This window comes from Corapipo altera, unplaced genomic scaffold, assembly GCF_003945725.1.
Source record: "Corapipo altera isolate COAL_440 unplaced genomic scaffold, ASM394572v1 202, whole genome shotgun sequence".
In the NCBI taxonomy this organism is placed as follows: Eukaryota; Metazoa; Chordata; class Aves; order Passeriformes; family Pipridae; genus Corapipo; species Corapipo altera.
Window position 1 is genome coordinate 1,145,166 of NW_020884980.1, and position 71,096 is coordinate 1,216,261.

Below are 71,096 nucleotides of genomic sequence, written 5' to 3' on the forward strand. Positions count from 1 at the left end.
CAAAGGTGGAACTCAGATAATCTCCAATTTTTTCCTTTACATTTTTTGAACGATTCTTTCAGCCCTGCTGACGTGAGATGATTTTCCTGTTCTGCCAGGAGAGACCCTTGTTGACTGAAGCAGGAGTTACCTGTACTGTGAGATAAAGAAGCTTCCTGGGGAAAGAATAGAAAACATAAGGAAGAAAGCAATAAGATGCACAAAGCAAATCTCTGGTACCCTTCATCGTACAGCACCAGTCTGGGGCATCTCCCAGACTGAAACTTGGCCTCGGGACCCAAAAGCAGTTACAGTTATTGCCTGAGCTCAGATCTGTTGGGAAAGATCCTGCAGTGCACTTGTAAGGCTTTTTGTGCAGAGAAGTGCCAGGGAAAGGCAGAAGGAACTCTTGTTCTCAGGGAAACTATTTGGGTTTTGCAGTGCCAGGAATTTCCAACAGATTTATGACCTTCGAAAATTTCTACCTGCCCTTTTTCCCATCGCATTCCCTTGGGAAGCCAGACACGTGTCTGCAGTGAGGGGGTTATTCACTGCTGCCCAGGCTGGGGGTATTTTGGCTGTTTTTCTCCTCATTTGCAGAAGTGCAGCCAAGGCAGGTCTCCTGCGGGCTCTGTACCCATGTATGACAGGGTCAAGGTCTGGAGAAGCAGAAGCAGTGCTCAGATCTGGCCATCTCTCAGATTTGGGACACCTGAGATCTCACCCAAGACCTGAAATATTGACCAAAGCATTAACTGGGACCAGATCTGCCACCTAAGAATGACTGTCAGCAATCCCACTCTCCCAGTGACACTCCCTAGCACCCTGCAAAGTTTCCTGCAGTGCTCTTCCTTGTGCTGAAACTCTTTCTTGGTCATCAGCTGGGATGAGGAGGCTGGGAACACCAGGGATCTCATTTCTGCACCAGGGATCTCATTCCAGTCACCACGGAGGGTGGTGCAGGAGGGGAGCAGCAGGGAGGGAATAACATGAAAATCTCATGTCAAATCCTTTTCTGCATGAACTTATCAAGTTGCAGAGAGCTGTGATGGGAGTTGGAGCTAAAAAAGCACTCGTGGGGCTCAGCTGGGGCTCAGCAGTGGGTGCCACATCCTGACAAACTGCACACCATTTACTTTATCTAGGAAATGTTACTCTGGTTGTCACTATTCTGTTCATCCTAATGGAGAAGATGATGTCAAGGCTCAGGTCGAGTTGCAATGTTTTCCTGCATCCCAGCAGTGCAAAGTGGACACCTCCTGGTGTTGGATGAAAGGGATATGGTCCTGCTCTTGGGATGCCTTATGGGTGTCCCTCAAAAGGCTTTCCTGAGACAAAGCCAAGCTTAGAAAGCACCAAGAAAGGGGCCAAGTCCAAGCTTGGATATGTAACAACTTCCCTGCTTGGGGAGATTCAATCTGCAAGGATTGTAACTATGGGGAAGATAAAAATGAGGGTTGTATGATAGAGGAGCACAAAGCCCTGCACATTCCAGGGCAGGTAACGAGGGAATGAGTCACTGTGCCTCACAGAGGACTCATCCTGACCAGGCCCCTGGGGCAGAGGTGCCCTGGGGTGTGGGTTCATGAGGGCTGGGGCAGCTCTGGGCTGTGGGTGCCATGTACATCCCAGAATCCCAGGATATGCTGAGTTGGAAGGGACCCACAAGGATCATCAAGTCCAAATCCTGGACCTGCACAGGTCCATCCCCAAGAGTCACACCCTGTGCCCCAGAGGATCATCCAAACCCTCCTGGAGCTCTGGCAGCCTTGGGGCTGTGCCCACTGTCCTGGGGAGCCTGGGCAGTGCCCAACCACCCTCTGGGGGAAGAACCTTTTCCTGAGATCCAACCTGACCCTGCCCTGACACAGCTCCAGCCATTCCCTGGCTGCTGTCCCTGGTGCCCCCAGAGCAGAGCTCAGTCCCTGCCCCTCCTCTGCCCCTCCCGAGGAAGGTGGAACTGCAGTGAGGTCTCCTCTCAGTCTCCTCTTCTCCAGCTGAACACACCAAGTGTTCTCAGCCCGTCAAGGCCCTGCACCATCTTCGTTGCCCTCCTTTGGACACTCTCTAAATGCCAAAGCTCTTGTGCACATGCCTTGCTGTTTGGGGCAGGGCTGTGTGGTCTGGGCTGCCATGTGTCTCCCAGCAGTGCCCATGTGGGATCGTGGCACTCCCACATTGTCTGGGATGCCACAGTGGTGCCTCTGTTTGGGGTGATCCCACCCAGCACGTGGGAACCCTCTATCTCAGGACAGAGGGACTTGGTTGAGCGAAATATGTCCCAGCAGGGCCTTTGTGTGTCCCACTGGGAGAGGCTGGTACTGTGGGGTTGTTGGTGCTGTTGTGGTGTGTGGCTTGGGATCGGTGTTTCCTACAAACGCCCTGAGCATTGCAATGTGATCTCTGTGTCATGAAACTGGGAACTGCTCTTGGCTGAGAGCTGGTGATCCTCTGGGATGTGGCCCGGGGAAGGCAGGAATTTCTGAGCATAGCTGGGATCTGGGGTGAAGGTATCCCATGAGCATGAAAATGGAGAGTGGGGTCTGCTCTGAAATCTGCTTTATCACGGGCAGTGATAAAGGACTCAAAAGTTGTGCTGTGGGATGGGAGAGGGGCCATGCTGGGACTGTTTGCCTGGTAGGATAAGGCTTTGCTGGTGGAGTCCTGTGCATTATTTGAGATCCCAGGAGCTGTAGGACCTGTAAGCTTTCCAAGGACCTAGTGCTTGCCCTATTTGGGACAAGGAGTGCTCTGGGGATATTCTGCACCTTGCAACACCCATTGTCTTCCCTTGAATCCTGCTGCCACACCAATCCCATTTGAGCCAAGTCAGTGCATCCACGACTGTCTGACCCAGGCTCTAGAAGTGATCCATTTTTCCTCACATTTGAATCACACGAGGAGCACCTTGGTTGACTTTTCCTTGCAACCTGTCCTGTGGTCTTTGTGTGTGTCTGCAGACCACCTTGTCCAAAAATGGGCTTTTCTTATGCATTCAAAATAAAAAGACATACTGATTTCTTGGTATTCTTTTTTCCACGCTTTAAATAGAGTCATAGATTCATAGATTCATAGAACAGCCTGGGTTGGAAGGGACCTTAAAGATCATCTTTGCCATGGGCAGGGACACCTTCCACCAGCCCAGGTTGCTCCAATCCCCTTCCAGCCTGGCCTTGGACACTTCCAGGGATGGGGCAGCCACAGCTTCTCTGGGCAACCTGTGCCAGGGCCTCACCACTCTTGAAGTAAAAGCTTTTTTCCTAATACCCAATCTTAATCTACTTTCTGTCAGTGTGAAGCCGTTCCACCTTGTCCTGTCACTCCAGGCTCTTGTAAACAGTCTCTCTCCATCTTGTCAGCTCCCTTCAGGTACTGGAAGGCTGCAATTGGGTCACCCCGAAGCTTCTCTTCTCCAGGCTGAACAATCTTAATTCCCTCAGCCTTTCCTCACAGCAGAGGTGCTCCCTCTGGGGGCTTTTCCCTGCAACAAGTTTTGGATTCTTACAGCAGGGACACAAATGATGTTATAGATAATGAATTTTTTTCAGGGATTGAAGTGATGGTTGTAAAAGTTCATGGGAGAGAAACCCACTGAGGACGAAATCATAGAATCTCAGAAGATCCTGACCTGGAACGGACCCACAAGGATCATCCAGTCCAACTCCTGGCCCTGCACAGACACACAGACACAGAGAACAATCCCACCCTGTCCTGAGAGCGTTGTCCAAATGCTCCTTGAGCTCTGGCAGCCTTGAGGCTGTGACCATTGCCCTGCAGAGCCTCTTCCAGTGTCAGGCTGGAGGAAATGGGACTTCCAGCTTCCTTACTCATATTGGATAAGGCAGAGCAGTCCAGACTACTCACTGCTGCAGTATAACAGGTTTTTTCAGACCTTTCAACCAGATGCTTAATTCTTTCCTAACACTGGCAAGACAACCAAAATAAAACCATCCAAAATAGAAAGTTTGAAGAAATTCCAGCAATTTTTATTGATTTTAGCTTTTCCAATGAAGCAAATACATACAGTACAGCCAAAACAAAACTCTGATATATTATTCTCACATACCTCTATCTTACAGAATACACTGTATAGCTATGGACCTGTAGGCTGAGTTGGTCTCAAACTGGTGTGTGTTCAGAGAGGAAGAAAACTGCCTACTGCCTTCTACTCGTCCATGAGGCTTCTGAAATGCTGGGGTGGGTTGGATTGTACAGACACAAAACAGACAAAGCATTTATCAGAAAATAGACCAAAAAAGCTCTGTTACGCCCAGGACAAACAAGTGTGGTATTTATTTACATGGTTGTGTGTCCTGTGCACAAATCAGGCCCCAACTGCTCTTATTTCTGCTGCTGGCAGAGCTAATGGTGCTGCTGGTTATGGCCCTTCCCTCCTCAGAAATTCTCCATCTCTACATCCCAGAGCCTCAGACCTGCTGGTGTCCCTGTCATTGGGGGTGTGCCCCACCCTGGCTCTTAAAGAGCCAAGAAACAGCAAGCCAGCTCATCAAAGAGGATGTCACAGTTAAAAATATGCCTTTAAGAAGGAATATCCCCCTGGAATGAAAAAAAAAAATCTTAGAGGTGAAAACAGCATTAATTTATGATGGAAGGAACCTCACTGAGCTCCCAAAAGTGCTGGTTATGAACTTCCAGTAAGTCTGATTTTCCTTTCTCTTCACTGACTTGGGTGGAGTCTGTAGTCCAGATTTTAAACAGAGAGACTGGGAAGAAAATAGAGTTGAGTATCCATTTCTAGAGAATCTTTTGGGGAAGAAATAGCTGCAAAGCAGCCCTGGGATGGCAGAGCAGTTACAGTTCATGCAGCCAACTGCTCTCTTGAGTTAGCTCTGTTTTGAGGTATGAAAGCAGTAAAAAACAGCATCATAAAAGTAATTCCATTGGAAGAAACCTCTCTGGTCTGCCCAGCTCAAGGCAGGGATAACGTCGAGGCCAGGTGAGATTGCTCAGGGCTGTGCCCAGTCACGTTTTGAAGATCTCTGAGGATGGAGACAGATTTTATTTCTATCATTTTATTAGCTTTGGAAAAACAACTGTAATAAGAACAACTGTAATAATTTTTCTTAAATAAAATTTACATGAATGGCGTGTCTGTCTCTTGAAGTCTAAGACTTCCTAATGAAATCTCCAGTACTTGTAAATTTAATTGTGAGCTGATGATCATATAGCTACGGCTCCTTGTGCCTTATACAGTGATTCAGTAACTGCATCACGAGTGAAAGCAGCAGCAGTGTTTTAAAATAAAGCCTAAACAACAGCCAATTAGAAAGAATTTCCTCCAGATTCCATCGTTCCATTTTGTAGTCAGGTTCCCCCAATCAGTTTTACAGAGAAAACCATTAGCTCCCAGGACTCCTGTTGAACATGTAATTACAGGAACAAATCTGAATGCAAAACTGCACCCAACATACTTTTACACCAAAACTGAAACAATCCTGGGGATGCTGCAACTGCTTTTGGACATCTGGAGTCTTGAGTTCTGCCGAAAACATTTGGAACTGTGCATCTGGGAATGCACATCCACTGAGGGAACTGCTGGCAAGGCCTGCCCTTGGGCTGGGGCTCCTGAGCTGCTATTTAAACGCTCCTGAAACTGTCCTACCAGATTCTCCTGGTTCTCACTCTCCACTTCAAAGGTGCTTTTTTCCCTTTCTCATTTGGCTGCGAGCTCGGCGCAGAAAGCTCTCGACTGAACGTGGGTGAAGGCAGGCAAAGAGCTGCTGCTCATTAAAGTGCACTAGATTAAGCCACCCTTTGTAGTCCAAGAGGAAAACCAACTGGTAGATAGTCTCCCTCTGTGTACATGAGCTCCCTGTGCTCTGGAGGGGGGACCAACAAGTGCCACCCTGTCTCTTAGCTCTGGAGCTGTGCCAGAGCAAATCTGAACCTCATGGATGGTTCCTCAGTTGGCACAAATCACCCCGTGGATGTGAACAGGGACAGGATGATTCCCACTGATTTAGGAGTCTGACACCTGCAAAAAATGAGACCATTTTTCCATTTCTAGGCTAATAATCCATCCATCCCAAAGCACATCCTGAACCCCTGATGTTTGAAAAGTGGGGTCCTGAGCCCCTGCACAGTTTGAAGAAGAATAACCATCACAATAACCACATGTGTGGGACAGCCAGCAAATGCATCTTCAGCTGGTCCTCCCCCTGTGGATCTGAGCTGTGTTCCCTCCAGGGACACGTAGAGGATGTTTTTCTCCTGGAGGGACGACAGTCATAAAAACTGGGTTGCCCTAAAATGAACTCAGCAGTCCCCTATCACAGCCTCAGCATCACAGGGAGATTCATGCAATTAAAGATCCCAAGAAATAAAAATATTTCCAAACCTGACATCACACAAATGCTTACATTCCTTTGCATATTAATACTACTTCTTTACATTGATCATTAAAACCAAAATGTGATTAAAAAATCCCTCATTTTTCATTCTCGTATGGCAGTCAGTGATCCTGGGGGAAAAACCACTTTGCCTGTCCTGCTCAGCTTCTCAAACGCCACGTTTGTCCAGGTACAGTCACGAGATTGAGTTGTTCTGGTGCTCAGAGTGGATCAGGACCCAGGAATACTCCTGCTCTGCAGAGGTGTTGCAACTGTCCCCTCATATTCAGCTTCAGAGAAGGGTTACTGAGACCCGGGAGAGTATTTGCAGGTGTCAATTTGCTTCTTGAGACAAAGAGTTCATGTGACAGGAAAGAAAAATACTAAATAACTATCAGAGAAAAAAAATGCTAAGCGGAGAAGAAACCCATGTTCATAAACGTTGGGAATAACCAGCCTTGGAAAGAAGAGCATCGATGTGTGTGTGTCTGTTGATAACAGCCATGAGCAACGGGGGAACTCGGCCTAAAACTGACATTTTTTTGTATTTGTGGATAAAAATGGGTTGTGACAGATTTGTAGTGTGGCAGTATTTGGTGCATGGATTGGGTGGAATTGGAATAAAAGTCTGCAAGGGGGTTAAACTGCACAATTTTGGGAGGAGGACAGGGGACTAAGCCTGTAGGAAGATCCTACTCACGGCACGTGCCCGTGTGCTGCCTGCACACACATGCACAGCACAGACTTACACAGACACACTCTTGGCAAAAAAAATAATTATTGACCTCAAGAAAGTATATAAAAGTCCCTTCTCCCGCTAAAAAGAAGAAAATGCTTAAAAATATCAGTATCATCCACATGAAATCCACATGTTTAGTTTGCTTTACAGTTGAGTTAAACTCAGAAACATTCTACATCTTTAACTTCCTAAGTAATCGTGGAAGGGTTGTCTTCTTGGACATGAACCAAATCCAAATTCTGAAATGGAAAAAAAAAAACATACAAAGAAAACTGAAACCCCAGATAATTAAAGCATCCAAGAAATCTTTTCATTACATGAAACCCCAACTTCTAATCTTTTTTCTTAGCCTGTACCCAGTTTCTTGGCTGCCCATAGCTTTTCACCCTGGACTTCCATGCTCCTGAGAGTCTCAGTGGGAACAAAACCACAGAATCACAGAATGTGATGAGTTGGAAAGGACCCACAAGGATCATCGAGTCCAACCCTACATCCCAACAGAGCAAGAAGTGAAATCTGTACCTGGGCAGAGGGAAGAAATGGGCTTTGGCACCATTTTCTCTTACACCAGGACTGTGCTTAGCTTGTTCACAAGGAGCATGTTGGGGAAGGGAGCAAATAATTAATTCCTGGATAATCTCATCCGCCACCATAGAGACATCCGGCATTTGCAAAGTGCTTAAAGCTTTTCTCTTCAGTGGGAATTATGAGTGAAAAGTGCCTTAGGGATTCAGTCCTCATTTCTCACTGAATGTAAAGCCACAATGATGCCCTAAAAATTCGGCCCATGATTCCTCTACCATGGTTCCTCTGTTGGGGTTTTTCAGCTGACAGCACGTAGTTCTCAACTTTGCCATGAGGCTTACAGGTGGATTAAGGGCTCAAACAATCCCTAAAGCCATAGCATGGGCTGGAATTAATTGCACATTACTGACATTATCTGGATAACACTGTTCTTAGTTCAGGAATGAGAGCACTGACAAGGAGAATCCTGTGAAGAGCCTCTCCTGAGAAGACTTGGAAAAATGCAATAAATCAGTCACTGCTTGGCAAAGTAAGTGAGAGGCACAGCCACGTCCAGCAGCTTTGTCTGTCCTGTGACATCTGTGCAGAGCATCCCTGAAATGCACAGCTGGGCAACATCTGCCCTGATCCCCGGGACAGCACAGCTCCTGCCCTTCCATTGACACAAATGCTTTGCAAACTGGGCAGAGAAGATTTGGGATGAAAATCCCCTGAACATACTTTAGGGGTGATTAAAAGTAACTAAAACTCATAGGACTCCTCTGCCCCAAATCCACCCGTGAGGGCCCTGTTCTCACCTTCAGCCTGAACGTGCATGGAGAGGCTCCTAAAATCTGGAAGAGAGGGTCCTGAAGGTCGTTCCAGCTAAAGATCCCATCATGTTCTTATCAAACCCTTGCTGAAAAAGCAGATGCATATGAAGTGCAGTGAGTACATATCAATTTCCGGAATCCTATAAATATATCTATATATCTACATACCTATATATCTATATATGACAGGTATCTATTGCCTCCTGCCCAACTTCAGCACCTGTCCTCCCTTTACAAAGTGTGCTTCCTTCTCAACCAACCTCCACTGTCAGCCCTCTGTGTGCCTTTGCCATGTCAGCATTATGGAGGGACTTAACAGAATCATTGAATCATGGAATGGTTTGGGTTGGAAGGTACCTTAAAGCTCATCTCATTCCAAGCCCCTGCCATGGGCAGGGACACCTTCCACTAGACCAAGTAGCTCTTCCTTGCATTGCTTCCCATTGGCCAAGAGCTGGATTTCTCCAGTTGTTTTTTTTTTTAAGGAAACCTTTATTTAATCATTCTTTGAGTATTATTTGGGTTTGTTCCTCATCCTGAAAAAGCAGCACAAGTTGATGCATGATGCATGTTCCCCTTGCAGATTCCCATCCTTCTCATCTCATGTTTACCCATGCAGTGAACATCTGTGTGAACACCACAGTGGCTCAGTCACATCACAATGAGCTGGCACAGGCTGCTGAGCAGAGCCTGGCACAAAGCTGCACCAGCTGCTGTGCAGAAAGTCCCTAACTGTTAATGTGAGAACCATGTTTGGATGCTCTCTCCCTTCCTGCCCCTTTGGAGATATTGATCCTTCTCTTTAATTTGGCCCTTTACTCTGCAGGTGCTGCTGCTCTTGAGTTGGAAAAACCCAGCTTATTCAAAGCAAGCCACTGGGAGCTGGGAACTCAGCCCCTGTCTGGCTCTGCACTTTCACAGCTTCTGTTGCAGGGAGCAAAACAAATCCTAAAATACTCCTCCTCTCTGTTTAAAAGCTTCCCCTGACTGTGGGATGATGTAACCACAGGGTAGGGTTATGGACACACTAGAAAATGGGTGGAAAGAGGGAAGGAACCTTGCCAGGGATCTGCTGGGACATGCTGATCCCACACGATGGGCTGCAATGAAGGGAATCTCCTAAACTAGTGTGAAATGTCCAGAGCTGTCCCAACCCAGAGCAGTGCTGGGCACACACACCCCCCAACCCCAGGAGAGAGGTGGCAGAGCCCACCTAAACCAGCATCAGCCCCAGGGAGGAAGGTGCCCAACACAGGCACACCACTGTCTGCTTAGCCCCTAAAATCAGCTGTGACTCATTCCTCCTGCTCGGATCTCAGGTGGTGCCAAAGTGCTGGGAGCATCGTGGTCCTCCCACCACCCCGGGCTCCTCCCAGCCCCTGCTGAATCATGGCCTCTGCAAACTCACCAGCTTCAGCAAATGAGTCAAGACTCATTTGTGCTCCCAAAAGCACAAGTGTTCTCCTTACCTGCTTGAGCACACTCTGGAGCTCCCTGTTGGACCAGAGATCTGTCAGGAGGAGGCGAGCGGCTTCGGCCGCCTTTGGACAGGAGCTGGGAACATGAAAGCAACCCCAGTGACTTATGGCAAGCCACAGAACAGCAACCTACAGCCTCTGCTAGCAGCCCATCTCCAGCTGGAGCCTGGCTAGACACGATGGACCACTGTCAATAAAACCCTCCCTGCTCTCTCAGCAATATTATGGGACAACAACCTCCGGGAGCAGAACAGGACAAATGAAAAAGAGGGGAGGATCTGAGAGGGAAAATGAGCACTAAATTGAGCTGAAGGAGTGTTTCTGAGTGTGGAATTCGAGAGAGTGAAAGAGAAGGGAACTGGTGCCAACCCTTCCCTGGAGTCTGCAGGGACAGCGTGGGTGGATCTGCTGGGAGGGCACAGAGGAGAGGGCTCCGTCTTCCTGGGGAGGACGAAGGAGATGGGAGCATTTGTAATAACAACATCTGCAACCATAAGTCCTTACTCAGCACAAGTTAATAGATACTTGCTCATGTAACAGCTCCGAAACCGTGAGTCATAGCAGTGCCTTTTATAATTTTGGAGCATTTCATACAACCACCCAGATCTAAACCTCCTTGCTGGCTCCTATCACCACTCCTCATCTCCTGGACCTCGTCCTGCCTGTGGGAGACTCTGATCTGGGCTCAGTGCAACAGCCCCAGCCTGTCTCAGCCAGGGGGATGGAGAGGTACAAGTCCAGGCTCAGGACCCTGCCTGTTATGATACAGCTTCACAAAACCAGTCTGTCCCCTAAACATCCTCACCAGGCTACGAGAAATGGGACCACGCTGGTGAAGAACCTGGGACCTCGAGCACCATACTTGGAGTGGGAGAGGACAGCAATGTAACCACATTCAGCAAATTTTGGGGCTTTTCTCTAACATGCACAGCAGCAGTTACCAAAGAAATGATTAAGTGTGACTTGATCATAAACTTCAAATGGGTTGTGTAGTTCATGGTGATGTGTAGAGGGCTTGGGGCACAACCAGAAATCCTTGAGCAGTGCTTTGGGACAAATAAAACCAGGTTTTATTGCAAAATCTGTTCTCTGGTTATAACCATCCTATGCTCTGTCACCAGAGTGACTATGTTTTAAAACATTTTTTGGCTGAAATATTGTTTGTGGCCGAAAAGCTATTAAAGCCCAAAAAACCCAAGGGTTCCTGTGATTAAATGGTCAGTGCATGTCCTGGACACCCTCTTTCAAGAATATGTTGTTTCATGTAGTTTCTCTCTTTCTAAGGCAGAGTAATTTTCATTACTTTTTAAATAATTTACTTCTAATGATGCTAAATAAAATCCTTTTTGCTGTTGTGTCTCCAGAGTAGCCCTCAAAAGTCTTTAAGTTTTCAAACCAAAATTACCAACATCTGGTCCCTGAGCCATTTAAAAATTCAGACAAAAGAATCTCTAAACACTTAATTTGAAGGACTGCTGCTGACTGTTTCATACAGCATCTACTCTACACTTTAGGTATAAAGAGATTAAGCATGAGCTGCTGGAGCTGTAATGACAATTTCAGTATATAAATAGTATCTCCTAAACAAAAGTGCTGGGAATAGTGTGATTATAGCAGTGGAAAACATGGAGCAGAGTATCAAGGACAGCTGATTTGAGGGAAACAATTATTAATAACAAGTTGTCTGAAAATCAAAGTTGATTTTAAGGACAGACTGTTTTTTAAAAAAGAGAATTATTCCTTAAAACATGTGGAAAGAAAACAGGGAAGATGTTCACTGGTGGCAGTGGCAGGAGTCATCCAAAAAACAAAGCACAAACAGGAACCTAATCAGGAGGAGATGGTGGGGACTGGGGGGAAAACATAAAGGGGGCAAAAAAAGACAAGAATTTTGTACCTAAATATCAACTGACGGGGGAAAACAATTCTTCCTCAAAGGACAAAAGTACAAAGAACCTCATGTATGTCACAGAACATGCCAAGGAATCCCCAGAAGAAGGATTTCTCTGGGATGTCATAAGTTTATAAAATTTATATCAAGGTGAAATCTCTGGAAGAAATGGGAAATTGGAGATGAGTGGATGAGAACTCTTTTCCACAGGAAAGAATCAAGGGAAGACCTGAGTTTCTTGAAAGATTAATTTGGGTAAAATGCTGTGGAATTAAAATCTAAAATAAAATTTTGCAATAGAAAAGGGGTGAAAAGTGAAGGAACAAAGAGAAACAGAAATAAATCTGTGATAAAGGGACTGTGAGGTGAAAAATCTGCAAATCTGATGCTCTAAAGTACAGGGAGAGATTTTGGAGAAAAGCTTTGACTGCAGCCAGTAGAATTATTGAGAAAAATTGTAATTTTATTAGTGAAAAAAAGTTGCTTAATAATGAGCAGAAAAATGCTTTTCAGACAGTTGGAGAAGAAAGGTGCAAAGGAAATCAGACATCACAATAAATCAGGTACAGTAGCTTGATTTTTAGAAACAACAACAACAAAAAGTAAAAAATACTCAGTAGTTTGGCAACTTGGTTTAAAAATAACGAAGAGTGAATGAGCACCATCATGACCATGAACCCCAAGTCATAAATGAGAGTAACTGCAGAAGACAGAGACAATTATTTAATTGGGATGCTCAGGAAGGAGAAGAAACCACATCTATCAGATAAACTGCTGAACCATTTATGCCTTTCACTCAGAAACCAGCTACAAGAACCATGAAGAGAAAGAAACTTGGGAAGAGAGAAGAACATGGGAAAGGCAAAGATCTGTAACTTATTTGTTTAGGAATGGACAAATCCGAACTAAATTTTTCTTGTTGATCTTCACAGGCTACACAAGACAGTGGGAAAATATGGAATATAGCTCCCTTGTGAACTAGCAAGTGTCCAAGGGCTCTTTCACATCTGCTCTATGGAAACAATCTCAAATAATATGGTTTGAAGAAGTAAGATTAGTCCTGGGTGTCTTTTTTTTTTTTTTTTAAGAATTGAACAGCATAAAAATATTTGGGAACAGAAAAAATAATGAATAATGGAGGAAAAGGAACAACTGGAGTTTTGGATATTTTAAGAACTGGGGAGTTTCTCGGTAAGAATTTGTGATACAGACAGGAGGGACATGCTGAAGATACATCAAGAGTTTAGTAACTCCTCACAGTTTAGTGAGTCACTGCAAACAAAGCTCATCACACCAAGCAGTGAAGACAATTAAGGTGAAGACAAGTTGGGCAACGTGGAGCTGAATTAGTAAATTAGCTGACAACTGGTCTGAGGCCTCCAAAGCGGGACTTTAGGCACGAGTAAATACCATTCAAAACAAGGAAGACTTAGAAGAGGGCTGGGTTTCATGTTAATTGGGCTTGTTGTAGAGTGGAAGCCCATAAAAGCAGCAAATAGACCAGTGCTCCTTGGCCCAGGCCCAAACTAAACAAGGAGGCCACGTCTAATGACTGAGAGGCTCCCTGCTGCCATGGAACAAGTGGTAGATTGGAAGTGGTTTATCAAAGGATGATGAAGGCATGCAAATGCCTTTTCACAGCAGAAAACAAAAGGTTCTCCTATAAGGTATTTTAAAACAAAGGCAGATAGATGGTAGGAGAGATGAAAGTCCAGGAAGGAGAATACATGGTCAAAGCTAATGCAAGTCTAACACCAGTTTGGCCAGAAATGAACATGGAGCTTGGCAAGGCTTGACAAGCCTGTGCACAGGGCTGTAGGGAATATGGATAACAAACAGGACAGAATTGCTACCACCAAAACCCAAACCAAGTCCTAAAATAGAAAGTGGCAAAGTACGTTGTGATGGCTCAGTTGTTGTAAAATATTTGAGTAGGCCAGGGGAAGTACTTATAACAATTCATATACACCTACCCTCCCAGGTACATCTTGAGGAAGATGTTCCAGCAGAAAGATGAACAGATCTGAACGTAAAAGTTAAAGCACAATCCTTGTATTCCTGCAGTGTTGAACATCAGACCTGACCTTCATGGTAAGGTTTGCAGGAAGCCATGAGAAGGAAGCCCAGGAGCCAGGAAATCACTGACATCCCCTGTTCTGAGGGCTGGGATTTTTCATAGATCAGAAAAGTACAGAATGGTCTGGGTTGGAAAGGACCTTAAAGCTCACCTTGTTGTACCCCCTGCCATGGGCAGGGACACCTTCCACTAGCCCAGGTTGCTCCAAGCCTTGTCCAGCCTGGCCTTGGACACTTCCAGGGATGGGGCAGCCACAGCTTCTCTGGGCAACCTGTGCCAGGGCCTCCCCACCCTCACAGGGAAGAATTTCTTCCTAATATGCAGTATAACTCTCTCCTCTGTCAGCCTGAAACCATCCCCCCTTGTCCTGTCACTCTCAGTTCATGTAAAAATTCACTTTCCCTCTTTTTTATCAGCTTTTTAAGTAGTTTTTTTTTAAAGCTTTTAAAATGTTGGTGTTTCAGCTCTTTTTAGAATTTCCTAAAATTCAACCAGGAAATTTCCTGAGGCTCCCCTTTACAAATCCCTCCCTGGATGGCTCCTGCCTGGTTCCAAGAAACCAGTGCTGAGGATTCCTGTCTACCAAAATGCGGGGTATATTTTAGTCTCATTTTACAAGCCCAGGGAAAGAATGGCTCCGAAGGGTGTTGGATGGGCTGTGGGGTTAAACTGGTTTTGCACAGAGTGTGGGGGGCTCAAAAGCATCTGCACCTGATCTTTTCCATGCCTCCTGCCCCAAACTCACCCACTTCGGCACAGGCTCACTACATTATTGAGCATGTTGCTTGACAAGTAAGACTTTCCCAGGTGAGGGTTGGACATGATGAGGTTCCTCAGAGTGTAACAAGCTGATGTCATGATCTCTCCATAGCTGCTGGTGTTTCCAGACTGGAACGACAGGAGACGTGATACATCTGGGAGCACCTGGTGAGCTAAAGAGGTGGAGGGAGGAATGTTCCAATCAACAATTACATCAAACCTCACACAAGTGAACAATACTATTTGTGTTAACACTATTCAACACGAGAATGCTGTGCTGTCTCTGGGAGGAGGCACTGATGGTGTTGGACAGCAATGGCATAATATTAATCTCTTGATTTTTCCAGGACAATATGGGGGGAGGGGGCTTTGGAAGGGCAATGTTGGTGGTCATGGGCAGTCAAGTCCAACTCAGTTCCTAAAACAGTGTCACCCTCGTGATGCTGCAGATTTATCACCGCCTATGAAATACACCCCATGCTTCCAGAGAATCTGAGATGGCACATTCCCTTAACTCAGCCTGCAGATACCACTGATCCTTCTTCTGGTCCTTTGGGCCAGAAGAAATGACGCCTCTTCAGCCAATTTGGGAGCTTGTCTGAGTCATCTCATGGGGTTTACTAAGTGAGATGGGCAGATATCACACAGCTAGAAACTGGGCATTGTCCAGGAACCCACCGTGGTGGAAGTGACTTACCCATGGTTTTGTGGAGAACAGGATGCCGGGACATGTTGCTGAGCAGAGAGGCCCCAGACCGGACAACTTCGGAGCTGTTGGACTGGAGGAGCCGTGCGATGCGGGGCAATCCCTTCTCCTTCAAGCCAATCAACTGGCTCATTGCGTTGGACATCTGGGAGAGAAAACAGAGATGTCTCAGGACTCCCCATGCCAGGAGGACACAACTGGAATGATGTGCAGGGCCGGAGAAACATGACTGTACCATAAAATAGGCACCTGTATAGAACTTTCTCCTGCTGCCATAATCCCACTTTCTTTGTTGTTTGCCTCTCTTCACAGTTATGTAAGCCTGGAGAAAAGGAGGCTCAGGGGGGACCTTCTCACTCTCTACAACTCCCTGACAGGAGGGTGGAGCTGAGGGTGGTGTCAGGCTCTGCTCCCAGGGAACAAGGCACAGGACAAAACCAAAAAGCCTCAAGTTGTGTCAGGGCAGGTTTCAAGTGGATATTAGGGAAAATTTCTTTACCAAAGCAGTTGTCAGGCCCTGGCACACGCTGCCTAGGGCAGTGGTGGTGTCACCATGCCTGGAAGTGTTCGAAAAACCTGTAGATGTGGCACTTGGGGACATGGGTTAGTGGTGAACATGGCAGTGCTGGGTTCACCCTTATTCTCAGAGGGCTTTTCCAACTTTAATGACTCCACGACATTTGAAAAGTCAGCCTCATCTTCTGTGATACAACTGGTACTCTTTCTGGACCCTGAGTGGGAACAGTTGATCTCCCAGCTGATACTCCCAAAAGCTGGAGAAGTTTTACCTTCATGTCCATGTTGCCTTTGCCCTTCACAAGACTCCTGCAGCTCCCTGCCATGTCTCAAGTAACAGGCTGTGGTGTAGTAGGAACAACTAATGGTTACCCTTAAAAAGGAGTCTGATGAACAAAAATACTCATCTTAGATCCTGATCTTGTGCTTGCTTATGTAAACCTAGAAGATCTCAGGATGTAGCCAATGCAGATGAGTTGAAGCACAAACCCTGAGTAAATTGCCCTCCTACTGACAGGGTTTAAACTGAACTTCTCAGCCATTCCCCCATCAGAAAGGCTGCTAGAGAGTGTTGCACCACCAGTGACACATGTCCATCAACAGTAACATGAGAATGGAGAGAATAGGCTGGAAAACAACCCTCTTCCAGTGGACTGAGATCCAATTTTCTTCCCATGCTTCAGGAGGCACTTGTGCCCTGCTACAGTTACACACCAGCAGGACTGGGATGTGTAAAGTGGAGTTGAAAGCGATTCAGAGCCATCCTCAATAAGCTAAAGGATCACAGCAAGCTTTGCAAGCTTATCCCCAGCTTCCTTTTCCATCAAGAAACAGCAAACCCAGCAATTCACCCCAACTCCAGCTCTGAGCTCCCTTAAAGGGAGGAGCCAGTTCATCATATCCAGACAAATTTCAGCCATTCCATTCCAGAAGGCTGAATTAAGTTGCTTCAGCACTGTCAGAGCGGGGTTTTGTTTGTTTGTTTGTTTTCTTCCCCCACACCCAAGAGATATCCTTGTGCAATGATGTCAGTTGTTGAAAGGCTTTTCATTTCCATGGAGCATAGAACTCCAGCTCCACTTCCCTGATCAGCTCTACCCAGTCTGGGACAGCCTCTCTCCACCTTCTGGTTAGTGGCACTGCTGAGTTAAACTGCAAAAAATCAAGGTTCCCAAAGTATTTCACATAGAACTGCTTGTAACAAAAGCTCCCAGGAAACTGGAGCTGGCAGGTCAGGGCTGTCCCAGCAGTGAAGGCTCCTCCCGTGAGTCACCCCGTGTTTCTGGGTGGAACACTTCACACACGTGACACACCTCTCCTACGTATGAAATCATTATCTCCTTATCTCCCCCATCCATCTTATTTAAATTGGAATTGATGAAGTTCGGCACAAACAGACAAGTCAAGATTTGTCCACGTGAAGGCAGCCTGCGAGGTCATGCCCATGGCAGTGATATTGGGCACAGCAGAGCTGCTGTCGTGACGCATCCCTCGCTCCTGCAACATCCCTGGCATCAAACAGCCCATGTCACCTCCACACTGCCATGCCCACGGGTTAGGACATCTGTCAGAGCTACTTTACGAGCAGCTCTGATGTGAGGACAAGCCACAATCCACAGAACAGCCCACCCTTTAATTAGAGCCACCTACCACTTGGAGAACACTCACTGCAAGTGGCACACACACAGCCCTTCTCACTCCTTCAGTGGCATCTGTCCACATGTGCACATCTGGGCACATCCTCACTGGTGCCCTGGGGGGAGGGTGTCAACACCAGCAGATGCTGGTAGAATGACCAGCAGATTGGGGAAACCTGGAAAACAAGTGTATGAACCTGGGGTAGACTCTTGGGGTACTGATTATAGCTGCCCACAAGACTCCATTTTTGGAATTAATAAACATCCCCCTGGAGCATTCCCTGGCCATGGTGCCCTGAGGTTTAAGGAGGGCATTTTCCTTTTTGGTGGCTGTAAAGTGATGACGATGTAAAGGGATCTCAGAGGTCTTTTCCAACCTTACTATTCTATGACTCCACGCTGACACATTTGGCTGCACACGTGCAGAGGACAGAGAGGTGCTCACCAGCCCTCGGCTCGCAGTGAGGTTCTGCAGAGCTCCAGCACAAGCTTCCAGGGTCGCATCCTTCTTGCTCTGATCCATCAGGGACAGGTAGGTGCGGATGGCATCGGAGTGGTAGAGCCAGCTGGGTCCTTTGGGTTTAAAATCCTCCTCGGGAAGGGGGACACCGTACTCGTCATTCTACAAACAGATGAGAAACCGGAAGCTCAGATGCTGCTCTTCACTTGCAGCCCCTGCCTGGGGCTGAACATCACATTCCCAATCCCTCTGTGGCACATCTTACCTCCATTTTCCCACTCCTGCTGTTGAAACAGCCTGTGAGAGTTTTGTCCATGTAAACGCTCCGGGCCATGTGGTTGAGCTGGGTGTATTTGTTGGGAACCTCGGCATCCAGGCGGTAGGAGAGGTTGTGCAGGATGCAGATGCAGTTCTCCACAGACTGAATCACCCCCAGAATAAAAAATGCAAACATCACATTAGGCAGAAAAATATGGAGCAGCACCTGCTATAGCTCTAGAGAGGACACATCCCACGCCATAATCAGCTTTTTTAGCTGTTGCGCCATATACGCTCCTGATCCTGCTTTGGGAAGCGGTGGATGGAAAGGAAGAAGGAGGTGGAGTGGACATGAAGGAAGACCACATAGCCCAGATGCTGCAGTGTGGATCTCAGTGAGGTGACTGACTCAGTGAACCTTGGTAGGTCTCACTGCCACAGGCAAGTTGGCAGCAGGAAAGGAGAGTGTGAGGGTGGTTACATCGAACTATGAAATGCCAGATCTTCCAAGCCCTCCTCTCACCATAGTCAGCTTTCAATTACTTTATCCAAGTCACAGCTACAGATCAGGTGACACTTTTTACCAAGAACACACTTTTAAGCCTCCTTTACCTGATGTCAGAGTGGCCAATGGAAATAGAATTTTGACTGGATACCCGTAACCAACACCAAAACATGTGGTTCCATTTCCAAAGGGCTGTGTCCTATATGTGCTGATGAAACCGGCCTTGAAAAGGCCATCCCCAAAAGAGGATGTGCTCAATCCTGAGATAATTCAAAGTAATTTTGGCACTTTCCTAGACATTGAGGACTTCAGGGTGCTGAACTCCTGAAAATGCCATTTTATCAGGGTCTGGCAGAAAGATGCCAGTTCCTGACTTCTTGCTGAACATGACGATAATCTAGGGATTATCCACTTGAGTCCTGCTGGATGAAGAGATGCCGTGATGGGAAGAGCAAGAGATGGAGATTAGGATGCTGGAAGGGAGTAAAGCATATTGGGGGGTCAGTATTTTGGTTTGTCTTTGTGTTTGGGAATGGAATATTGTAAAACCTAGCTCTACTTCAGTCCCAGATCCCAGAGGATGTGTAATCCTACAACAGATCCCACAGGGGCTCAGAAGGACAAAAGCAGCCACAGAGAGTCCAGTCCCCTCTTGTGATTGTTTGAAAGGGATTTTGAGATATTCCCAAAGTTGCAATTATTAACCACGGGGCTGAACTCCAGCAAACAGCTTGGGGTGAGCATCTGGTACCTTATCATCAGGTCGGTTGGAAGCCACACAGTTCTGGGCATAAGTCATGACAGAATCAATCAAACCAGGGTAATTCCTCATGGTCTGGCGCCCCATGTCTGCAGAACTCAGGTTTCTGAAGGAAAGCCATCGAGGAGCATGTCAGGAGAGAAGGAGAGAGGGTTAGTTGGGCTCTGTTCTGGCTGTGGCTGTCGCTGAATTAAGGAATTTTTTTGTGGATTCAGCAGGGCTGATCTGCTGCTCTCATTCTGGAGGCCTTCTGTAGGACTGTGCTGGTGCACAGCTCTCTTGTTGCTCTTTAGGACTGATTTAACCTGGGGAAATGTCCTGTTAAGGAGAAGACACTCTCCTAGTGAGAGTAACCAGCAGGATGTTACCTTAGAGGCTGTGCCTGTGCCATCACACCTCATTGCCTCCTGCCAAAGGGAAGGCTGGCTGAAGACCATCTGGGATTATTGTGATCACCAGGAAGGTGCAAATGGTTGTAAACTCAGAGCTACCAGGGCCAACAGCAGTGTCTGATTCTGACACAGGGCAGAGGTGCTGGAGAGCAGCAATAGCTCTGACCAGAGGGACTGACTAGTTTGTGAAGTTGTAATGGGTTCCTGGGCACTGGTGGCTGCCTGGAGAAGGGAGTTTTTCCAGTAACAGGAAATGTTTTTTGTTGTTTTGTTGTGTTTTTTTTCCTTCCCTGTTTTACTGCCTTGTAGCTTGCAAACGAAAAACAAAGAGAGGCTGGCAGTGGTTGTGAGATATTCACTCTAGGCGTTCCAGAACTGGATTTGAGTTCACTGTGATTTGCAGCCTCCTCATTAACATGAATTCATCTGCAATCCAGAAATGCTTGGGCAGCAATGGCTCGAGCCCAGGGCAAACCCAAGGCTGTTCTCATCTCTGTTTTATGATGTGGCAGGGCAGTGAGTCACAGCAATCCTGGCTCACCCCTCAGAGCAGGGGCTCCAGACTCAAGTGCCCAGCTTTCCTCACTCTCCTTGCTCCCCAGTCCTGCTCCCTTTGGCCTTTTGAACTCCCTCTCTGACCTGCATCTGCCAGTCTTCATCGGGGGGTTGGACACTGCTGCCACAGGCTCTGGTAAAACTCTGCAGACAGAGCCTGCCTTGAGTTAAACTCCACAGAAAGCCCCTTTTACAAGCTGTCACCACACTCCTTTCCTCATTTTAATGGAACATTTTGTGGCATTGGTGACTTGAGATGGTCTTGAAGTCGAGCACCTCACACACAACGCACACCACACGTCCCCATGTGCAGCTGCATGGGGATGGTGCCCTCCACGACAGGGAAGGGACCAGCACCCACTGCCTGTCAGGGAACAGCACCCACTGTCTGTCAGACACGGTTCTCAGCCACAGAAGACGATGGTATCACGTCTCCAGAGGCCCCTGCTGCATTCACCCAGTTCGTTTCACAAGCAAATACAGCTCCTGCAAGCTGCATGTCTGGGAAGGGCGCGGCCGGCACTGCGCTCCCTCGGGGAGAGCTTCCCTTGATGAAAGTACCTAATTATGCAGGGAAGGTTCTTTTTCCCCACTTGTTCCCATTGAGACAAGGAGCTCCCATCCAAGTGGAGGAGGGTGGTAGGAGAAACAGCAAGTCAGGGCAAAGATCCTCTACAAACAGGCTTTGGCTTTCCCCGTGAAAAAAATAAACTACTCTGGGCTCAGCCTGTGCCTCGTGTTTTGTAGCTGAGCTGCCTGATGAAAAGAGACAGGAAAAGTCCAGGGTGTTGGAACTGATCTGTGCTAAAACAGTTATTAAAATAAGTGGGAAAACACTTGTTTTTCCCACACAGAAGATTCCGTCTTTTTGTCACTTAATGCCCAAACCGGTTTGTTTCCTAGGGAGTAAAATTTTCTCTGGAAGCCTCAAAAATCTAAAGGCAAAATGTGCCCAGTTTCCTGGTCTGAGCTGAACACAGACAGGTTTCACTATTGCACAAAGCAACTTGCATTTTTCTGAGAAAAGTCTTATCAAGAACAAAACTCTTTTTTAAAAAAAATAAATTAAATAAAGAAAGCTACTCCAAAAGTATTTTACATGTAATTTTTTTTTCCGCCTCCTCTGAGGAAAACTTTCTCAAGGAGAATTTCTAATTAACACAATTGCAGCGGGCATGTCTTCAGCTCATTGTTAGAGGATTTAGATGGCTTCAGCTTTTGCCAACAGACATAAGCTGCAGTAAGTCCCTGCTTGGTGACTCACCTCAAACACCCTGTGGCATTGAAGAACACCTCTGGGTCAATAATTTCTCTTGTCCTGTTGCAGCTGCTGTCAGACCAGCCAGAAAAAGGGATGATAACACAGTCTGTCAGGACAGGGAGGGCCTCCTGTATCAATTCTTCTTTTAATTCATCAGTGGAGGAGAGGTTCCAGAGCAATCCTAGGATGGAGGTGGGAGACAAGCTCAAGCAGAGGGTCACCAGGCATTAGGAACTGTCTTTCAGTCAGAGTGAACTCCAGCACCAAAAGCCTTCCTCACTTTACCCCGCTTTCAGCTAAGGGTGCAGAGGCTGCCTTAAACCCAGTCTCTGCATCCCTAGGGAAGACAGACAGGATAGGCCCCATGTGGAGATGGGCATCCAAGCACCCTCCCTCCTCCCAAAATTGGTGTTTATTGCCATTAGGTTGCAGGGAGAGGGCATCTCTCTAAGGATCTCATAAAGGCTTGCACGTAAGACCTCAGACACAGCTGAGTGTGATCTGCACCAAAAAAACTCACATCAACCCCTCGAGGAAAGGTGAGACACGAGTCAGAGAACCTGCCCAACCATACTGGGGTTTCCAGCACCCTTTAGTCCTCCTGGGAACATCACAGTGGCCTGGGGTGCAGGAAGGCATGAGGGTGGCAGGGTGACCACAACTGCAGAGAAAACCTGGGGCAGGTGCTTCCCCAAGGGGCACTTCTGAAGTGAGGAACCCTTATGGGACACCAAAGGGCCAGGACCTCCTTTTCCTTCTGATTTAGGACACCATTTGGTGCAACAGGAACATAAAACACCCCTTTTGTAGAATGGCAGCCCCATGGCTACGGGGCCTTTGTGTGCTGGAGCAACACGGGCCACAGGCTGCGGGGAGCACGGTGCTGCTGAGGGCTGGCCAGTTGTACCTGTCAGCTGTTTCTGGATTTCGGTGTTCCCCGTCCTCCGGAGGAGGCTCACGCACTCCCTTATCCCGTTCTGCCGCCGGGTTTCAATCTTGTTGGTTGGATTCTTGAAGACCAGGTTCCGGAGGGCCCCGGCTGCCGCCCGCTGAACGTTCTGGTTGGTGCTGCGGAGCAGCTCCACGAGCTTGGCGATGCCCCCCAGCCGATAGACCTGCACCAGGAGAGACAGGCTGCCATCAGCTCAGGGGGCTGGGACAGGGACACCTGGGACTGCCATGGCAATGCTGGGAGTCACAGGGCTCTTCTGGTACTCCTCGTACTCAGGGGAGCTGGAGGAGCAGATTTGGCCGGGAAGGATGGCCAGAAATGGCATGTCACAGAATCACATGCTCACAAAATTACACTCACAGAATCCCAGAATATGCTGAGTTGGAAGGGACCCACAAGGATCATCGAGTCCAAATCCTGGCCCTGCACAGGTCCATCCCCAAGAGTCACACTCTGTGCCCCAGAGGATCATCCTTCAGCTCTGGCAGCTTTGGTGCTGTGCACACTGCCCTGGGGAGCCTGGGCAGTGCCCAACCACCCTCTGGGGGAAGAACCTTTTCCTGAGATCCAACCTAACCCTGCCCTGACACAGCTCCAGCCATTCCCTGGGTGCTGTCCCTGGTCCCCCCAGAGCAGAGCTCAGTCCCTGCCCCTCCTCTGCCCCTGCCCAGGAAAGTGGAACTGCAGTGAGGTGTCCCCTCAGTCTCCTCTGCTCCAGCTGAACACACCAAGTGCCCTCAGTGTCCTCCCACGGCTTCAAATCAAGGCCCCACACCATCTTCACTGCCCTCCTTTGGACACTCTCTAATGGCTTTAGATCTTCCTTATCTTGCAGTGCCCCAAACTGCCCCAATATTGCAGGTGAGGCTGTGCCAGGTCAGAGCAGAGTGGGACAATCCCCTCCCTGGCCTGGCTGGGGATGCTGGGCCTGATGCCCCCCAGGACACACAGTTCAGGCCATAGGTCATGACCACAAAGCTGATGGCCTGGAGGTTGGAGCTTAAAGCTTAAGCTCTGTAAGTAGATGTCTCTGAGTAATGGCCATGGACCGAGTCCTTTGCTGATGTAAATGTGCTCTCACAAACTTTCACCAACCTCCAGCTTGCATCAGATGAAAATGTTGCTCTGCCCATCTGAAGAGGCCATCTATAGCCATGTAATGACATGCTGTGGTAATTTGTCTGCATCCTGGAATCACGGGCTGAGCTTAGAGGGATGGTCATGGCACAGTGTCACCACCCTCGAGCTCAGCCTCTCCAGCTGCTCCAGCACCGGGAAGGGGTGTGAGCCCAGACCTGCAGGACACCACACACGTGACAGAGAGGTTTGGAGGCAAATTCCTCCAGCTGAGCTCTCCAAAATGATGAGTATTCCTGCTGTAGGATGTCCTCTGTACCAGGACATGATCCCGCCTGGATCCCCTCCTGGCACAAACCAACCCCACTGACAACAGACAATGAATGAGCACCTTTCAGAAAACAAGTGTGTGCTCAGGCAACTCACAGACCTACTCTAACACATCTTTTCTGGGAAGCCACCAGGCAGGCCAGTGCTCAGAAAGTGTTTTCAATGGTAAATGAAGGGTGTGGCCACCCCCACAATTAGCCCTGTTAAGGTGGGCTGGGGGACCTGTGCTTGATTCAGACAGAGCAAAGGCACAGGGGCACAGCCCCACATATGCCAGCACATCCAGCTCCACTGTTGGGTCAGGAACTGGAAGGCCACCTCTGTAAGGTTGGCATTTTGATCAACCCATGTTTGCATGACTGCAAACACACCAGGGTGGGGATAAATTTTGGTAGCGGTCTTGCTGCAGCAGATCCATCCTTCAGGCTGCCTCCCTTAATGGATTTTGGCAAAGTAATTGAAGAGCAAGAGCATAAGAAAAATAACCTGTGCTGTAAGAAGTGCATCTGTTTGAACAAATATCATAGAATGATGGAATGGTTTGGGTTGGAAGGGACCTTAAAGCTCATGTCATTTCACTCCCTGCCATGAGCACCTTCCACTATCCCAGGTTGCTCCAAGCCCCATCCAACCTGGCCTTGGACACTTCCAGGGATGGGGCAGCCACCACTATGGATGTGCAAAATCTTTGTACACAATCACCAATTAATCCATTGGCTCAGGTGGCTGAAAAAGGCTGGGAAATGGCTGCAGAGTCACTGGGAATGCCCACTGAAAATCACAGTGGGCCTTGGGGCAACTTTGTCTGACCCTGACACTGCAGCTCTGAGACAGTGAAAGATTTATGTGGAACTGGGAGCAATCGCACCCAGAAGAGGACACTGGATGGCTGCTTCCATCTTGCCAGACCCCATCAACCTGTGCCACAGCAGCTTATGGTGATAAAGTGAACACAGTCCTCTGTGTTAAAATCCTGACCAACTGCTGTTGTCAGAAAGTGGCCACTAATAGTTGAAAAGTTAAAAAACCCCACCTAATTAATTCCTGAGCATGACTAGTGAGGTATAAGGCTCCCTGTGGGTCCCTTCCAGCTCAGATTCTGTAATTCATGAAAATTAAGGATCCTTGGTACTGGGAAAAACCAGCTCCATCCCTCTCTTGTGCTGTCATACCCCGCATGCCAGCAGAGCTCAGAAGGGGTTTGCTCACCTCTTGCTTGGCAGACTCATCCTGGAAGCAGGTGTGCTGGAGGTAGTAAGCACCCATGGCCTGGTATTTGTCATCAGAGGAGCACAGGAGCTGTATGGCTTTCTGGATGGTCATTGTCCCGGCATCTATCTCATCACCACAGATTCTGTGTTAAAGAGAAATATGGCACTGGTTGAGTGCTCAGCTAGAGGAGCTACAGCAGTACTTTGAATTATTGAGAAGGAATCAATGATAAAATGTAAAATATTATCACATTCCCACATAAAGAACACACAGTGCTCCCCTAGAGAATTTCTCTGTCTCAAAAAAAAGAAATGGTAAAAAGTGGAAAATACACAGTGGAGGGCACTGAGGCTAATAAATTACAGATCCAGGCTATCCAGAAGCAAAGGAGACAGAAAATGAAAGCTCACTTGCTGTACTAGATGTCTAATCATGTCTCAGGTGGAAGGTTTAATGAACAGAGAACCAGTCTTCACTGTTCCTCAATAAAAGAATGAGTGGACAAGAGTGAAACCATCCTCCAGGTTATTATATATGCAACGTAGGCAGATGATTTTCCCACAGTGTGTGATCCTTTGATGTGAGATGTGGTGGAAGCAAAAATGTGAGAGCAGCTGATGGTCTCAGGAGGCCTGAGCAGATCTCTGAGGAAAAGGCAACAGGCACGTCTGGAGTGATGGGGTGGACAAATATTGAGTTTATTAAATACTAATAACAGCACTGAGACATCCTGCTCCCAAGGTATGTTCACTTTGGTGATTTCCATGCTCTCCATAAAAGTTGACCACTGCCCACATTCCCTATTAGGTAAAGAATGTGCCTAGAGACTCCAGAGGAAGGATATGATACCAGTGGCTTGGGGCAGGACTGGAACCTTGGGAGAAATAAAAACACTGGAATGTTTGTCCACTTGTTTAGAAATATGAAGGTCCTGCTCTTTTTGGCTTGTACTTATTTAGCATCATCTGTGATGTTTTAACCACACAAAATTGGAAAAGGGTCCAGACTTTCAGACTGATGAAGAGGTCTGAACTGCAAAGCTTGTCTATGTTTCCAGTTATAGGGATTAATCTAATTAAAAGTTGCCCTCTCCTCTCAGCTGCAGCAGGATCTGCATTCATTGCAGCAGTGTCTGAGTTAATTTTCATCACAACAACAGCCCCGGAAAGTTCAAGACTGAGAAGAGTGAAAACCCAACCTCCTGTTTGGTTGTTACTGCCAGCAGTGACAGGGCACAAATGGGAAATGCTTCATGACCAGTGGACAAAATCCAAAAGTGTGAGGGCTTTGCTAGGCCAACTGGGCCTGACTGATGTTATTCCCTGTGCGGGACCCAGCTGGGACTGATGGTGAGCTAGTTTTACCTGGAAATCAGGAAACCAGTTCCTGTTTGAGCCACATTTATTTATATATATATTTTCACTCCATGTCATACCTGTGAGTGACTGCGTAGGGGGGATGATCGTACATGTGGCTGATCCTCTTCAGACAATCCAGTAGACTAACAAAACATAGTGATTCTGAATAAGTTCTTCAAATAAGCCTATTACATTTGAAGTATTAAATACCACTACAAGAGAGTAGCACTCCTAGGCATGGGATGTAGAGTCATTTTGACTGTGCCAAAGAAATGTTAGGAATAAAGGTCTAGAAAGGACACCCTCGCAGCTCACAGTGAGATAAAATATTGTATTCTTAAAAATCCAAAGGTTCCCTTCTTCACAGTACAGAGCAGTGAATAATATCCACAGTTGTATGGCAAATATCATACAAAATATCAGAAGCTGTGACATGGGAAGGCAGCATGAAGGACTCTTGTCTCCACTACCTTCACTGGCATTAAGTTGCACACAGTTTACGTTACTCTTTTAAGCACCTGTGGAGCCAATGGAGAGAAATAGGTGCTTCCAAAAACCATTTTTCCTAAGACAGGAAGGCCTGTCCTCTGGAGATATCTTTTCCTCTCTTGTAATGAAGGAATGACAGACAACAGCCTTGGACTGGACCTTAAGCATTCAATGTCTAAGGCTGGATGAACCTCATTCCACTTCTATTTCTACACTGACAATAAAACATCACTTCATTATATTACTTTTCATCAATTTGAATCTTCATGAAAACTTGGCACCAAGAAACCTCCCTTAAACTTGCAACAAGGAAGCACAAAACTGGAGAGACAAAGTTTAAACTAGAAATTAAGGAGCCTCAGAAAGCTTTGGTTTGACCCAGGATGTTGGGATTTTCACTTCAGTTTTTTTCATGCTCCTGAGACACGACAGAGCTGAGACACTGATGGATCCTGCACCAGAGGAACTTCTTTGAGAACTGGGACCTGGGCTGGCAGTGTGGGGAGGGAGGCAGATTAGTAAAAATATCAGGTCAGTGACCATGTAAATCATGGTGATTTTTCTTTTTCCTTTATAATTTTTAGATCAAATGCACTTTTTCTGAGAAACAAGGATCTCCACTTGATCCAGCTACTCAAGGAAGGCAATTTTCTTCCCACCCACTCCATAAGAGGGCCAAACCTTTCTTCAGCAGAGAAAAACTTGGGATTCAGGAGTAAGAAAAGATGGAGAAGATTCCTTTTTCCCTCCTGGCTCATCAGCAGGAGAAGCTGCAGTGGGTAAGCAGCCAGGCTCAGAGATTTCTCCTTGCTGGGAATGTAATGACCCTGGCAAAACCCAGCTAAAGGAGATTGTTCATCAGCCAGTCAGGGATATGCCTGACCAGATCTACACTATGGGAAAAACATCCTGCTCTGAGACAAACTCTTGAGAAGTGGCCATTTCCAGCCTGGGCCAGTGTGCCTGGTAGGAAGAGCTCCAAAGCTTGTTCCTCTTCCACAAGAAAGAAGCAATAAAAATAGGAAGTGATTTAATGGAGGCAAATGGAAGTTATTCAGTGGAGACAAAAAAGATGATCACACTGGGGGTTGGAAGGGAAACAAATACTGAAGAGGATCAGTATCACAGAAAGGCAAATTCCCTTACATTGTGTTAATCAAATCTAAGTCTCTATCCTGGTTGTTGGGGCTACAAATCCCAGGAGAGGAGGAAGCCAGAAAACTCTTAGCAAATTCCATTGTTCGTTAATAACATCAGAGTGAAAACGCTCAAACCAGAGTATTCAGCACATCCAAGCCTTTCAAAATAAAGCTGCACTGGAGCAAACCCGACAGCCAGGCCCCATGCCAAGCAGCCACGTCCATCTTTGGGAAATGGCACTGAGGTTTTGACACTGCTGAAAGCTCAGCTGGAGCTTCCCCTCAGGCTTTGCTCCATGGGGAGACACCAGGGGAGACGGGCACAGAGTGACACTGGGTCGGCTGACGGGGGATCCTCCCCGGGAGCAGTGGTGGGAACCCTGCCAGGACAGAATCACAAACAGCTCCTCAGCACCTGCGTTGGGTGCAAACACACAGCTCAGACAAGTTCACATCACAAGGAGCCGGACTGTGAAATGGTCATTTTTAGAGCTATTTTGTCCCAAATAAGAACAAACTAAAATGAAGGTGCCTTTCATTGTACACGGTTCTGCTTCCATGAAGTGGCATAGCCCCTGAGAATTAATGTTTTGATATTGATCACCTTTATTTATCCCAAAAGACTGGAGATAGATCAGAAAACACCCTCAGTACCTTTTCTGACTATTTCAAGAACCTCGGTATGTTTTCACTGCTTACAGAATGTCCAGGGAGGCTGAGCTCAGCCAAGCAGTGAATGGTTGTGGGAAGCTCAGTTACTGTCTCTGAACTTCACTCACAGAGCAGAGAGGCTGATGCAGCTCAGCTGGGGCCAAACTGGTGTCACCATAGACAAATATGAACCCAAAGAAAACCCAAAGGGTTGCCCCAGCCTTTACTGTCTTGTCCAGCAGCCAAGGTATCCAAGACCTTTAACAGAGCAGCAACAAGATATTACATATTTCCAAGTGCCTTGAGAGTCACTTGCTTTCACATGATCTCTAATGAGGTGTTTTAGTCTCTCTCACACACAGAGAACTCCAAAGGGAAATGTATCCACATCTTAAAAGGAGGCCAAAGGTGCCTGTGGGATTGTAGGTGTCCATTAATGGCTCCTGATCTGTATCAGCAACCCTTAACCTGGGGAGTGTCTGCAGACACCCTAGCTCACCTCTTCATCTCCCCAAACGAGAACACCCTGAGTCCTTCACCAGGGCTGGGATTAATCTGGTCTCTCAGTAACGTCTCCAGCTCAGACACCTGGGGTTCCCCTGGAGTCAACAAGGGCACTCAGTGTGTTAGGGGGGTAACTCAGTGACTGAGCTCCAAATTCAGCTTCCCTGGCCACTGCCTGAATCTCTGCAAGGGCACCAGGGGCCCTCAGCTCAGATACAGGCACGTCCTAAAGTGCTGGAACCAGATGACCAACCGCCCCAGGGCTGGTCAGTCCCTGAGGCACCTGAAGCACAGAGTGCAACACGTCTACAAACAGAACCAACATAATGTCAGCTGGTGGTAGACACAGGCTTTTTTTGTACCTCAGGTTCCAGCTGAAGCAGGACAAAGGCTCAAAAGTTTCTAGGAGGCGTTGAACATCACCTCCTTTATTCCTCTTCTCGTTATCAGTACCTAATGACCAAGCAAGATGTAGAAACTTTTTTCCTGACCGGGCATAAATGACATAAATAATATTGCAAGATGTTATTTAGCTAAAAGCTGCCGAGCTCAGGGTGACACCCTGTCACTTGGAGCATGTTGCAAGTACCACCCATCAGAGGAAGTGATTTAAAGTGAGCAAATATGAGCGATCTTCACCAGCTGCTGAAATCACTGCTGCCGAGAGTTTCCAGATCTGAGGAATGTCACAAGAAAGGAGAAGGGTTCTGGGGGGATGAGGGAGCCCTGGACACCAAGAAGACTGTCTCCAGCTCCATCAGGTACCTGGACTCAGTCCAGAGGGCTGTATTTTGGCAACATCTGAGTGCTGTTCATTGAAAACTGCCACCAGAGTAACCCGTGGGCATCTGAGCCCAGGACAGATGTACTGAGCTTGGAAATGTAGATCCATATATGATATAATGCTTACAAAGGCTTAAGTCCCTGAGTGGTTATAGAGAAGTATGTCTGGAATCACAGAGTCATTTAGGGTGGACAAGACCTCCAAGATCGAGTCCCCCCTGTGCCCGATTCCCACCTTGTCACCCAGCCCAGAGCACTCAGTGCCACGTTCAGTCATTCCTTGGACACCTCCAGGGATGAGGACTCCACCACCTCCCTGGGCAACCCCTTCCAATGTTTAACAAACCTTTCCATGAAGAAATTCTTCATGGAAGAAAGGAAGGGGCATCAGAAGGAGCATCCTGCTCAGTGAGGCAGGATCATAACAACAGGGCCAGTGGAAGAGAATAGACTTCAAGAGGAGTTTTCTCCAAGCAAGTCACTACTGTTCAACCTCCTGATCTGGCAAACAGTGCAAAACTCAGATTTCATCACCAGAACCAATGCTATGGGGTGAGTAAAAGACTATGTCATGGTTTAGTTTATCAGAGAATCAGAGAATGGCTTTTCCTGAAAAACATTTAGGTGTTAAACTACTCATCAGTGAGCTGGAGGAAAGGTGCCTTCATCAGAGTTGCTTTTGTAAGAGGAAGGACTCTCTGAGAGATAGTTATCAAAGAAACAACTCTTCCATGTCTCACACAGCAAAGCCAGCTCACTAAAAGGCAGCAATCACACAATTAAGAATAGTTCCAGAAATGAAATAACTTTGTGACCAAATGCAGAGGGACTGTTCAGTACTGTATTTGACACTCAGTCAAATACTTGTTGCACACTCAGTATTTTGATATCTCCACACCATTCTCACTACCTGAGAACACCCAGTCACCCATTTTTCATCTCACACCATCCAAGGAGATCAGATCCATAGCAGAGGACATCTTAGAAGCACCACTTTTGAACCAGCAATGACACTGTCCACAGCTACTGTATTATAGACGAATTTTGTGTGGCAAACAGACCCAGTGGATCACAGGTCCCACTGCAATCACTCTCACAGCAATGGAAATCACTACATGGATCACCTTGGAAAGCATGGAAAGCATCCAGCCCTTCCCTGGCTCATGCAGGTGGTTTGCAAAACTGCAGACAAGACATCCACCCACACAGGAGATTTACAGCACAAAAACCCAACACAAAATTATCCCTGTTACAAAGGCACAAACTCTACCTGGAGAACAACTAGAAGAGAAGGACAGAGCCCCAAACTGGGCAGTGCAGCAGCTGTGACCCAGCTGAGCCCTGTCCTGCATGCACAGGTTAATAATGGCATACCTACAAGCAAACCTCTCCCTACCCAAAGATCAGGTGACACAAATGAATACTGAGATCTCCAAGGGGAGAATCCTCCAAACACAACAATCCTACACAGCAAGGAGAGCCCAGACATGGTCCTAACCCACCCAAAGCACACCAGAACAAGGCTAACAGTGACTGCCAGATACTTTCTAGGGGACAATAGTCCTCCAAACAAGTAATTTTTCCAAAGAGGAAAACTCCTTCCTGTGCTTCCAAAGCTTTAAGGACAACTGCTGCCGACTTCATCTCCTTTGAGCAGAATTCCTTGCACGAGCTGCCCTCAGCAGCAGTCCAGCTCTGCAGTCTCAGGTGGAGTAGGGGGTGTGCCCCAGCCAGATCAGATTTACTCAGGGGACACAGCCCCAGCTGAGCCTACGACTCGGAGCCGACATTTCCACATCAGAACCGGTTCTGCCAGATGGGCCATGCCCCAAGCCAGGAGAAGTGTATAAATGGAGCCACTCCCTAACCAAGGGGCATCCAGCACTGGAGAAGGTTCCTCTCACAACAGCATTTCTCCTCCTCAGAAAATGTCATCATTCTTCAAGTGACCTTTTCAAAGCAATGACCAAGCCCATAACCACGAGCACTGTGCAGAGCAGGGCTTGGCTTGGTCAGAGCCTGCCTGGGACTAACTTCTCAAAAGCAGTGTTCTCCCCAGAAGGCGGCAGCTGCAGCCACATGTTTAGTCATCCTGCCATCCCTCCCACTACACTTGTATGCTCTTTAGTCAGAAATTCCCTAGAACAAGTTATTCCCAGATAACGTAACGTTTCCTCTTCCAGAGGATTTGCAAAGCTGCTGACAGCAGCAAGGCATTGCCACCAGTGGTCTGGGTTGGCCAGGGCTAATTTTGCACGTGTTAAACAAGAAGTAACTGAGCACATGGATAGCCAAGGTTTCATGATAACATGCTAATGGGTGAGTGATGTTTCTTGGCATACATGCTCTGGGACACACTCCTACTCAATACAGAACCAGGGAGGCTTGGCCAGAGAAATCTGGAACACTCAGATGTGAAAAGGGGCCTGATTTGGCTCACAAACTGCTGACTGTGAGGGGGTTTTCTCCATATCTACATCATTCTTTGGGGCAATGGCTCAACAGCTTCTGGCCTTTGGTGGGAGTTATGACAAAGTCTATGAGCCCTTTTAAATAGTGTCACTCTTGTGCTGCAGTGTGCAGTTCCCTGGGACCAGGGAACACCAGGAAGGAGCTTGGGAGCTTCTAGGGTTTGTGTGACAAGCTGTCACATCTGTCTGGGAGTTGTGAGAACTTCTGGGTGGGTGCAGAGCAAGCCATGTATGATGGTGGTGCAGCAGAAGTAGTGCAGTAGCCCCTGGAAAACGTTTGTGGAAGCTGCAGACCCTCCTCCAGCCCATTAGAACAGTGTTTTGCAGCTCAAGACATGGAAACCACAGTCTTCCAAGACTTCCAAGTCTTCCAAGACCGTGACTTGTGCAGACCAAGTCTACTCCAAGGCTGCAGCAGAACATGGTTGCTGCTGCAGAGCTGGAGGCAGCTCAGCCTATTGGGGCAGCTTTCAAGCAACACCCCAGTAACACCACCCAAACAAGGCTGATTTTTGGTGGGAGCTCTGCTGCATTGCCCCGTTATGTTCTTGGGAGCTCCCTGGATGATTTGTCTGCCCTGTTTCTGTAGGCAGCTTCTACAAGAAAGAATCTGATACTGACATATGGTGGACCATCCTCCACCCTTACGTATTTCCTAACCCAAATGGGACTGGGTGCTCTGGACAGCAAGGAATTAACAGCTTCCACTGATTCCTCTTTCCTGACTAGACAAATTTTTCCAATTAGGGTATTTATTTCAATTTTGGACTTAATTTTTTTCTGGAACCCAAATCAGGCCTTTTGGGCAGATGAAGCACAGGCAGGGTGGAAAGAAAAGAGATAAATGCCACCACTCAGCAGGTTCTCAGCTCTGCTCTGAGTCAGACCTTCAGGAACCAACTCCTTCAAAGACAGTTGTGTTGTTTTTTTATTTTTCAGGTGTGTTTTCTGCCAAACCGAAGCAGCCTGACAGCCAGGAGAGGCACCCAGACTGCACACCAGGCTTTCTGCTCTTCTCCTCCCCACCCTCGTCCTGCAAAGGTGCTGTCAGTTAATGCCACCACAGAGACTGAGGCATCATCTTGCCCAACACCACACAGCTACAGCAGAGATATCTACACCGAGCCAGTCCTATTGGTTTCTCAGTCACAGTGGTTTCCCTCCATAGCCCAGGAAGAGAAATAAACCCTTCAAGAGCGTGACTCATCTGACCCACTTTGCTGCGGGACGCAATCGAGCACGGGGTGCACTGGGAAGAGATCTCCAGTGGCTGTGAAGCAGCTCAGGTGACCGGCTCTGATGGGTGGGCCTCCCCAACACATCTACACTCACTCAGATCACAGCAAACTTACTTGGAGCTGGACTGAGCCTGCCCATAAACCGCGTCCTGCTTGCAGCTCATCATAGGCTGGGCATAGACCACGTCGGGCTTGTTGCTGGAGGGGCAAGAGAGGGCCCGTGCTGGCATTTTTTTACTTGTCCTGGTAGGTCCTTGCTGGGTGCTGCAGCTGCTGTAGATGCTCTGGCGGTTCAGGGTCGTCTTGTGCTCTGCCCGGCCCCCGACCTGGTTCTTCCTGAGGGTGCCCCGGGGGGGTTCGCAGTAGAGGTCGGGCTCGCTGCGGCTGCTCTTGATGTTCTGCACGAAGCAGTAGTCGCTGCCGGCCCGGGGGCTGCACACGGCCTTGCCGTAGTGTTTGTTGCCCCAGCCCTCCATCTGGCTGTAGGAGCTGTAGCGCCTGTTCTCCACGTCCCGCTTCAGGGTCCCGTTGTACAGCTGGACAACGACAAAACAGGGCACAAAGCTGTTAGGAAGGAGCTGCAGACCCGTGCTGCCAAGCCCGCTCCTGTGCGGGCGTGATGGCTACCAAATCCCTGGGGCTCTTAGGTGTTTTTGTGGCCCCAAATTTGTGGGAGGTTGTCCCACCTGCAGCCCTTACAAAGGTATCAAACCCTGCCTTGATATTTCACAGGATCCCAGGACATGCTGAGTTGGAAGGGACCCACAAGGATCACTGAGTCCAACCCTCAGCCCTGCACAGGACCATCCCCAAGAGTCACACCATGTTCCTGAGAGGATAATCTTGAGCTCTGTCAGCCTTGGTGCTGTGCCCACTGCCCTGGGGAGCCTGTTTCAGTGCCCAACCACCCTCTGGGGGAAGAACCTCTTTCTAACAGATAACTTAAATTTGGGACACTAACCTGATTTGGGACACTTACTGATCAGGATGTGGCATCCAGGAGCTTTAAAGCAGAACTGAAAGCTCAAATATGACCCTGACAACAGAGAAAATGCCTTATTGCCAACACACACAGGGTCTAAGGAGCTCACAGCACATCTCTTGTCGTCACAATTGATGCCACCTTCTCACCTTCCAACAGTGCCTGCATTTATTTTTAATTTCCTAATGCTATTGTCTTCCCCTCCCATCTAGTTGTTCCTTAGGAAGGGAGTAAAGGGAGTGAAAAATGAGTAAGAAGTGATTCTTGAATCAAACTGTGCCAAGAAACAAGTGGAGACAGTGAATATCTGTTTATGAGTTACAAGGTGTGTAGCATCAGCTCACACAATGGGATGCTCTGGGAACAATGCGAGATGTGCAATAAAAAGTGAGGTGACTAAGCCAGGAAATAAAAAAGAAAAGATAAAAGATGGTAAAATAAATCATCTGCAATTAACAAAACAAAAAATGGCTTTAGCTGTTCAGCTGTCAGTTCAAAATCACTGCACCACTTCACCAGAATTCCTTCAGATTTGCACTGTTTGCCACACCAAGGATGAATTCAATATTCTTTTGCAATATTAAACTTTCTGGATGTCAGTGCTGGCATCTAGAAGCTTACAGGGTTGTATCCAAACGAGAGACAAGTCACCAAGGTGTGTACTCCACAAAGGAAAATAAATACAGCTATTTTATTGCTGTTTGCCCCATGATACCGAGTTTGTGCCCTGCACCCCCTCTGCACTCTGGGAAGCAGATCTCCAAGACATGCAGCAAACAGGGATAAAAAGAACTAAAGAATAAAACTGCCTGCCCCATCCCCCTTTGGTTTGTCTGGGGAAAGCTCATCTGTGGTCCCTCGTTGGGTCAAGGTGGTTTTTTCCCATCTAACTCTAAGCAGTGGTACTTCAGGTGCCTCTTTCTGCTAAGGCCACCCAAGGGTCTCTTTGGCTGGGAGACAAAAGTCAACACTGGCACCTCACTATTTCCGTGGAGATGTGAAAAGCCTGTGCCTGGTGTAATAGTTCATGTCACTGCAAAAAAATTCATATTTCCTAACCTAGAAACACCACATGACAGAGAAATGGGAATTCTCTGCAGGTGATCCCCAAACAGCTGGTGATGTGCTGGGCAGCTGTTTCTGGGGGCATCTAAACAGCTGAATTGTTGGAAGGGGAGAAAAGGGGAGCAAATTCTCTTTGCCTTTACTGCAGAGGACACAGAAACAAACCTGCTGGTGCTGCAGCACCGTGGGTCGAGGTTTGGTGCCACGGGTTTGGGAGAACAATATGGATGTGATAAGAAGAGCAAGGATGAGGCACATGTGATGGGTCTCAGGGGCTCCCTGGCAGTGGAGCAAGTCCTCTGGAATCTATGAGGAGCAGCTGAGGGCACTTGGTGTGTTCAGCTGGAGAAGAGGAGACAGGGGAGACCTCACTGCAGTTCCAACTTCCTTGGGAGGGGCAGAGGAGGGGCAGGGACTGAGCTCTGCTCTGGGGGGACCAGGGACAGGACCCCAGGGAATGGTCTGGAGCTGTGTCAGGGGAGGTTTAGGTTGGATCTCAGGAAAAGGTTCTTCCCCCAGAGGGTGGTTAGGCACTGAACAGGCTCCCCAGGGCAGTGGTCATGGCATCAAGGCTGCCAGAGCTCCAGGAGCGTTTGGATGCTTCACAGACACATGATGTGACTCTTAGGGATGGTTCTGTGCAGGGCCAGGAGTTGGACTCAATGATCCTTGTGGATCCCTTCCAACTCAGCATTATTCTGTGATTCTGTGAAATGTCCAGGATGGACATGCACACAGGTTCTCTCCATCCCGGTTTTGCTTGGGATGCAGCACATGCAACGACAGCAAAATGACCTTTCATGAAGTCATGATGTACTGTGTATGCCCTTCTAAAGTGACATCATCCTCATTTTTAATTCATTTTCCCATGTTTATAAACCCTTAGGACAGTGAGGGATGGGACAGGGCTGCAGTGGGATAGTGCAGGGTGGACTTTACTGCCTGGTGGAGCAGGGAACCCGCTCCCAGGGCTCACCACTGGCAGCTGCCCCAGGACAGACACCAGCTTATTAGACGTGAGCCCTGTTGGTTTTCTTTATGAGTCAGTTTAAGCTGGGTTTATTTTGTAGGGCTGTCAGAAGCTTGGCAGAGCTGTGGAGCCCCTGGGCATCTGCTGAAACTGATTCAGCCAACCCTGGAAGAGTAACCTGTTTATTTAAGGCTTTTGTTTGCTCTGCAGAGCTCTCACACTGTGGCAGGGCGGGTGAGGGAAGGTGTGAGTGTGTCTCTGTTTATTGGTACAGAATTATCAATTCTAGATTTCCTGCTGGGTTTTTCAGTGGCCGATTGAATTGTTCTCTTCCTTGCCAGCCCTGGGATGGGTGAAGCAAAGCCACTGCCTGTTTGGAAAGACACCTTTCTGCAACACAGGGAGCCCTGAGTGGCAAGTCAGTGCAGGTCCTGGAAGGGCGGGGAAGCCTTTTGCAAACTCATGGGAAAATAGTTGCCGTGTGATGTGAAGCTCATTACCAAAGTCAGTGCATGACTTTTATTGCTGATTCTACCAGATGCTTGGCTGAGCCCATTTTAATCTCTTTCAAGTGGCATGGACCTAATTGGTATCTTAGAATTCCTCTTTGCAGAAGGAGCCTGATCCAGGGCCTCCAAATCAATGAGGGGTGTCCTGCCAGCTTCAGTGGATTTCAGACCTGTTTGCCAAAGAGTCCCTATGAATCCTTGCAGAGACTGAGCTGAACCCTTCTTGATCTCAGCAAAGTGCCGTGTCTGTGCCTTCAGAGCAGCTTTCTCAGACTAAAACCTCTCTCCCCATTTTGGATGCTGACCCAGCTAAGTCAGAGACTGTCCCTGGAGCAATGGTGGGAAAGGCAGTGGAATTCCCAGTGCTGTGATCTCTTCCCTGGCTGCAGCGATCCCTGAGATAGGAAGCACGGCAAAGGAGTGAGGCAGTGTCTGGAAAGATGACATCTCTGAAGGTGAAGGTGATCCTGCTACACAGTCTGTGGTTTAAGGAGCCACCTGACAACCGTCTCACAGCTTTTGCTGATGCCATTCTGCATGTAGGGTGAGCTTTCCCTGTGAAGAGCAGCACTAGTGAAAGGAAATAATCAATCTCTGGCCTTCAAACCTCATAGGCTACCGAGGTTTCCTAATAGCCTGAATTGCATCTGCCCACTTGTGGGTGTTTGCCTGGTGTGCCAGGTCCACACCTCCGCCCTTCAGGAGTGGGGAGAAATGCTAGAAAAGGTGAGGAAGTCCCTCAGAGTGGGGTGGGGACAGAAAGCAGTGATTCCCTCTGCACTGCAAGATCTGGAAACAGTTTTGGAGGGCACAGGCTGTCACCAAGACTTCTCCCCATGGGAAGTGATAAGTCAGGGCAGTTTGGTAGGTCTCTCCTTCCAGCACACAATTCCTGTGGTAATGTGAGTTTGCAACCTAGAAAGCCAGTGGTGTCCTGGGCTCATCCCACAGCGTGGGCAGAGCGAGTGAGGTGATCATCCCCCTCTACTCTGCTAAGGTGAGACCCCACCTGGAGTACTGCCTCCAGTTCTGGTGTCCCCAACATAAGGACTTGGAGCTGTTGGAGCAAGTTCAGAGGAGGCCACAAAGATGATAAGGAGACCAGAGCACCTCCCCTATGGAGACAGGCTGGGAGAGCTGGGGCTGTTCAGCCTGGAGAGGAGAAGATGGTATGGAGACCTCACAGCACCTTCCAGTATCTGAAGGGGCCTACAGGGAAGCTGGAGAAGGACTGTTCATCAGGAATTGGAGTGACAGGACAAGGGGGAATGGCTTCACACTGATGTAGAGTAGGTTTAAATTAGATATTACAAAGAAATTCTTCCCTGTGAGGGTGGTGAGGCCCTGGCACAGGTTGCCCAGAGAAGCTGTGGCTGCCCCATCCCTGGAAGTGTCCAAGGCCAGGTTGGATGGGGCTTGGAGCAACCTGGGCTAGTGGAAGGTGTCCCTGCCCATGGCAGGGGGTGGAATGAGATGAGCTTTACAGTCCCCACTACCCAAACCATCCCATGATTCTGTGATTCCAGCCATTCCACCTCGCACTATCTGGTAAGGATTCAGGAGGACGCTCATGTGCAGCCAGGCAACCCAACATCCTGAATTTTAGCCTGAACTTCTCCTCCCTACTGTGAACTGAGTCTGTATGTTTGAGGCCAGGCCTTGGCAAATGTTCATTCATATTAAAACAGGGAAGGGAGGGACAGGAGGAAAGGCAGCACTGGGAGCACTGGTGCTCCTGCCAGGCCCCAGCAGTAAGTGCCTCCTTGCACTGGTAGCAGCACAGGCCTGCCTGTAAATTAATAAGCATTTGTGGATCACCAGTTCTCAGCCTGCAATATGTTTCAGGAACAAGAGTTGGAATATCCAACGGTCTCACAAAACAGGTGAATAAACATCTTCAGCCTTTTATTTCAGCTGGAATACAACTGGTTCTAAAGAGAAAGTCAAAATGCCACTGTCCCAATCACCGGTCGTGAGTCCTTTTCTCTCCTATTCTTCCATAAACTCCTTTGCTTGTCAGGAAAAGTCCCTCCCCTCCTGCTGCTTTTCAGAGAAGCAGAAGCAGAGAGCAAGGTGCACCGGCCCTGGGAATGCTGCTCTGATGCCAGCTCTGCCTTTCCATGGGTGTTTCTGCCTCCTGCATCTGAGGACGCGATCAGTTCATTACCTGGCTCTCATTTTTTTTCCCCCTTGCAATTTGTTTGTTTCTAGAGCAGCAGACAGAGAGAAGTGAAGGGCTCCGTATAAACACGTCAGGAGCAGGTTTCTCCCAGGCTGGAGGGCAAAGCACAGGCGGTGCAATATGACAGGTCCCACCCTGAGTGATGGGTGGGGAAAACTCTTGGTGCTGCTTGCGAAACGCTCCAGATGCTGCCTCCTGCACTCTCCATCGCAGGGAGAAAAATTGCAAAACCAGCAAATACATTGTTTATCTATTTCTGAAATGCTCTTTCCCACCTCTCCTGGGTGCTGCCTTTTGCTATGATTTTTCATTTGTTGTTTGTTTTTTTTTTTGTAATGCAGCTGAGATTTAGGTCTTGGTTGTTCAGTTTGTTCTGTCCAGGGAAGGCAATGTCCAACTTGCTACTCCAAGGTGTGAAGCCTCTTGCAAAACCTCACAGAGACACCAGGATCTGACCAAGCAACAAAGTGCAATGACTCTAAATCCTGGTTTTCTTTGACAAGATTGCCCAAACCACTCTATTTTGGGGTTCTTTTAAACTTGAATGCGTCATCACAGGAAATGACACATTTGGGCCTGAAATCCCAATGGAACAAAGCTCCCACTGACAATGGGAGATGGTTTTCCATGGAAGCAAAGCCAGGCAGGGACAGCAGGAAGCGGACCTGCCCCACAGTGACAACGCACATGCAGATAAAGCACTTGGGAGAGAAAGCTGTGCAACCTTCTCCCACAGAGGCCATTTGGTTAAGAATTTTCATAGTCTCTAGAGCAGAGGGATCACCAAAGTGTGTGTTTTTCATTAGTGCCATAACTGACATAATTGCTACAGGGACCCAGCTGGGTGGGCCAGGGCAGGACAGACCTGAGGCTCCAGCAGTGGGGCCTGAGGGAAGCAGTGGTGAGCACGGGTGGACCAGTAGCCACTGGTCCCCACCTGTTCTGTGCCAAGATCCAGCTCAGTTAACTGCTTTAACTGGAGCACCATTAGCCTGACAAATATTCCTTGGTCTGGGAGCAGGGCTGCTCTCAGAGACATTACTCAGTGAAGTAACATCTGAGCCCCTCATGACAAGAAAGACATTGAGGGGCTGGAGCATGTCCACAGAATGGAATGGAGCTGGGGAAGGGTCTGGAGCACCAGGAGTGGCTGAGGCAGCTGGGGGGGCTCAGCCTGGAGAAAAGGAGGCTCAGGGGGGACCTTCTGGCTCTCTGCAACTCCCTGACAGGAGGGGGGAGGTGAGGGGGATTGGTCTCTGCTCCCAGGAAACAAGGGACAGGACGAGAGGAAACGGCCTCAAGTTGTGCCAGGGGAGGTCCAGGTTGGACATCAGGAGGGATATCTCCTGGAAAGGGTGGTCAGGCATTGGAAGGGAAGTGGTGGAGTCCCCATCCCTAGAGGTGTCCGAGGAAGGACTAGGCGTGGCACTCAATGCTCTGGGCTGCGTGGCAAGGCGGGATTGGGCACAGGCTGGACTCAATGATCTTGCAGGTCTTTTCCAGCCTAAACAGTTCTGTGATTCTGTGAGAGCTCCAGGCTGAGGTCAGCTCTGTGGGGATGAGGGTCTGCTCACCCTGTTGAAGGCAGAGCATCCCAACATCCAAGATTTCCAACCCAGCACACCAAGGGCTCATTTGCCCCTTGTTTGGGGCAGTCCTGGGGGGACTTATACCCACATCAGGCCAGTGTGTTTCCTTCTCGTGGAAGCAGCAGCACAGGGAGCCCGTGTGGGTTTCTGCACCTCGTCCTGGTACTGCCTCATCTTGATTGTGCCTGGACAGACATGGGACTTGGGAATGCCCCTGACTCTCTTTCAGGGATGGACTTGCCAATCCAGCAGACCCAGGCAAGTGCAGGGTGGCAGTTGAACTCAGAGGGTCTTTGCTGATGGCACTCCACATTCTGCCTTCTGTGGTGTTTGGGGTTTTGCACCACACATGCTGCAACTCAGGGACCACCAGGCTGTGCCCTTGGCTTTGAGCCCACTCCTTGAACAGACCCTATTGAAGGGGTGGTATTGAGGTGTCAGAGGCAAGGGGGCAGCTCATGCTGGGACTTCTCCTGCCGTGATTGCACCACTCTGGGTGCCCTAGTTCAGCTTCCTTAAACCTCCCTCAGGTTTGTCTGTGGGACCACTGAACCTCCTATGGGACCTGTGGCATTGCTCAGGACACAGCACTCACAGCTCCTGCTGGGTGGCTTTGGAAACTGGTGGCCACTCGTAACTCACATTGTCAGCAGGGTGACAAATGTCTCTAGGGGTCTCCAGGGCTCGACAGCACCTGGATTGAAACATCACCTAACCCATCAGTGCACCCCAGGATGGTCCCTCTGCAAAGGAACCTTCTTGAAGGTCAAACATCCCTGAAGATTGAACATCCCTGAAGGCTGAGCCAACCCCTGGCACACGAGCCAAGGAAATGCTGCAGACAAGTGCAAACCTCTGCTGTCCAAGTGCCTGTTTCTGCAGGGGCACTGATTCCAGTGTTGCCTACTACTACTACTACTACTACTATTATTAGTACTACAGTGAGTACCTACTTGAGCAGTTACTCACTGCAGTGCCAGGTACAATAATGCTGCAAGCAAGGCACTCCACAAGAGGAATAAACAGAAAGTAATCTTTAATAAGGGGTAAATCAAAGGTTTTAGTCAGCAGTGTTAGAATAGAAATATTAAGTCTATGGCTTTTCCACAGAATTGGAAAAGCCCTCTACGATCATCAAGTGGAACCATTCCCCCAGCACTGCCACAGTCACCACTGAACTGTATCCCCAAGTGCCATATCCACACATTTTTTGCTCTGCCACTGCCCTGAGCAGCCTGTGCCAAGTTGACTGATCCAGAGAGAGCTCCTCCTCCAGATCTATCATTTCTTTTGCTCTACAATTTTAACATCAGTGTCATAAGGTCGGGAAGAAAACACAGAAGCAAAAAGGAAGACACATTTTCAGGAAGACACAAGTCAAGACAAAAGGAGGAAGCCAGGGATAACAGCTTTTAAAAGCTGTGGGTGAGACAGGAAACCTCCTGTCGTTTAACATCACCATCTAAGGCAATGTCTTGGATTAAGGCAATTTAAGGGCAGTGTCTCAGTTGCAGGTGCTGTGGAGCAACAACATGGACATGGATTGCCTGCTACACCTTTTTAGCTCCAGGGGCATTAAGAGTAAGCAATTTTCCTCAATCCAAAACTAGGTCATTTCCCTGAAGTATCTGAATTTGCCTCTGCACCTCAAAGACTCTGCTACTTCTGAGGCACATTCGCAGCTCCAGGTCCAGCTGGAAAGAAGTCCAGCAATTTCATTCTTCAAAAATAGATTCACCTTATCTTTGTTTTCATGCCTTACAACCTGGGGATTGCAAACAGGAAACGTTTTTCAGAAAGCCTAGAACCTACACAGACTTCAAACAGGTCTGTAGACCAAAGCTCAAGTTAACCCAAGCTGGAGGCTGCTGATGGAGGTGTGTAAACCTTTAATACTTTCTGGAAAGAAGCAAAATGGAGGAGGTTCCTCAGTGTGGTTGGGGAGTATGATGTCTGTTAAGCTTGTTAAGCAGATTTAGGCTTGAGGTTATATTTTCCAATGTGCCAATGGCACTTGAGACTCATCGCCCCGAACTGCAGCCTGTTATGTGACTGTTCCCATCCAGCTCCCAGTGGCAGGAGATAGGAATCCAGAGGGGCTGATTCATCCTGACCTGACAGATCTCCAAGATACAGGAGATGAATCACCTCCTCATACTTCTCTCTTTGTTGGCCAGGGGAGGAGGCCAGACGACTTGTTAGGACTAAATGGTTGATTTTCAGATAGACACAGTTAGGTAAGACAGATTTTACTGTGAATCCTTCACAAGTCCCAGTCCTGAACAGTAGCCCAGGTCCTAAAGACCTTTACCAAAATTTTCTAAAACAAAAGGCTTGTAAGACACTTAAATTTGGAGAGAGACCTTCTCTCATCAATAACAGCAGAAGAGACCTTCAGAAAACAGCCACAGTCCATGGTGAACCACAAGTGACTGAAATTCTGTGTCCAGGGGACTCTGGTGTCTAATGGAGGCCCTGATCTTCATCAAGCTGTTCACCAGAATGCCACCATTGCTGGCTGAAATCCCCAGCACCCAGTGGCATTTCTACCTACCTAGAATTTGTCCAGATGTCACAATATTTGGGAAGAAGATCAGGAATTAACAAAATTAAACAATAATCCTCACACCAGCAACACTGACTGCAGTACCATGTTCCCAGCATGAACATGAGCATGAGCTCAAAGGGCTGTTGCAGAGCTGGGCTGAGCTTCTTCTCTCTTTAACAAGAAACTACTGAAATGGCTGAAACAGAGCATTTTTGCTTACACAAAGCATAACAAACTCCATTCAGGAATCACAACAGACAACAGCAATATATCATCGAAACAAAACATCACAATCATTTCACTTATGAGGCTCGGAGACTCCACCTCTGCCTCAGGAGGTGCCTCAGCTGCAAATTTCTGGTGGCCACAAAACCCCTGCCAGTTTACCATGCCCAGACCCTTCTGCAGGGCCCCACCACTGCCTTAGGGATGGAGAGAGGACAGTTAAATGGATGGACCTTTGCTCTGACCCGTCACAGAACCCCAGACTGGTTTGGGTTGGAAGGGACTTTAAAGCTCATCTTGTTCCACCCCTTGCCCTGGGCAGGGACACCTTCCACCATCCCAGGTTGCTCCAAGCCCCATCCAACCTGGCCTTGGACACTTCCAGGGGTGGGGCAGCCACAGCTTCTCTGGGCAGCCAGGGCCTCCCCACCCTCACAGGGAAGAATTCCTCCCCAGTATCCCATCTGACCCTGCCCTCTGGGAGTTTGAAGCCATTCCCCCTTGTCACTCCAGTCACTTGTAAATAGTTTCTCTTCATGTTTCCCATGGGCTCCCTTAAGGTCCTGGAAGGCCACAATTAGGTCACCCCAAGGCCTTCTCTTCTCCATTATGAACAGTTCCAATTGTCTCAGCCTTTCCTCACAGCAGAGCTGCTCCATCCCCTCAGTCAACTTGGTGGCCTCCTCTGGACTTGCTTTTCCAGTCACAGTCACTATAGTCACGCTTTTGGTGGCAGAAACCCCTCTGTCTGGGATTTAAGCAGTGCAGCAAAAGGCATTGAAACAAGACAACAGACAAGCTGTAAATAAAAATTTCAAAGAGACTCCAGTGCTCCCAGTTTTCCTGATGAACATGCAGCAAACCTAATGATGCAAACCTAGAAAGAGACATCACTGCCTTGAAGCAAGTGTGCTACACCAAGGCCATTGGGAATGGCACAGGAATCCTTCTGAACCTGAGGAATGCTGATGCTGTGAACAGGCAGAGGATCCAGCAACTACCAGGAAAAGCTGCAACCCTCTGTCTGTGTGCTTGAAGCCAACAAAAGCACCTTTCCTGGTTCAAGCCTTTGATAGTTGACTCAGAGCTGCTTTGCAGTCCCAGAGTTGTTGAAAGAAGCCCTTTCCTTTTCTCATATTCAAATCCCAGAGCTGAATTGTTCCTTTCTACTTCAGAGCTGATGAAAAGCAAGGATAAAACAGAACAGAGGTCTGAGGTGGAACATGAGCACAAGTTGTGCCAGTAGACTGTGGAGTGGTTTGGAGTGATTCCTCGTGTACCAAGAGTCTGTCACCAAGGACAGGACCAGGACTCTGTGGGATGTCCTGCACAAAGACAAGGACTATCTCACCTGTGCTTTTTCTGGCAATCTGTAACAATTTTTTTGGAAATCACTCCGGGAGAACTGGACAATGTTTTTTTTCCAAAGAACAGAGAATACCTAGCAAGGGTCAGCACTAGCATGAGATTGGGAATAGCAACACAGTTTCAATGCAGATCCCCCGGTCATCACCCCTCAACCACATTAATGTTATTCAAAGGGACATTTTGGTGCACAGAAACAAAAGTGGAAACTGCTCCAGGTGAGCAATGGATGTGCTCCAAACTTGAACTGAGCTTTAAGAGTCTGAACCCAACACTGATCCTTCAGACAGCTTCAAACCCCTTTCATGTCGATATTAATCCACAAAACCAAACTAAATCTTGTCCACACTGAAGTCCCCAAGCACATAAGACTTAGATGGAGGGTCCTCAATCATCCTCCTCTGTTGCACTGAATCACTTTCTAAGAGAACATAGTGATGCATAATCTCTCTTGGGCAAGTTTCTGAAGCACTGTGACCTTCCTACAAGACTGTGAGAGGGTTCTTCTGTACAGCACCTCAGAGCAAGCCACAGTTCCCAGATCAAAGAGTATCTTACCGGGTATCCCCAGTTGCTGTTCCCTGTTTGGGTTTTGGTGTAGTAGCTGCCCCGGGATGTCCCATAGCCATAACCATCAGCTAAACCATCATACATGGAACCTGTAAAGGGAAAAAAAATGTGTTCAGCAGGAGAAAGTATGCCCACTGGACACCTTTCAGAGCACAGGGCTCTTTTTTTTCCAGTAAGTTTAGTTACAGAATAGTAACAGAGTTATAAATCTCAACAGGAACATAGAAAATACAGGCTGTAAGTTGAGCCCTTGCCATTGCAGGCAACTCATAGCAGATGTTTATTCCAGGGGAGCTGGAATAATTCCAGCTCTCAGACCACAGGTGACACCCTAAGGTTTTCAGCACAAAAGACCCGGTGCCATAAAATCTACAGCAGACAAGCAGAAAGGGTCAGAGACCAGGCCAGTGTCTTAGGTCACAGAATCACAGAATCATGTCATGGTTTGGGTTGGAAGGGACTTCAAAGCCCATCTCATTCCACCCCCTGCCATGGGCAGGGACACCTTCCACTAGCCCAGGTTGCTCCAAGCCCTGTCCAACCTGGCCTTGGACACTTCCAGGGATGGAGCAGCCACAGCTCCTCTGGGCAACCTGTGCCAGGGCCTCCACACCATCATGGCAAACAATTTTTTTCTATTAGATAATATAAACCTACTTTCTGTCAGTGTGAAGCCATTCCACCCTGTCCTGTCACTCCAGGCCCTTGTAAACAGTCTCTCTCCATGTTTCTTGTCAGCTCCCTTCCAGTACCTCCCCAGGTACTGGAAGGTCACAATTAGGTCACCCTGAGGCTTCTCTTCTCCAGGCTGAACAATCCCAATTCCCTCAGCCTTTCCTCATAGCAGAGCTGCTCCATCCCTCTGATCAGCTTGGTGGCCTCCTCTTTGCTATATGAGAGGAACTTGATGATCTTTTGTGCTGCACAGCCTGGAAGGTCTGACCCTGGAACACACTTCCCTTGTTCCGACTTGGAGATAAATACAAATTCCCTCTCTGGAGGAAAAACCCATCCCTGACCCTTTCCCTGGTTTGCCTTTCTGTCTCTGAATCCCAGCAACCACATCAACACAAGCAGCCTGAGCAAGGCTTGCTAAAATCAATAAATAGCCAATAACAAACACAATGGGGAAAGGATGATCAAATCTATTTAACACATGGGGATCTAAAATAGTCAAACACTAAAAAGCCTAATTTCACTGCCTTAAATTTTAATGTCATCTCTAAAAGATCACTCGGGGTGTCTGCACTTTCTTTTCCTGAACAGGTATCGAGTTCCATCATTATTTTTGGGATGATGGCGAGATAAGTGAGTCTAGATCTCAGATATGCTTTTTAAACATCTTGGATCGGGAGGGACCCATCAGCCACTTCTACTGTTCCTCAGTGCTTTAACCAGGGTGTTTGGATTTACCTATCCCAGCCCTTCCAAAAGCTGTCTCTCCCCAGTAGCCTTTGGCAGTGGAAACCTTGGATCCGTCCCAAAAATATTCTACTCAATGCCACGTTCATCACTACAGGGAAAAATGAGGCAAGTCATTCTCTTTCCACAGTGAAATTTCCTTAACCCCCTTCAGGTGGTCCAAAAGAGTTTAAGGTCATTTAAGTTTCATTTTCAAAAGTGCTCAAGAATTGTGGCATCCCAGGTCCCGTTATGAGGAAATGCAAACCCTACACTCCAATTAACTTCCAGGGGAAGCTCTGGATGTCTAACAAAGTACAAAATCAGGACATACCTGTCTCAGCTTATGCACCTAAACTGGGGGGTAATGTCAGAAATATCCTAATCTTTGTGATTGTTTGATAAGACTCATCCCTTAGATAAACTGGATAAGCTCAACCGCAAAGGCCCCGAAGCCACTCCAGCCTTCTACAGCCACTGATCCTTGGAATAAACCTGATTTATTGCCTTGCCTGAGGCTCCCAGAACCTGTTATGGTGATTTGGTTTGTGGCTAAAAATTCTTGCATTTTCTCAGGAAGATGATTCCTGTGGATAATAATGAGATTTGCTTTCTGTTGTCAACAAGAGAGGAGTGAGTCTGTAGGGATGGGAGTACCTGAAGAACATCACCCACTGCAGAACAGGCAATAGTGAGGTATTTTCACTTGTGCAGGAAACCACAGGACCTCATTTTCCATAGGCCAGAGCCTTGGTGGGCATTGCTCCTTATGGACATCTCTCCAGCCCTGATTGTTTTAGGTATATAAAGCTGCACAGAACTTGCTGATAAATCATGGAAATGGTCATGGACATGCAATGGGACATTCAGCCATGTCCTTCACCTTGTGCTCCCTCACCTCTCTGGGATTCCCAGATCAGGAATTAGTGTTGGGCCTCAGCAGCAGAAAGGCAGGGATGGAAATGGGAAGTTTGGGCCAGAGTTACCTAATAACCATAATTCTGAGCACAAAGATAAAGCCATCCCATGATAATTTCCTGGGAATTCCTTCTTTGAATCGACCTCTTGTTCTCTGTAAACATCATGTAACTGCAGGAGGGAGGACCAGGGAGCATTTTGCTGACACAATGAGGGAGCAGGTGCAAGAAAGGGTTTTTGGGCATGACTCGCAGGTCCATTTGACCAGTCCTCCCTGGGGACCAGGCTTTTCCTTTCAGGATCCATTCTTGCCATGCACTGCTCTCAAGACTCAAGGACTTTGGATTTGAGCAAGGAGACACCAAAAAATGAGCCAGTTTAGGCACATCTCTGATTTTCTTGGATAAATGCACCGCTACATGGCTGAATTCAGGAGATTGGGCAGTTCATGCAAGTTTATGTCCTTCAGTTGTGGAAGAGTTGCCTTCACCTCGAAGAACTTGTATATAAGAGCTTATAAATACATAATTATATAGAACCTCAAATGTTCAAGGCATTTTGAAGTCACCTTGCTGGTTGGAGAAGATGCTTCTCCTGCCACCACACAACTGTGATTCTATTGCTTGGAGAGCTCAGTCTGAAGGGCAGGAAGGACCTGGGAATTTTCTGATGGAGGTGGCTAAAGAAAACATCATCTTTGTTTGTTTCTGAAAGTTTAGACACTTCTTTGCCAGGTTCATCTTGAGAACCAGCTTGGAGGTGTCATCAGCCCTCAGGGAGAGGAAGGACATTCCTCTTTTCAACCACCTCAAGGGTAAAGACTGTACAAGCTGTTCACAGGTCCTCAGAATCTGGGATAAAACCAGACAGTCTCAAAAATACCCACATTTTTGCAGGGCTTGGAAATACTCTTTGGGAGAGGTGACTCCCTGGTGCTTTTTTCTAGCTATGTCCATGTATCTGTGTCCCATTTGTTGTCATCCAAGCAGCTGGTTGGGTCTCTGAAGTGCCCACGTGCACTTGAACAAACACAGAGCCAATTAAAACCACAATATTCGTAGTGGATAACAGAGAATCACAGAATCATTCAGGTTGGAAAAGCCCTCTAAGGTCACTGAGTCCCACCATTAACCCAGCACTGCCATGGTCACCACTAACCCTTGTCCCCAAGTGCCACATCCACGGGCCTTTTGAACACTTGGTGACTCCACCACTGCCCTGGGCAGCCTGGACCAGCGCCTGACCATCCTTTCCAGGAAGTAATTCCTCCCAAATATCCAAGCTAAACCTCCCCTGGCACAACTTGAGGCTGTTTCCTCTTGTCCTGTCCCTTGTTCCCTGGGAGCAGAGCTTGACACCCACCTGGCTCCACTCTCCTATGAGGGAGTTGGAGAGAGCCAGAAGGTCCCCCCTGAGCCTCCTTTTCTCCAGGCTGAGCCCCCCCAGCTCCCTCAGCTGCTCCTCATAACAAAGGACCACTCAACAGATGGAACAGAGGCAGAAAAGACATGGTTCAAATCCCTCAGATGAAGCTCAGCCTCCCAGAGACCACACTGTGGACAGGAAATCCCTGAGGGCCGCTCAGGCTCTCCCTCTCCCCAGGATATCATTCCCCTGAGACATTTCCTTCCAAACTTGGTCAATTTAAAATCTCATTGACCTTCAGTGGGAGAATCCATGAGGGTAAAATCTAATTAAAATGGGTAAGAATTGCAATGTCTTCCACTTTGCACCCCTGTGGGCCCCCACTACATTCTCCCCTTGCCCTTATCCTCCTCTGTATCCCTATTATGGATCATTGCAGAGCAAACTGAAACTTTCTGCCTAACCCAATATGCCTATTCTTGATGAGTTCTTTGCTTTCTTCAGAGGCAGCTTTCCTCTCTTGAAGCTGAGAGCTGATGGCAAGGAGAAGAATTGGGTTCAAAGTGCCATTTTCCAGCAGGACAGCAAAGGCTTCAGCTGGACACGCAAAGCCAACATGGAGCATTGTGGAAAAGGATGCATGTTAATAAATATTAATCTGTGGCAGGGAAAGGCAAGACAAGAACCTGGCACTCGTAGTGCAGGCTAGACAAGTTAAATCATAAACTATGCACAGCTTTCAAACAATAAGGATGATTAAACATAGGAAAAACACAGCAAGAGAAGAGAGTCTGTGGGAGGCACAAAGCAAAGCCTCGATGCCTTCTAGGAGAGAGGCAGTAGTGAAATCCCAGACACTGAGATTCTTGCAGGAATGACCAAACTTCATTTATGCCTTCTGGCCTATGAGATAAAGAGTTTTGGTACTTTTTTCTACCCCAACAATCTGAGGTTTGTGGAAGAGTGGGAGGCTTTCTCTGAATCATGATGGGGGAAGGGTACAGAAGCCTTCAAAAGACTTGCTATCCCCAAAATTTCCTCCTCCCTTCACATCAGTGTAATGACCCCCATTTAAACTAGGTGGGATCCCATCAGAGCTCAGTGGGATTTCTCCCCTCTCAGCCACAGCCAGCACAGGAATCCTCTCAATCCCAGCTCAGCCATGAGACAGTTGGATATGACACTCCTTGTGACAAGTCACAGGCAGAACTTTTCTTTAGCCAGAGGACTTTGCAGACCAGCACTGTTGGCTACAAGGAACTGGCTCAGCTTGGCCTGGCCTTTTCTGCTCCTGTGCCAGTGAAATTAATTTTCCCTGGAAATTTGCATTACTCACAAATTCAGTGGGAGCCATCCAGTCAGGTATTCCCATGGGGAGAAGGACAGATACGCCCCAGGGCAGATACCACAGACCCAAAACCTGAGGAGAACACACCCCACTGTTCCAAAACCCAAGGAGGGCAGACCCCAAAGAACCAAGAGATCCCCCCCAAACCCCAGACTATGCAGTCATCCTTGGGAACACCTGTAGCTGCTGTGCTGAGACAAGACCCCACTGTGGGTGCAGGCAACTGGTTTCTGCTCACTGTCCTACCCCAGTGCACACCATTTTGAGCCCAGATTGATCACCTTGCCCTTCTGTGACTTGTGCCACGTACTGGGTGACACCAGATCTTCAGAGAGAACCCACAACACTGTGACCTGCTGCACTCCAAATAAGCAACTCATTGTATCCATCAATCAGCAGGATATTGAGGGAGGGTGTGTTTACCTTCCTAGGGAGCTCTAGTTATGGGATACACCACCACCCATCCCTGCTACATGCAAGAGGGTTCCATGTCCATGCTTGGTTCCTGAAGCTGGGGGAAGCTCTGGGCTGTGCTTCAGCTCTGGCTCAAAACACAGATCAAAATGCAGCAACAGACACCTAGACCAACACCTGCCCACACACACACAGGGAACTGTCTGGGTGCAGGGGGAACAAAGCATGTGGACATTAAGCAAGGGGCTTTGGGAATACCTTGGCTTGGGCTGCCTTTGAGGAGCATCTCTGAGAAATCCCAGGTAGCTGGTGTTGGAGGAGCATTTGGGCAGGTAGGATTCATGCCTAGCAGACCCATGTAGCCTGTTTGCAGGAAGCATTAATTTTCCTTCTCAGGCCTGCCCAGCTAATCTTTGGCCAACAGCAGTAAAAGCCAATACCTGAAAATTTAGTTTGATCAGCTCAGGCACCAATCAGGAGAAAAACCTGAGAATAAATGGCAACTTCTCACCCTTCTGGGATTCCATCCAGAAATTCACTGACAGAGCAACTGCTGGAGTGAATCAGCCACCAGGACCTTCGTGCTGGCCAATCCCCCCATGGCAGGAGTGGGACAGCCTTGCCCTTGTGTGTGGAGGCAGCTCCTGGGAGCGGGATGAGACTCAGCTTCCCTGGGACACAGAAACCAGAGCTGCACATCTCCATGCAATTCCCATTCCCAGACATTCCCAAAAGTGGCTGGAGGAGGGGTTTAGCTTGTCAAGCAGAGATGGGCAGCTTGGGAATGTGCTATTTTTCTTTTTACCCTCTCCCATAGGTTTCACTTGGGCTCCTCTCCAAACAGAATAATCCCAGGCTGCCTCCTTTCCATCCTACCTATGGGCAGCAGTGGGAGATACTCCTCTGCCCACTTCCCCTTGAAATGTCCCTCCACTGGAAAGGGAGGCTGGCAGTGCCCTGATTCTCATCCAGAGCCCCTCATCTCATCCTGGCTTGTATTTTATTTTGTCAGGTCTGGCACCTGACAAAAGCAATAAACCCTCTGGAGGTGGAAGAAGATTTGCATCTCCCACTTTGGTGGCAGAAGAAAGCTCTCCTTGCCCCAGTCCCCCCTCATCCCTTTGGAGTGCCCCAGCATGGGGCACATTCCTTCCACCACAGGACATGGCACACATGCCCTCCACCATGAGCCTGCTCTATTCCCCCCATCCCAGCAATTCCAGTGCCTAGAGCCAGGATGACTCCCATAGGAGCACCACCTCCACACTTCACCCAGCAGCCTTGTGCCATCCGGCTTTTCATGGCAAACCAGCCCAAAACGTGAGTCTGGACCACAACACCTCACCAGTGCTGGGTTTGGCCTCACAATCTAGCTTGGAAAAGCTGCCAGGCAAGGCATAGTTCCCCCAAAAAAGTGCCAGAGCCTGGCACAGCTCTCCCAGCTTTCCAGCAAACTCCCTCTACACTCTGCTCACTCCAAACACGGCTGAACATTCAGTCTTAGCCTCAGCACACCTGTCCACCCCCAAAGCCCCAAACTTTCCTCTCCCTGGAGGACTCAGACAGGCCAGAGCTCTCTCTTGCTGCCAAAGCACCTCCAAGTTCATAAGATTTTGCACTGAGCTGTCTCAACGCTCTGAGTTTGCAGCTTCCAGCTTTACCTCCAAACCAGTTTTCTCCAGGCACAAGGATGGCAAAGAAAACGATTTGCCAAGCCTTGAACCACAGAGGAAGGTATTCCAGCAGGAAACCTGGCTCCAGGACTCAGCTGACTGCTTGTTTTCTGTGGCACAGTCTCAGTGCATGGAACTGGAACGGCCACCCAGACCCCAACACCCCTTTTTACTCCTCTGCACAATGGAGGGGGCTTTGAAACACCCCCACCAAACCAACACCAGGGACACTTCTCTGAATTCAGCTCCTTCCTGCCACTCACACCAGGGTGACCCAGAGACTCCCATACTTCTTAGCCTGCAAATGGCAGACGTGTTGGGAGCTCCAGAGGCGAATCCCAAGTTGAGGTTTGTGCCCTGTGAGTGGGCACAGCTGCCTGCTCTTCACCTGCCCAGCGCTCAGGAGGCAGTGAGCCCCGGAGTGTGGCCAGTTCCAGCCCCATGGCACAGTGCAGGAGCAGCTCTGTTAGCTTTGCCCATCCACGGGAGGGGATGGTGGAGAATCCCAACCACGGAAGCACTTGCAGAGGAAGGATTTGCAAAATTAGGAAGCTACTCCAGCTTTAGACCCAGGGGAAAATTGATTAACAGCACCACACCGAAATGTCCAAGTGCCTTGGGGATGTGGAGCAGTGCAGCACTCCCAGGGGATCAGCTCCACCAGGGAGAGAGTCGATGTATCCACCTCCAAGACTTGTCCTAACTCTTCCATCCAATACAAGAGACCTCGGCATCCCCTGCTTGGGGTGACCATGAGAGACACACACCAGTCTGTCCCCCACAAATAAAACCCCACAACAGCTCCCCAGAGCATCAGCCCTGTCCCCAGAGGGGACCCCCTCACTGTCCAGGGTTTTACCTCTGTTCGAGTGGCCCACGCTCGATGACACGGACGACTTCTGCTTCTGCCGCTTCACCGTCATCATCACCTGCTCCTGGACCCGCTGTTTTCCCGTGCCCTTAGTTTTCAGCTTGTGGTCTGAGGGCAGAGCCAGCGTGGAACTGGCCTGGTCTTGGAAGCATTCGTATGCCAGGGCTGTTTTCAGTGGAGAGTGAAGCATGGCTGCAATCAGACCGTGGGGCTCGGGGGGACAGGGGGCTGCACTTCACCTGAGCGTGCACAACACGGGGCGACCGTGAACAGGCTCGTACTGGGGTTAATCTGCCGAGCCCCTCCTTGCCATACGTCCCCTGGCCGAGAGTGTCTCAGGGCTCCTGCTCCCAGCTCGGCTCCCCGGCGTGTGAGCAGGCACACCCTCTGCCAGACTGGATATACAGCCCTGCTCGCACACACCCACGCGCTCCCGCCGCAGCTCCTCACGGCCCCCGCGCCGTCGCTGCAGGGCACGCGGCTCCCCGCGGCCCTCACCCCAAAACCGCCTCCCCCAGACCCTGCCAGAGCACAGCGGGGCAAGGGGGATGTGTGGGTGCCAACGGGGAGTGGGCAAGGCTGGGAGGTGCGAGGGTTGGGGATGGACGTGGCTGTGCCCGTCGCCGCCAAGGGCTCGTGGGTGAGGCTTTGTGGGTCTGGGTAGGAAACGGTGCTCTCGGGCAGCCGGAGGGCTGGAGAATCTCCCACACAGCCTGCACGTCCTGAGTTCTAGTATTTCTCTCAGTCTAAACCGGATCAAAATGGTTTCTCAGTGCCAAAAGTCTGGGGACACCCCTGCTAGTGGGAGGCAGCATTGCACAGGCCTTGGGTCAGAGGGGCAGTGCTGCCCACAGTGCCCATTTCTGCCTGGGGTCCAACCTCCGGCCTGCCAAGGTGCTCCTGGCTCAGTGTGTGCAGCTCCCAATCTGCAGAAGCCTTCCTCTGCCTGCACAGGTTGCAAATCCATGCCTCTGAACCCAGGAATGCAGAATCCCTGCAGAACACCCAGCACAGGGGTCAGGGAGGGTCCTGAGGTCCTCAGGAGAGCCACGGTGCTGCCCATGGGGGTGAGACCTCTCCCCAAAGGGTGTCCCAGTTGCTGCAGGGACAGGCCTATGGACGAACCTGCCAGGCAGAGTTGGGGCAATCTTTGCAAGCAGCTCAGAGTAGCAGGGAGAAAACCAGGACATTTAGCAAGCAGAGTAGAAGATAAAATGGCTGTGCAAGAAATGACATGCCAGGTTATGAATGTGAGCAGAGAATTTTCTCTCTGCCAAGCCACACTGCAGCAACTCGTTTGCAGAGAACTGAACACCTTGGTGCTGGTGTGACCAGTTTCAGGTCACAGCAAGCGCTGACAAAGCTCCTGCCAAGCCACAAGAGGCTGATATGGGAGAAGAGGCAGAAACCTCATCAGGAGGGAGGCCGAGGGGAGGGTGCCCAGGGCAGAGGATTCTTGGGTCCCCCAGGACCAGGTCCTGGGTGTTTGTGCCACCACACAGACTGGAGAAGGGCTGGGAGGAGCAGAGCCCTCTGTGCTGCCAGATGGAGGGTGCTAGAAAGGTAGAAGGGTAGTAGAAAGGACTTGTATGGTTTCTCTCCAGTGAGAATCATTGGCACCCAGGGCTTGGCTGTCTGCAGATCTGGTGCTTTTAGCTCACAGATGCTTTATTTCATTCCCATCCATCAGGTTTCGTGTTTCCCCTGGTGGTTTGTTTCCACCATATTTTGTACGAACAAGAGCAGCCTCAGAAAGCAGAGGGCAGGCTCCCCAGGAAGATGAGTGTTGTGCAGTGTCCTCTTCTGATGCTCCACAATGCTCCTCCCATGAAACCCAAGAGCAGAAAGCCAGGTTTTGTCGATGAGACACAAGACTAGAGCAACTGGAGGGTATTTGCCTTTAGTCTCTTCTCCCCTTGTTTCCTGACACCTCATCCAAGGGATGCAGAGGATTCACTCTGTGCCATCACCCAGCCTGCCTGGATTTTTAAACCATGCCCAAGCAAGTCCAGCCAGGAGAAGAGCTGAGTGCTGCCCAAGACCAGGTGGCTGATGCCCAGTGAGACAGAGTGGGTGGAGTGGATGTGCTCCTTTTCTGCTGCTCCTGAGTGTTTCACAGACTGGGGATAAGTCCATGCACTTCCAGTCCAGGTAGGGAACAGCAAAGCAATACCTGGGTGTTGTTTTCCTCTGTCCTACTTGTTTCTCCTGAAAGCTTGTTATCGATGCCAAACGATGTTTTCGCAAATCAATGACAGGCTGTCAGCGTCAGATGGCTCCTGCACAACAAAGTGCCCAGCTCTAACAAACCTGTAATGTCATTTTCCCCCGGGCAAGGAACAGCCCTCACCCTGTCCCCGTGCGGGAGAGCCGAGTGTTTATCACAGCCCGTCATTTGGCTCTGGCATCTGCCCTGTTTCATAACTCGCCCAAAATGCTGAGCTGGGCTGCGGAGCCGCGGACAGGGAGCTTAAGAGAGGCTTTCAAGAAACAATGGTTTCTTGGGGCGAGTTTGCGCGGTCTAGCCCAAGGGAGGGAATCTCCCAGGTTTCTGCAACAGACTCCAGACCTGGATCTGGAAGAGCAAAAGGTGCTTAAACAAAGGAGTTTATTGCAGCTTTATGCAGACTGCTGTTCTGCTCGATGTCGGGGCTGGAGATGGTCCCTGAGCAGGGCACGGGGAGTGTCATCCCCAGCGAGCCCAGCGCAGACCCGGCGCAGCAGCAAAGCCTGTATCCACCAGCGCCCGGAGCAAATTCCCTGTCTGCCAGTCTGTCTGGAGCTCACGGGCAAAGCGGGAAGGTTGAAAGGGAAACAAAACCCGCACCGAATTTGGGGCGCGATAGGCAAAAAGATCGGAGGGTCCGAAAATCCAGTTGAAATGCCCGAGCGGGTGGTAATTTGAGGGAGAGGGGGATTCGCTGCGGTCCCGGGGCCGCATGTGCAACACCCCGAGCATCTCATGGCGATGCCGTGACTCACAGCGCCGCACCCCACACAGGGACACGCCTTGTGCATCTGGCCTCTTCAAAGCATTTTTGCGCGAGTTCCTGGGATTCCTGCCAGCTGGCTGATCCCAATCAAAGGGCTCGCTGGCCCAACTCTGCTCCCGGAGCGCTGCAGGTTCGCTGTTCCAACTTGTCGGGTGCTCCTGAGCTGGAAGTGTCTGTGGAGGAGAAGAATTGCCCCCTAAAACTGGTGTCAGGGAGTCCGACTCTGGGGTTTTTTTTAGCACCGAGGGTTGATTCTTCCTCAGGGCTGGTGGTCGCAGGAGGGGCAGAGGTAAAGGTGCTGGGAATTTCTTGTATTTCCCGGGATAATGCCATTTTCTGACAAGTGACTCAGCCTCACCCTGGCACGTCTGAGACTTTGCAGAGCCTGACAAGGTTTCTCCAGGAGGAAACCTGGATTTGCAAACCTTAGTTTTGCTCTGCCTGCCATGAATTTCTCTCTTTCTTCTATGGGGCCAGAAAGCACCACAAGAACAGGAGAGATGGAGAGCTTAGATCCAACAGGGCAACCAGGATCCAGCTGAAAGAGAACATGGAGCTGCCACGTTGAGGAAAACCACTCAGGAGCCTGTTGGGACATGTGGGCAGGTTGTTCTTGAGCAAAAACCTTCCCTCCACTCCTTGCACATGTGTGGCACTGAGATGTTTTTGGGGTGGTGCTGTGGGAGGGTGAGAAGATGACAGCACCAGGGAGGTCACGGGCTGGCCCTTGGCAAAGCAGGAACTTCACCAAGCTTTAGAGATCTTCCAGTGGGCATGGGAGCTTAAGGGGGGAAAGTAAGGAAATCCCTGATTTCTCCATGAAATGGAGAAATTATGCAGAGCAGCCAAGAGGCTCTATGCAGCCTTGTGTCATGGAGATAAAGCACCTGGGAACATCATTAAGGTGCTCCCTAACAGAAACGTGGAATTGATTGGGATAGGAAGCAGCTGCCCCTCTGCTCAAAGCAGGGTCAGCTTTGTTGAACTGGCCCAGGACACAATTGTTCCAGACCTTGTCCAGTGGAGATCCCAAAGCCTCTCAGGCCTCTCTCCCAGTATTTGACTATCCTCATGGTGAATTGTTTTCCATGTATCTAAGAGGAATTTCCCCTGTCCCAGCTTGTTCCAGCTGCCTCTTCTGCTCTCCCCATGCACCCCAGAAGGTGTGACTCCATCTCCATAGAATCACAAAATGGATTGATTGGGTTGGAAGGGACCTCAAAGCTTACCTCGTTCTATCCCCCTGTGACGGGCAGGGGCACCTTCCACTACCCCATGTTGCACCAAGCCCTGTCCAACCTGGCCTTGGACATTTCCAGGGATGGGGCAACCACAGCTTCTCTGAGAAATCCATCCCAGCCCCTCACCACCCTCCCAGGGAGAAATTTCTTCCCAATATCCCATCTAGCCCTGCCCTCTGGCAGTGGAAAGCCATTCTGACTTGTCTGTCCCTCCAGGCCCTTGTCCAAAGTCCCTCTCCAGCTCTCCTGGAGCCCCTTTAGCACTGGAAGGGGCTCTAAGGTCTCCCTGGAGCCTTCTCTTCTCCAGGTGAACACCTCCAGCTCTCCCAGCCTGGCTCCAGAGCAGAGGGGCTCCAGCCCTCAGAGCATCTCTGTGGCCTCCTCTGAACTCGCTCCATCCTCTCTACCTGCTCTTGTTCATCAGCTGCAGAGAGCTGTGAGATCCCTCCAAACCTTCCCTTTTTCAATCTGAACAAATCCAGGTCTCCCAGCCTTTTCTTGTGAGCCCTGTGCTCCCCTCCTGACCATCTTGGGGCTGAAGGGGAAACCAAGCCCTTGTCCTTGTCCACTGGACCTCCACAGGCTCACACTCCTCATTCCCTGCCTTTACTGCCCATTTGTGGTAGATGGCACATGTAACCCACTCAATGGGGCACAGAGCAGGACAGGGTGGGCTGTGGGCTGGAGACCCCCCTCACAGCTCTGGGCAGGAGCCTGCAGGTGCCTGACAGCAGCCCCAGACTCAGCACTATCAAGGCTGAGATTGTCCCTACTGCCCCTCCCTGTGCTTGGACATCCCCTGCCAAACAGTCACATCCTGGGTCCCACCTTTGATGAGCAACAACATCACAGCTCTGAACTGCTGACAGCTCCCAGGGCTGAACAGGATTGTCAGCAGAGAAAAAGGGACGTGGTCAGCAGGTCACTCTGGAAACAGGCCCCAGGAGTGGCCATGCAGCTGCCAGGGAAGGGCAGGCACCAGGGAGGTGCCCTGGGAGGGGAGGATGGTGATGGAAAAGGAAGGATCTCTGCTTCCCCTCCAGAAGAAGGCCATCCAGTTGGCCAATCCACTCAGTTTTCATCTCCTTGTTTCCCTGTTTCACTTGAGGATCTTGAATGGATGGAGGAGCTGCTGTTCTCCTCCCATCTCTACCCAGTACTCTCTGCCAGGGCAATGCCCAGCTCAGGGTGAGCTCAGCCTGCAGTCTCTTCACCCAGCTCTGGGAGTGGGATGCACACCCAGACTCACCACGGGGACCCTGCTGGCCAAGCCCCTCCTTGCTACAGACCTGGCCCAAACAGCCCAAGGGCAAAGTTTGCGATGGTGTTTGAGTGAGTCTGGGAACAAACCCCTCTGTAGTCCCAGGAGGCTGCAGAAGATCCCAGCTCAGGATCTCTGGGGCTGGCCCTGTGCCAGGGACTTCCCTGGTGCTGGTGCACCTCAGTGGCAGGTTGTGACATCCTCAGGAGGGGACACGTGGGAGGGGATGGGTGCAATGAGGAACTCCTTGTGCTCATGGCACTTAACTTTGGTGATGCAGCCTGTTCTCAGGGACCAATTATGTGGTGATGCTGCAAGAGGCTTCCCTTGAAAGTGGGCAGTGCTGGTGAGGTCAGCACGGGGGCCTGGGCTGTGTCCATGTCGTGGTGCTGCCCACCATGTCCAGCCCTGTGCTGGATCCCCCTCTGGGGTCTCCTGGTTGCCTGTGAGGATGAACCAGCCCCTCAGCAAGGTTGTGTTCTCACGACAGCTCCAAGTGACAGTGAATCCTACTTGACTGTGCCTGGAAGACCTGACAGACCTCCATTTTCTCTCTCATTTCATCTCCCTGCTGCATTCCTCCAGATCTTGTGGACCATCCAAGGACCTGTCTAGTGCCTTTCTTGCTTCTAGATGTGTAAAGGGTTGAAGAGTCTCCCCCTCTTTGTGCCATCCCATGTCTGGCAAGTTCATAGGGAGCTGGCTGTCAATGGAGGCATTGCTTGAGGATGGCTGTGGTTGGAATAACCATGCTCAGACAGGGAAGAAGAGCCCACACTCCCATGAAAAACCCTTAGATAAGCTAAGTGTGCTCTGGAGGCCCCCGTGGGGTGCATGAGCATTTCTTGGGTGGTGCCCTGCAAATGTAGCCAAGTCAGGTCCTGCCGGGTGCATCTGCTGCTTCCAGGAGGGGTTGGAGGGTGTGGGGCACCATCCCCAGAGGTGATGCTGCCAGGCCCAGGAGCATTTTCAGTGCATGGCACAAAAAGTCAAGGAGAGGACTCGTGCCTGTGGCCACTGCAGGTCAAGGCAGAATCCAGATGGGTGTTTGGAACCAAAGAGGTGTGAATGGTCTCCCACAGGCGGGGACCCAGGGGGAAGTGTACCAGGATGGTACCTGAAGTCTTGGCCTCCCTGAGGCCGTCACAACCCGGACCAGATCACAAATACTTTAGTGAAGGGAGAGTTTGTTCCTGCTGTGAAAGGTGCAGAGGTGACAGGACAACATTTAGGAAGGGAACAAGTGTGTAAATGGTGCGAGGATGCCCTCAATTCCACGGTGTTGTGAAATCCCTGCATGGCTGGTGGGGGAGGAAACCTCACAGACCAACTTATGTAATGATTTAGCAACATGTTCCAGTGTGACCCAACTTGTCACAGCAGCCCCTGGTGAGGGGAGCAGGGAGAGGGAGGTGATCACACCACAGTCCCCTGGGACAGATGGGGAACACAGGCTGTGACCGTGGCCCAGGACCTCTGTCATGTCAGACACCAGGTTATGTGTGTCCACGTGCCCACACCACCCCTTGGCAGCACCATGTGCTCTGCAGGGAGGTGCAGGCACTCCTGGCATCAGTGCTGACTCTTCCCTCCCCTGCAGAGCGCTGTTCCAGTGCAGGGCTTTGGGAGAGGGTCAACCCTGTCCCGGGGGGCATCAGACCCAGCATCCCCAGCCAGGCCAGGGAGGGGATTGTCCCGCTCTGCTCTGACCTGGCACAGCCTCACCTGCAATATTGGGGCAGTTTGGGGCACTGCAATATAAGGAAGATCTAAAGCCATTAGAGAGTGTCCAAAGGAGGGCAGTGAAGATGGTGTGGGGCCTTGATTTGAAGCTGTGTGAGGACACTGAGGGCACTTGGTGTGTTCAGCTGGAGCAGAGGAGACTGAGGGGACACCTCACTGCAGTCACAACTTCCTGGGCAGGGGCAGAGGAGGGGCAGGGACTGAGCTCTGCTCTGGGGGCACCAGGGACAACAGCCAGGGAATGGCTGGAGCTGTGCCAGGGCAGGGTCAGGTTGGATCTCAGGCAAAGGTTCTTCCCCCAGAGGGTGGTTGGCACTGCCCAGGCTCCCCAGGGCAGTGGGCACAGCCCCAAGGCTGCCAGAGCTCCAGGAGGGTTTGGTTGATCCTCTGGGGCACGGAGTGTGATTTTTGGAGATGGTCTTGTGCAGGGCCAGGAGCTGGACTCAATGATCCTTGTGGGTCCCTTCAAATTCAGCATATCCTGGGATTCTATGATTCTATGAGAGGGTTTTATTTCTCCCCACACAGGGAATCCTGTCAGAGTTTGATCTCAGTTTAAGCACAAAGACACTGTTTGCCACTGGCATGGTTGTCCTCTCATGGGGAGGATGAGAGCAGTGATCCCCAGCCCGAGCACTGGAGTTACTGGTGATGCCATCTCACTACCTCTCCTCCAGGCCTGGCCTCTTGCCTGCTCTAATTCCAGGAGGATTTGTCTGCAACTGCCAGTGTAGGTGAGTCCTCTCCAGATGAAAAGGTTGTACTGACCCCGAGCACAGAGTGTCCTCCACCATTAACCCCATGGGGCACCGGTGCCCACTGGGAGCTGTGGGGTTGAAAAGTCACACTGAGGCCATACTCATCCCTTTGGAAAAGCAGCTGCTGGAGGACTTTTCCTCTCCACCCTCCTTGCTGTCCTGCATTTGGGAAGGCTCTGATGCCTGTACAGCACCTGATTCTGCCCTGGAGTGAGATGTACTGGGCCATGATGATGGAGACTCTCCTCCACCTGCACTCAGGGCTGTGGTCTCCCACCTGCAACCCTTGAGGAGCCCTGGACGGGGAGGAGAAGAGAAGATGATTGAGGAGAGAACACAGACAGACTCCCAAGTTACTCCCAAGATCAAGTGAGTGGCACCAGACTTCCATCAGGAAAGGCCCTGGGATGCCATGGACTGTTGTTCTGCACCACACTGGGGACACTTCCTGGGAGCAGATCTGACCCGTGGGAACTCATCCTCCATCTCACCCCATTCCAAAGGCCCTGAGGTCCTGTGATGCCAGGGGCAGACACCAGGAGAGGGGATGAAGAGGACACATGGTTGTCAAGCGTGGGGTAGAGGTGATTCTCACAGGATGTTATTTACTCACTTGGCATCTACTTAGTGGTGCAGGGAGGGACTTTGATGACAATAATAATGCCAAGATAACCTTGAGGCTCGTTCCATCTCCTAAATAAACTAAGAAACCTGCTAAATAAAAACTGCTATGAACCACTCAATAGATTTATGCAAGTCATCCTACTAACATCATTTCTGAAGGATATGTTTTATTTTAACAGTGAAATCTAGTACTAGTGATTAGAGATGCTATTTGAGGCTAATCAGCACATGTCATGCAGGGGTTCTCTGTTTCACTCGTGCCTGCTCTCCAGGACCAGTCCATCCTGAACTGGGTTTTCAAGATGGACAAGTATTCACATGTTCCCCTTCAGACTGAACAGGGATAAGCAGATTTTTTGAAGTGAAATTATGAGCTGCACTTATGAACCATCATCAGGTAACAGTAATAGAGAAGAGGCAAAGGGTCTTCCCTGAGAGTCAAGAAGATTTCAACCATCCAAGTCATGCCTGCACACTGGGTGCTGATCCTTGCATGGCCTCTGGGTCCCTTTTGCCAGGTCACACCTTGCAAAAATCCACAACTGGAAACGTGCTGAAGCACCAGCATGATTTTTGTTGTTCTGTTCTCTATGTGTGGGGGGTTGTTGGGCTGCTCTGGGAAGCCCAGCATTGCCAGTCCAGCACCCCTCCCCATGGGGAGCAAGCACGGATTGGGACAGCCTGACCTGGCTCTGACACCAGCTCCAAGAGCTCGGGGCAGAGGAGGTTCACACCTCCCCTTGGCCTTGGTTTAAGGATGCAATTTATTCCACCTCCCAGCCTGTTGGCTGAGCTCCTGCTCCACATCCCAGCAGCCCCAGGCACGGCAGAGGGACTTGGTGACACTGCCTGGCAAGTCCAAAGTGGAGTTGGAAGCAGAAACAGCTCCTGGCCCTTAGCTGGGGTCTGATGTCTTGACTAGGGCACAAAATCAAGGAGGACAAGAGGAGGCTCATCCTCCAGAGTGTATCCTTGCCCTCCTGCCATGCTGCTGGAGGACAAAGACACCTGGCCCTGGTTTATAATGGAAATGAGTAATGAGGTGCTCCAGGCAGGAATGTCCCACACAGCCATGCCCTGGTGCAGAGAAAGGCTGTGCTTTGGGGCAGCTCCTCCTACCACCCCATTTCTAGGCTGCCAAAACCCAAGCAAGATATGTCATTGTCGAGGGATAAATTAGAAGGAGCTACTAGAGAAGGCCCAGTGGAGGCCACAAAGGTGGTGAGGGATCTGGAGCATCTCTCTGATGAGGAGAGACTGCAGGAGCTGGGCCTGGTTAGTCTGGAGAAGAAAAGAGTGAGAGGAGATCCCATCAATCCACACAAATATCTCCAAGGATGGTGCCAGACTCTTTTCAGTGACAAGGAGTAATGAACATAAACTAAAACACAAGAAGTTCCACCTCAACATGAGGAAGAACTTCTTCCTGTGGAGGTGGCAGAGCCCTGGAACAGCTGCCCAGGGACAGTGTGGAGTCTTTGTCTCTGGTGACATCCCAAACCCACCTGGATATGTTCCTGTGTCACCTGCTCCAGGTGACAGCCTTGGCACGGGTGATCTCCAGAGGTCCCTTCCAACCCCAACTACCCTGTGATTCAGTGACATCTCCCTTTCTCAAGTCTTCTGCAGGATGTAATGAGCTCCATGTGTGGGTACTGGTCACTGCCCTGCAGGACAGGCAAATCATGAGAGATTCAGGCTGGCAGGGACTTTGGGAGGCCTTGAACCCAACACCACATTCAAAGCAGGGCTTGGGTCACTTCAGCCCTTGCCCAGTTGAGCTTTGAATGTCCTCAGTGAAGATCCCATCCCAGGGCTGCACATCTCTCACAGGAAAATCTTTTTCCTTATGTACACTTGAAATTGTCCCTGTTGCAGCCTCTGCACGGTGCCACTTGTCCTTTTTCAGTGCACCTTGGAAGGCTCTGGCCCTTCCCCTTGGTGGAGGAAAACCACTGGGTAACCTCTGCTTCTCCAGGCTGAAGGCACCACCTCCCACCATATGTGGTGTTCTCTGGCCCCAAACGTCTTCCCTGAGAAGGGAAAAATGTGTTTTTAGGTTTAACAACAACTTCATGGAGTTGCAGAGTCTTTCATTGCACAGACTAGGGGTGAACACAGTGCAACCAAAAACTGGCCAAATATAGTAATTTCTAACTACAGAGTCCTTCACAACATCCAGGGGACTGCAGATCCCCCTAGGAGAGGTGGGAATGGGTGGTCTGAGAGCTAAAACACACCTGACTCTGGGGTCACCACATTTGTGGGCCATTTCTGCAGAACTCCAGACTCCTGATGTGCAGTGGAAGCCTCCAAGGTGGCAGAGGAGGTTCACCACTTCTGTGACACCAAAGAGCACTTTCTGTTTTCTTTAAAGGCACACCAACTGAAGTTGGAATACACGTAATTTCATTAAAATCACATCATTAAGGACTGTTCTGCCGCTTAGGAATGACTGAAAAAAATCTTACCTTGCTTCTGTAGATCAAAGTGTTCCTGTTGTAATCAAACAAGGCTGACATTTGTACAAGTGTTTGATCTAGACAACCAGAGAGGATGTTTCAGTAGTTACCGAGCAGCAGCTGTCCTGAATGATTTTTAATCTCTTATTTAAGTCAACTTGACAAAATACAATAAAATTTAGAGCTTTCTGTGCAGAAAAAAACACAAGTTTTCTAGACACTTCTACCCCATATTCCACTTGAGGCCTGATGTCCTGGAAATTTCCTGCCATTGTGGGCAACTGAACAGAAGGGGAAAGGGCCCCTTGCTGTAGCCCAGCAGCAACTTTGGAAGGAGGGAACCTCCTTGGGAACGGAAACTACTTGTCCTTGGCACAGTACATGGCATCCAAAGCATTTACTGTGGCTGTGGGAAGGCAGGGAAGACACATTTGCAACTGGGACACTTTTTCAACATTGCCAGTACAAAAAGTCCTGTCCCAGTGCATGGGACAAAGAAGTATTGGCCAAGGGGACTCCCACACATCCCATGGGTGTCCTGAGGGTCTTCCCTGATCAGCAAGAGTGGAAGTGCCACCACAGGTAATGCAAGAGGGACAGAGACTGATCCCTGGTCCTTGGGCAGGTTGCATGGATGGGGTCCTGACCATCCTGCTGTGGGACATCCCCCTTCAGAGCAGGTTTTATCTACAGATCCTGCTCCCCAGACCCGTGTAGTGGCCCATGACATAATTATTGTCCTCAGAGGGATTTTTCCTGCGTAACTCAAGTGTCAGAAATAATTGGAAGGCAGTGGTGGGGTGGGGTTTTTACAGCATGAAATCCAGGCTTTGTCCCAGAGAAGGATAGTGGTGGTCTGAAAAATAAAAGCTAGGCATGATTCCAGTATGGGGAACCTGGAATCCTTTATTGAACACAAGAACACAATTTTAAAGGCAATTTTTACTGCAATCTCCAAATAGTTAATTTTTCTTCTAGTAGGATTACATGGGGGATAGAGGGATTGCAGGGGTTTAGACATGGTTTTAACAGTCATCTCAAAAAGTCCTTTCTTAATTCTTCTTGGAGCCAGGTTTATATCTTCGGGTTGCACATCAACAGGTCTCAGGACAAGGGTCCGAATTTCTTGAATCATGAGATGTTTGTCAGCCTTGTTTTCCAAGGTTTGTGATTCAACTTTACCGAGGTTCCTTTTGCTGAAAGCTGAGTTTGGGCTCCCACAAAGGATGAGTAACAAAGCTGGAGAGTGAGCTGATGGTGGAGGAGCCTGGGTGGGACTGGACCTACTCCCTGGAACCCCTTCCTTGGCAGCACAGATACCCCAAGACAGGTAGGTGACACTCATGGGACACCAGCAGAGGATCCATGTGTGGTCCAGTTTTCTCCAAGGCCCCCAGAAACTCAAAAAGCTCAATATCCCCAAGACAGCAGCTGGAATTACCTCAACAGCACCACAGAATCTTCCCTCAGTGCCTGGCTGTTCCCACATGGAAACATGAGTGTCCTGAAGGCTCCACACTGTCCCAGGGTCTCAGCTGTTGTTGCTCCAGTGGCAGGAGGCTACACCCAAACTCTCACCTGCCTTGGCTGCTGGGGACGGTTCATGGACAGGACAGTTTCTGGACTCTTCCTAGCCCTGAAAAAGGGGTCTTGAGGGGGAAAAAAGCAGCTGCTGATGGTTTGAAGCAAGTACCTTTTACCCCATGGAGCCTGCAGCAGTGGAAGTCTTTAAGGAGAAGACAGACACCCCATTTGAGGCAAGGCCAGTTGCACTGTCCTGCACTGGAGCAGAAAAAGGACTTTCTGTGCCTCGTTCCCACCCTGCAATGTTGAAATCTTGCCCTCCCTTAAGCACCATAGACTCTCTCCAGTGCAGATGGCCAGCAGCCAGGACAGTGGCACCTCCCAGCAGAGACAAGGTGACAGGGAAGGGTATCAGCTGCAAGACCGGCGTGGCAGTGGCCAGCTGTGCCCTGGGGTGTGTGATCCCCTCACGCTCCTCAGACACCGCCCAGGGCTCTGGGCTGGCCCAGGGCTGTGCACAGCTCACTGTGTCCTGGCAGCCAGGAGGGTCAACCCTGTCCCGGGGGGCATCAGGCCCAGCATCCCTAGCCAGGCCAGGGAGGGGATTGTCCCGCTCTGCTCTGACCTGGCACAGCCTCACCTGCAATATTGGGGCAGTTTGGGGCACTGCAAGATAAGGAAGATCTAAAGCCATTAGAGAGTGTCCAAAGGAGGGCAGTGAAGATGGTGTGGGGCCTTGATTTGAAGCCGTGGGAGGACACTGAGGGCACTTGGTGTGTTCAGCTGGAGCAGAGGAGACTGAGGGGACACCTCACTGCAGTCACAACTTCCTTGGGAGGGGCAGAGGAGGGGCAGGGACTGAGCTCTGCTCTGGGGGTCCAGGGACAGCAGCCAGGGAATGGCTGGAGCTGTGTCAGGGCAGGGTCAGGTTGGATCTCAGGAAAAGGTTCTTCCCCCAGAGGGTGGTTGGGCACTGCCCAGGCTCCCCAGGGCAGTGGTCACAGCATCAAGGCTGCCAGAGCTCCAGGAGGGTTTGGATGATGCTCTGAGACACAGAGTGGGACTCAGGGGGACGGGCCTGTGCAGGGCTGAGGGTTGAACATGATGATCCTTGTGAGTCCCTTCCAACTCAGCATATCCTGGGATTCTGTGATCCTGTGGCTCTATGATTCTGTGAGCAGAGATGGATGTGCAGTGGCAGCTCACAGCTCTCTGCCTCAGCCAAGGCTGCCACGCACCTGACTGTGCCCAGGTTCTCCTGGCAGCACAGTAATTGTGCCAGCAGTGTCCCTGCAGATGTGGTAGCTACAAATTCCTGCTGCCCAGAGATCCCCGGGTCATCAGCCTGTGGCTGACTCACATCTGTGACTGTGTTAAAGGCAATGAGCTCCTCTCTAGGCCCGTTTTCTAGAAGGTGGCTGGGGAGGTGGTGCAGCCCTGCTGAGACACACTTACCTCTCCCCAGCCTGGCTGCCCTTCGGACCGGGGCTCCCGGAGCTGAGTTGCCTTGCTGGACGAGTTCTAAAAGGCAGCTCTCAGCTCCTTGCTCTCAAACACGTGTCCCTGTAATAGAGGCAGTTTATCCCCTGCTGGAATTAAGCAAGTCAACCCTCCTCTTGCATTACTGAGCCTTTCAAGCATCGTTTGATAAGCACCGTGAGTGCGGCTCCCTGGGCATTGCCACATCTTTTTGGCGTGCTTTGCCCTGCCAAAACTGAGTTTCAAGGTAGCTATAAATTAGGCTCCAAGGTCGGCTTTCATCTGCTCGCCGTGCAACAGGCGGGAACAAAGGCCAGGAGGTGCCACGCCAAGGCAGAGGAGCCGGGAGGGAGCCGGGTGTGGGCAGGGCAAGGCAGGCACGGGCTGCCGGGGGAAGCAAAACAACCTCAACATGCTGCCAGGCCTTCACCAGAGATGTGGAAAGCCTGGGTGGCTGCTGCAGCCAGTGAAGGAGCTGGGGCTGGTGGGTGAGGGACAGGAGGGCAAAGAGAGCACAGAAATCTGGGTTTGCCTGTGGTGCTGAGCAGTTACAGCAGCAACAGCAGCGTCAGGCAAAGGGGGGGCGAAGATGATGAAGGGTCTGGAGGGGGAAACTGAGGAGAGACTGAGGGCACTTGGTTTGGTCAGCTGGAGGAGACTGAGGTCAGACCTCACTGGTGTCTTCAGCTTCCTCAGATGGAGCAGCTGGAGCTGTGTCAGGGCAGGCTCAGGTTGGATCTCAGGAAAAGGTTCTTTCCCCAGAGGGTGGTTGGCATTGACCAGGCTCCCCAGGGCAGTGGGCACAGCCCCAAGGCTGCCAGAGCTCCAGGAGCCTTTGGACAATGCTCTCAGGAACAGGGTGGGATTGTTGAGGTGTCCTGTGCAGGGCTGAAGGTTGGACTCGATCTCTGTGGGTCCCTTCCAGCTCAGGAGATTCTGTCATTCTGTGAGGCAGCACTGTCCCACCAAAGGGAGCACACAGAGGCAGGTGGCTGGACACGGACAAAAGATGGGACAAAGGCAGAGCTGTGGGCACAGAAAACAAAGAGCTGCAAAAACCAGCACCTGTAGAACCTCCAAGTACTCCAAGGCCACCCCAGAGGGATTGCCCAGACCAGAGCTTGGGGCAGGTCAGAGGGCGGCTCCATTGCACAGGAGTGAGCAAATGAGAGGAAATGACATTTGCAGGGTGACAGAACTTCACAGGCCACTGCCTCTGGGTCTGTCATGCAAATCTGCATCTGCTGGAGAGCCTGCTGAGGGCAAAGAGGAGCCCATGTCACCCAGGAGGGCGAGGGAAACCAGTGTCAGCCAGAGCACATTGTGGTTTGGTGCTCCCGGTGACTTTACTCAAGTTTCATGTCATAGAATCGTAGAATCACATGAACCATAGAATGGTTTGGTTTGAAAGGGATCTTACAGTCTAGTTCTAAACCTTTGCCATGGGCAGGGACACCTTCCACTAGCCCAGGTTGCTCCAAGCCCCGTCCAACCTGGCCTTGGACACTTCCAGGGATGGGGCAGCCACAGCTTCTCTGGGCAACCTGTGCCAGGGCCTCCCCACCCTCACAGGGAAGGATTTCTTCCCAGTATCCCATCTAACCCTGCCCTCTGTCAGTGTGAAGCCATTCCCCCTTGTCTTGTCACTCCAGGCCCTTGTCCAAAGTCCCTCTCTGGCTCTCCTGGAGCCCCTTTAGGCACTGGAAGGGATTCTAAGTCTCCCCAGATCCTTCTCTTCTCCAGGCTGAACAGCCCCAATTGCATCATGATCCTTTCTGGCTGAGCTCTTGGACAGCTCTGGCCCTTGAATGACCATGGTCCCTGTGCAGACCCCCAACCCTCTGGCAGTGCCAGGACTGGGAACAGACCAAGGAGTGAAGCTGGAGGCCTCAAGAGTCCCCTTATACAGCAAGAACTGCAGCTGAGCTGCAGATGCGGAGATAATTTCCTTATCAAACAAACATCCCAGCTCCTTGTGGTGTAACAGGATCTTTTCCATGGATCAAGGTGCCTCCCAAGGCTGCTGTCAGAGGGACTGAGCACACACAGCATCACCTTTCACTGAACTGCTGCTGCATCGTGGCTTCAAAGAAAACTCCTTGAACACCAGGGAGCTTCACAGACACAGCAGGGTTTGGTTCAATCCCACATCTACGGCCCACAGCCCATGTTCAGTGATGGCACAGGAGGCAATCAGCCCACACTGCATTCACCTGACCTGCCTTCAGCAGAGAAGGGCCAACATGATTCTGCTGCAGTGGTTTTGGTTTGTCTTTCATGTCACCAGGCCCAGAAATAAGCCTAGGCAGGAAATGAGGGTCTGGTGGACACCTCCATCCAGCTTTGCCCATTGCTAACAGGTCCCTCTGGGTGAGACAGAGCTGGAGAAGTCATGCATCTGGACCTGCTGCCCTGCAGGAAACCTGCCCTGGGTGGAGAAGAGCCCTGGGAGCTGCAGCTCTGCACAAACTGCCCAAATCACCAGAGGTTCAGCTGAGCTGGGCAGCTGCTGGGCTCCCATCAGTGCTGAATCACTGCTGAGGCGCTGCAGAGGGTTTAGAAACACTCCAGACTTGTCCAGTTTGACTTCTCTGCAGTGCCAATCGCAGCAGTTTCAGCCAGACCTCCCAGAGCATTTGTGGGTGACTCAGCCAGGCAAGAAGAGCTTTCGGTGCCTGCACCCCTCTAACTCACCCACTGACACCCTGTGCTGGGGCAGGGGAGGGATTCCAGTTTAGAGGGTGCTGGCATCAGGGACCTCCAGGGCCAGAGGGGCACTGTGAAGGCATCCACACCCCCATGGCACCCCAAACCTGCCAGGACAAGGGCTTGGAACCTGGTAGCAGTAGAGCTTCCCCCGTTGCGAGCATTGGCCCTGCACATGGAGCATCCCAGTACTCCAAGGAGGAAGTTGCAGCCAGTGTATCCAGGACTAGGAGAGTCAGAAAGTGGGCTCCGTCGTGTCCCCATCTAGTCCTGTGTTCATCCTGTCCCAGACAGATGTGGTGGAGGAAGAGATCCAGTTTCTTTAACATCCCATGAAAAAAACAAGGAAAGCTGACCCTGTGGAGTGGATGCTTCACACCCTATCCCCAGCAAGCCACGGAGCATCCCAGCATCCCACTGGGATCCCACTCACCCTCCCCAGAAGG

General features: G+C 49.7%; 1 protein-coding gene across 1 annotated transcript; it reads right to left on the bottom strand.

Moving 5' to 3' along the window:
* Positions 1–6,920: 6,920 nt before the first annotated feature.
* Positions 6,921–54,049, bottom strand: PKP1 (plakophilin 1). The gene is made up of 14 exons (XM_027665693.1): positions 53,848–54,049; positions 45,858–45,958; positions 33,979–34,400; positions 25,229–25,373; positions 22,568–22,775; positions 21,664–21,841; positions 19,444–19,558; positions 18,195–18,350; positions 17,915–18,091; positions 15,308–15,461; positions 14,597–14,783; positions 9,875–9,959; positions 8,391–8,491; positions 6,921–7,307 (listed from the first exon to the last, which is right to left on the bottom strand). The coding sequence occupies exons 1-13, from the start codon at positions 54,047–54,049 to the stop codon at positions 8,420–8,422; spliced, it is 2,202 nt and encodes a 733-aa protein (XP_027521494.1). The 3' UTR covers positions 6,921–7,307; positions 8,391–8,419.
* Between the last annotated feature and the right edge of the window lie 17,047 nt (positions 54,050–71,096).

Coding starts and splice junctions, on each gene's coding strand:
- PKP1 (XM_027665693.1), bottom strand. CDS start 54,049: ATGCTTCACTCTCCACTGAAAACAGCCCTGGCATACGAATGCTTCCAA. Junction 45,959..53,847: donor CGTGGGCCACTCGAACAGAG/GTAAAACCCTGG, acceptor TTCCCTTTACAG/GTTCCATGTATGATGGTTTA. Junction 8,492..9,874: donor TCCAGAGTGTGCTCAAGCAG/GTAAGGAGAACA, acceptor CTGCTTTTTCAG/CAAGGGTTTGATAAGAACAT.